We start from the raw sequence: 72,089 nt of genomic DNA on the forward strand, positions 1-72,089 counted from the left end.
GCAGAGCTCTCTGGTCGAGAGAAACAATGTTTTAATGGCTGGTCTTTGAAGACAATTCCGGTTGCATTTATTTATTTATGTTCTTATTTAAAATCAATTTATTTATTTTTGTTAGGTCCTTTTTTTTTGTATTTTTTTCTATTACCATTTATCCTCCTTATACTCCCCTCCCCCCTCAATTGCCACACTGTTGTCCATGTCCATGAGTCCTGTTTTCTTTTTGCTCCATCCCTCTATCCTCTATTACCCCCACCCTCAGAGATATCATCCTGCCCTCTAGGTATAAGTCTGTCTGTATTTTGCTTGTTAGTTCAGTTTGTTCATTAGCCTAATGAACAAACTGTTTATATTTAAGTCTCAGTGCCAGATGCACTAAGAATTCCTTGTTGATATTTGTGGGTTTTTATTCAACTAGTAAATATATCACAACAAGTAACTTGTTCTTCTAATCTTTCTTCCACTGCTCCTCATCCACATAAAGCTCTGATAATGCCAAAATAAATGATTTCCATAATTAGCTGTAGAGAATTAAATAAGTTGCGTAACACTTAGGAGACTTCATTTCTCAATTAAAACTAGAGTATTGTGTGTCTAGCTAATAAGGTTGTTGTGAGGGTTGTATAAATAAGACCTACCATCTAGAGTGTGTGCATATAAGGCAAAGCACTTCACAGTGTAATTATGTAAAGGAAATATATAGATGGTAGGTAGATAGATAGATATAAATATCACAATAGAAAAACACTGTTTCATATTTCTAAAATTAGCATTTTTCTGACAGCCATGGATATGTTTTCTGAGACTGTATGAAACTAGGAGGTTACCTAAGCATGACCTTTCTGTTTTAAACCATAGAAGAAAATAACTTGATACGAGGGGAAGAGAAGTGAATAAACAAGGAACAGTCCACACGAAACCAATTTTATAGAATCCACATATGTGACAGCCACACATATGTTCCCCATAGCAGAAAAACGTGTCTGAGCAGTCATATCAACACAGCTTTAGCCTCTATCGACACTTGTTATTTCATAGTCAAACCTGATTTAATTTCTCTATTGACACCAATTTCTAAACAGGAAGCTAGAACCAAAGTAATTTTTTTGTAAAACAAGCAAAGACCCCTGTAAATTCAGACTTCAACTACATCTTTGTATAATCCTGAATAAATCATGAATCCATTAATAAATAAGATAAGGTTCAAGTTACACAAAAGTTAGAGAAAAGAATTTCTTGAGTTTGTTTACTCAAACTTTTAATTCTCAGAAATTCAGACAAGTTGTAGCTATAAATAGATAGGTGATTTATAACAATTATGAATAGTAAAATATGCATACACCAATGAAACCATCTGGGACATTCAGGCCTCCAAGAGACCAATGTAGAGCTGCCAGTCTTCTGAAATGTTAGTGTTACTTTCACCATATATTGGTGGTCAAAGCAGCTATAGGCTAGCCTCTCCAAGGGAAGAGGAAAGGAAAGTCACCTTCCAGTTGGTGGAGTGTCAAAGAATTCAGGTCTGTCTTTAATCTGCCTTAATGGAGGAAAAAGTAGGGCCATTCAAAACAGAAGTGGAAGTTATATACACAAAGCAATACAAATGATAAATACAAAGGGCACAATAATTAAAAAATCATTTTAATGGTTGGGCTTAAAGTATATTGTAAATGGTGGAAGAAAGATTAAGTGAGTTTGAAGATGGTTCAGAAATTTCAATCTAAAAACTAAATAGTAAGATAGAAAAATAAATAGAACCACAATAAGTTGTCAGACAATACTGAACTTTTTAAAATACCCATAATTAGAATTATAGAAGAGGGGAGAACAATTTAAAAGCAGGAAAGAATATTTTTAAAAATCCCTTGCAAATACATCTAGGAAAGACTCTGACTATTGTAATGCTGTCTCTTCAAAGTCCAAAGTGACAATAATGGAAGCGAGAGAGAAATCTATATTGACTGGGAGAATGCAGAAAGTTCTCATTTCTGAAGTTTCAGGTAATAGAGAGCCGAGGATCCCCTGTAAGCAGTTTCTAGGGGATCACATCTTTTCCATTCCTTTTGACTCCTTGGTTTATGATCTACTTATTGGATAAAGTGGGTTCTATAGAGAAGCGAAAAAGCATGTTGCATCACTCTTCACTTCACACTCTACAAGCTTCAGAGAAGAACATGTTTCTCTTATCCCTTGAGATGAGCCTTCTTTTAGTTATTGTTGAGGGAGCTCAGCAAGGAAACTCTGATTTAAAAAATACACTATAGCAAAAACATTCTTTTAAATGAGTTAAAACCTTAGCTTTTTATTGCAAACAGATCATTAAACATACATTTTTTAAAATTCACATATTTTGGTTCCTCACATATATTTTTCCTGTTTTTATAGTCAACCACTCCAATGAAAAATAAATTACAATCAATTATCTAATGATACACATAATTCCACCATCCTAATTCAGATTTTGAAATTGCCCATACTGATATAAATCAATAATTGAATAGTAAGTAAATGAAGGAGAAGGAATAGCTCTTCCTCATAAAATAAGTACAAGTAATAAATGTTGAAGGAATTTGGAAAAGAGAAACTCATTATCAGAAAAACCAAAGAAATAATCACAGCAGGCAAGATATATTGATGAATAAACAGGACATTTACAACATCTCAAAGTATCTACTGATGATATTTATTAGTTTTAAAGAAAAATGTGGGAACGTTACAATGGAGAATCTGATACACACCATCTACGTCACCAGTAACAAATGTGAACATCACGTAACCCCTGACATGAAGCACCGAGAAGTGACATACTTCTGTTATTTTTGTCAGAAATGCACAGTCTCAATTATTGAAAAGAAAACATCAGCTAAACCAACATTCAGGGACATTTAACAGAGTAAGTGCCCCATGTTTTTCAGGCTTGTGGAAGTCATGAAAAATGAGGAAAGACTGAGGTATTGTAATAGTTTGGAGGAGACAGGATTAAATGATAGGGAGGGTCCTAAACTGAATCCTAGATCAGATAAAGGGCATTAGTGGAAAAGGAAAATTGGTGACACTCAAATAAACCATGTAATTACTTAATATTCTACCAACACTAATTTCATAGTTTTTAAAATTTATTGGGATGACATTGGTTTATAGGATTACATAGATTTTGCATGTACATTTCTATGATACACGATCAATATATTGAATTGTGTGCCCACCACCCAAAGTCAAATTATTTTCTGTGGTCAAAAAATTAATTTCTTAGTTTTGGTAAGTATAATATAGTTAGGTAAGATGTTAGTGTCAGCTAAATCTGTGGAAAAGCTATATGGGAGCTTTCTATATTATTTTAAGAACATTTTTGAAGGTCTAAAGTTATTTCAAAAATAAACAAAACTTAGAAACAAAGCTATTGGTCCCTATATGATATTTTCCTACATTGTATTCATGGCGAAACAAAAACTACTGACAATAGAATTATAACACATTATTAAATTCTCAAAAACTGAAAAATGAAAAATCTGCATACTAGGTGCTTTGATCATAATCAAACTATAATAAAAAGTGAGGCTTCCTCTTGGTCTCAGATGGTACATGTATTCTTTCCCATAGCATGATTACATCCACCTATATATTTTGGTATTAATTTTAAGTCTAATATATCATAGATATTCATTCTACTTACATAAATTTAAATGAATAGCAAGACAATTTAATATTTATTAATTTGAACAAGATGCACTGTAGTCATATTGATGTATTTCATACTCATTGAATCAATTCTACTTCAAAAGAGTTTTATCTGAGCCTGAAGAGAAAAATGATTATTTATTTAATGAAAAAGAATAATAGAATAGGATACCAGGGAAGTATGGCCCCAGGCAATCAAAACCAGAAAGATGGGAAGGCAGACAGAAGGGTGGAAATAAAAGCAGAGGAAAAGAAAGAATTAACATTAGTTGTGAGTTAATATGTGAGACACTATGTTAAGAATGTTACATTGATGAATTCATTACTTCCTCACAACTATATGGAGTAGGTTTTATCATTATTCCAATTCTATACACAAGAAAACTCAGGTGCAGAGGGAATACATAAATAGCCAGGTATTATGGGCTGAATTATGTACCTCCAAAAGCTACATTAAGTTCCTACTCCCTTGTAACTGAGTGCAGCCTTATTTGTAAATAGGGTCTTTGCAGATATAATCAAATCAAAATGCCATTGTACTGGATCAGGGTAAGGCCTAATTTGATGACCCATGTCTTTATAAAAAGAGGGGAATGTGAAGGCAGATAGACACAGAGAGAGAACAACATATGAAGATGGAGGCAGAAATTGGAGTGATTCATCTATCATCCAAGGAATGCCAGTAATTGTTAGCAACTGCCGGAAGCTAAGAGTCACATGGAACAGAGTTTCTCACTGCCTCTAGAAGAAACACATCTTGCCACATTTGGATTTTGAATTTCTAGCCTCCTGGATTGTGAGATAATAAATTTATTTTGTTTTAAACCACTCAGTTTGTGACACTTTGTTATAGCAGCCCTAGGAACTAATATACCAGTTTACATGGCTATTAAATGTCTGAATTTAAACTGTCATACTCACTTAAGAATCCATTAAATACATTACTTTGCAGTAAAAGTCAACCTGACAAAGGATTAAACCATTCACTGGGCCAAAAACATGGAATGAATCCCATATTTCCCTGAGATTTCTTCTCAGTGATTCTGATAAATTGGTGAATAATTAAATCTTTATTTTAAATTGATTTTAGGTAACAACATAAAATATGTATATATTTCTACTTTGGAAAGATATCTATTACCTTTAAATTATTTCTCAAGATATGAAGAGGTGTTGTGAATAAAGGAAAACAGGATCATTCATTTTCAGGTTTAACCTGAGGCGTGTGATTTAACTGGGTAAGTAGCAGAGTAAAGAATAATTGTATCCACAAGCAGCTGTTACTGTTATCTTCCTTTTATTACTTAAAAAAGAAAAGCATAAATGAACAGTCAAAAATGAATGAAACAAATAGTTACTTTATTCATTCCTCAAATAAGTTCATTTGAAATATGTCTGGTTTGATTGCTGTGGTAATTTGTAAATCCAAAACAGTAGTGTCTCCTTAATGCCAAGGCAAGGGTCATAGCAATTCAGAAATAATACTTCCCTGAGATTCAGACGTATTTTGTTCTTTCTGTGAATATACAAAAACTCAGGAGACTCTTATGTACCTTGTTATTCACACTGATCTTGTGCCAAAGGGTCGATAAGGATATGTATTGCTATGAGAAGCAGCAGAGCGGAATGGCCCACCTGGAGAAAATCCTTCATCACGCAGAACATCCCTGTGGAGACACTGACTGAAATAAAGTGTGTTCAGACCGGCACAGCAGGGACACTGTGTGATCCTCGGAATACTTCTCAGAGGTGTTTTTCTTTTCCTTTCAATAAACCTCACTGATAATCTTTCTTCTGTTTTCATAAAGATATAATCTTCCAAATTCATATTTACAAGTTATACAATAGTTTTATGTTAAAGGAGCATGAAGTTTTCTAATTTTAAAACCATAACCAAAAAATTATACAATGTAAAAACTGTAACAAAAAATTTATACAATTTGATTTAAATAGAATATTTATTTCAAATATAATAACTTCATGCAGAAATAATTTTAAAATCTTTGATATTTTCTACAATTCATGTAAATGCAAGAGAAATGTTTTGAGGTGATTGGTATCATGCTATTTATACTGTTTTTTGTACTCTTTTCTCATCTTTTTTGTACTCTTTTCTTCTTTTAATATCTTAATGCTTTTCTTAGTATGCATTTCTCATTATTTTTCAAAGATATAGTATTAATGATTAGTTACATAGCATTTCACTGTATGAATTACTAAAATTAAATACTTGAGTTCTTGGACACTTAAAAAATGTTTTTTTTTTGTTTTTTTGTTTGTTTGTTTGTTTGTTTGCTATTTACATGTGTACAGAGAGCATTGCATGCATATTCCCCAATGACTAACTGGTACAGAATGACAAACATGTATTTCCTAAATTAAACTAGTTTTATACTCATGGATTAGGATATATTTGGTCATTTATTTCCAGTTGCTTTAGAGAGCTGGATCTCTGAATTGAAAGCGTTAACTCATAGTTCTTGACTTTCAAGTGTCTTCTTTAATATCCTCATATCCAATAATTTTTATGCTTCATTTTTTTCCCTATTTTGTACCCATCTCCCTAGCTTAGAGTAGTTTCTGGGGACCATCACACATATTTTGTGATGAAGATTTATGAAGCATATGTCATTTGACAAACATCAAATAAATCATGAAGAACACCACTCCATTTTCCCCATAAGCTTTTCTCCATAAGCCTTTAAGTCATTAGTTCTCAAATTACTGACATCTTCTGACAGTCTATGCAAGGATGACCTTTTCTTCCCTTGTGCATACATTTAATCAGTCCAAAGGACAGTTCCCATAAATATGCCTGTGCATCTTGGGAAAAGCAAGCATAATATGTAGTTTTGTCTGAGTGTATGAGCCTATGTTTCTAAACTGAAACTTGTGAAAATTTGACTGACAGGCTAAAAGCTATTCTAAAGCTCTGGGAAGGAATGCCCTCTTGTCTCGTGGTTTTGCTACTCTTGTTCCCAATATAGTCAGTGAGACTACTACACGGGCTCCATCTATAATCAGAATCTGTGATTCATCATTTGTTTTAGAGTCTCTTTTTTTTAGTGAAAAGTAGTATCTTTTCAACATTCTGTAAGATAATCACTTAGAACCTCCTGATCTATCAAAGCTTATTTATGAGTGATTATGAAACTTAAGAAATTCGGTCAAGGAAGCTCATTGGGTAAAAGTTTTCTGTTTGTTTTGTATAACTGCAGCTTCACTCCTGAGAATATGAATCTCCAGCTGTCATATGTATGTGATGAATTGGGTCCCTTTCCAACTATTAAGGATGCCCCACTATGTTTCTATGTTTTCTGGCAAAAATAGAAGTTAGCTTAACACAGCATCTTGGCAAACAAGTTGCTGGCATAGAAAGGCAAAACACATGCAAATTGGCAAGGAAAATGCCTTGTGTATGTAACCGTTTCCAAAAAACAGCAGGTGCAAATCCAAATGCACCTTACCCAGTCCTGTAATAAGCACAAACTTATGTAAAAATGTAAATGCTTGCCTAAGTTAATGCTATTCTGAATATAGGTTTAGATTCTCTTGTTTTCATTTCCTGGAAGAGGAAAATCTTGTTTGGAATGTGGAATCAAAAATATCTGTCTCCAGCTAAGAAGAATGATGGGTCTGTTTTCTGTTGAATGTAATATTGTTTGCTAGTTTGTTTTCTGGAGTTACATGAATAAATTTTTTTATGAGTTTCAGGGCTCTCATTCCATTTCAATGAGGGAATGGCTTTTGACAAGTATGTTCCCACTTTCTGTGTCCTCTGACTCCTATGCTGTCTTTTAAACCTTTTCAGCAATAATTTCTGTATTTGTTTTATATGACACTATAGTATACATGACAATAGTCACTGTAGTTGTACATATATCATCTAGGTTTGGTTGTGTGTGTGTTTTACTTTATAAATAAACATTGCCTATTTTATAGGTCATCAATCTTCCCTTTAAAGTGTTTTTGTTATGTTCATATTTATTTGTTTGTTCACTTCCTTTATAGAACATGTTAGGACATGAAGAAGAATGCTGTAGCTACCTTCTCCCATCCAGCCAGTTCTCAGTGAACTTGCCCTTCATCCAGATATCAGTCTTAAATCAGACAGGTTACTTTTCCACTCGCTAAACCCTCATTCAATTGTTAAATAGGTGTCATTGATTCTGTTTCTTTAACAGTGTTTGTATCTTTTTCAGAACCATGCCCCCAGTTGAGACCTTAATAATCTCATGTAGAAAACTACATTTGTCTCTTAAGTATCTTTTGTCACTATTTACACATTATACATCCGATTGATTTACCATAGATGCTAGGATACCTTTTCCAAAGGTAAATTATGTCTCTACCTTATTTAAAACAGCTCTTCATTGTCCACAGAATTAACTATATACTATGGCACAAAAATTCTATATCCTCACTACTACCTCCTCTTGAAAATTTACCTGATAAATTAGTTTGTGCTTCCATCTGCCTCTTTCGCCCACCAAAAAGACTTTAGATTCAGGAATATACCAAAGCACAATTTCCTTGCTTAGAAAATTAGGCATCTTGAGAGGGTTGTTTGCTCAGCAGTGATTTCTGGTGCACATTGGGAATCTTGAGTCTTCTAGAGAGAAACCCCCATGGCCACTAGGTACCTTGGTGCCCATATAATTTTGTAACGGAATGCATGCAATCTGAGTGCTTTTAGATGTTTTATTACATGTAACTCCCAATTGTAGACTGTATGTTTCTTGACAGAATAATTTTATTTTCTATTCCCCAGAGAATATTTAATCATGGAATGAATCCTCTCCTTTAAGTTGACCAGGCCTTTGAAAATTTGAAGGTTAACCCATCATTTCTGACCACAGATGATCAGCTCCCGCCTAAAAGAAAAATAAAGTTTCTGACCCAAAAAATTATTGCCAAACACACTACACATTCTCTCATAAGCATCATCCTCAAATAGTTGAATTTCTCATCCAAAAATCCATGAGGTATAATAAAATAGTTATTGTGTTAAGGCACTAAGATTTTATTAGTTTGCTATGTATGATTAGGTAACCAATATTCCTACTAGTCATGTAAACTTCCATAGCTGCATTGGAAAATCATTTAGAACTACCTACTGAAGTTGAACTAGCGTGTGACCTATTACTTATCATTGCCACTTCTGGTTGTATATCTAAGAGAAATGTCTGCATGTTCATAAAAGCATTAGTTGAAATAACCAAAAAATGAAGGCATTTTAAATGTCTAACAACAAAAGAGACTATAAACAAAGTGTATTTTGTTCATAAAATATAATATTTTTCAAAAATAAAAATGGATTCACTGCAACCACACACATCAAAATGGATGAATCTTGCAAGAGGCAAAGAGCTGGACAAACCATAATAACATATAATATGATTCTATTAGAAAAACAAGCAAAACTAATATATTGAATAGAATTCAGGAGGATAATTGACTTTGTGGAGGAAGCAGAGCATAGCAATTGAACATGGACAAAAACCAACTTGTAATATTCTATTTGTTCATCTAGGTGGTGGCTACATCAGTGTGCTCTATGTATCATAATACACTCTACACACTAGGTTTGTGATACTCCCCAAAAAGCTTAGGAACAGGATAGTGTTTCTGATTTTATTTGCAAGAAGATTCACGTGGATATTGTATCTGAGGTTCCAGTATTAAACAGCCATTTTGAAGAAATATCTTGAGATGAAGAACTTTTTTTTTTGGAAAGATCAAATTCCTTTGCAATTCTATTTTCTCTCTGTCATCCTTTTAGTTTATTTCCCGAACTCTGATGTCCTGCTGGTAAGTAAGCACAGTATTTAAAATGTCAAAGTTGTCTTTGGGTACTCTGCTCTTTCATACATTTCAATTTTCTCTCTATTTGCTGTTAGAAAATGTGACAGGATGAGTAATATAGCATAATTACTGTACTTATTTACATTGTATCTCCATACTATTCAGTGCACTTTGAACTCTTTGAGGGTATGGTTTATGTTCTAGTCCAATGCCCATTCCCCAGCTGGCCCAATGTTTGGACTCTATCAGAACCTCAGTGATATTTGTATAGAAATAGATATGAACATAACTTATCAAAATATAGTATCAATTTAGAGGCTCTCTTCCCAATTTAAAAAACAAAGTTTTCTACCAAGATATTGAAAGCATTAATCTTTTTAATCAACACAATGAAAATCAAAGCAAATTGAATTTAGAGAAATCCAAGCACCCACTCAGCACAATTTTAGTGAAAGGGATATTGCCCTATTTCATATTTTTTGGTAATTGTGAATTGTTAGGAATGGATTTTATCTAGTGCTTTTTCCACAATAAAATTACATTGCAGGTTTTAAAGAAAAACTATCACAAACAAGCAAAAAGCAAACTTGTTGGTGTTTAAAGGGGCCCTTCAAGTATCAGAGGACTGGCCATAGCATTTGACCTTTCAGTTTCTTTTAACCGTGACATTCTGTGATGTTTTATTTCCCTTTTGACTTTGAAATTCTCTTTATATAATTTGAAGGCTCTTGCATTTTCTGAAGCTGTGAATGTTTTTGCCACAACACATGCTGCTATTGACTCACCCCTTCATTTATGTTCGTAGTTTCATTTTCCTTGAATGAGAAAATGACCTTGTGCTAATCAAAGTGCACACTACATCCAGTTCATGTTTTGCCCAGCCAGACATGTTCCTGGCACAATGAGGCTGAACAGTGGGTGCAGTGTGGATTCTTAGAACTCGGAGACCTCAGAGACTGTGTCTTATAGAAGTGCCACTTATCACATTAATGTGTACTCTAGTACATTTCAAATGCGTGTGTAAGCTGAGGGAATGATATAGAGAGTTTAAGAGAAAAAAGATGAACTTATATAACACCCATCAGTAAAATATTTGATTCATTAAATTTTCAAACCCCCTTATGTTTTCATTTCATTATACATTAGGATGTTCTAACTACAGGGTCCAGCAGAAGTGAGGCCTGATTGAATGTGGTTGGTAGGCTAATAATATGGGTGTAATAATTTATAGCTTTTATTTGAATATTTCATCTAAAAGGTCATCTGGTGTGCTTGAGTGTGATGTTGTCATGTTATAGAATTACACACTTATGATTGTGTAATAAAAGATTTTATAATAAAAAAAGGTGTTATTTGTGCCAGACCCTGTGTTTAGTAACATCTTTATCAAATGAAAGGATTCTTTTTGGCATAGGAAACAGTAGAAAGTGATGTCACATTTTGTGGTTAAGACAGCATTTAGCTGGAGAGTCTATTCAACCTGAAAAGATGTCATTCTTCTTTTTGTAGGGCAGCATTTAAATGGTATCATAAAATATTTATGTTTTACAAACCATATTTACTATGGTGTGTAAAAATGTTGAAGAATCAAATTCCATTTCTTACTCTGAATATAATAAACATTTTTGTTTGCTTTGTGAACTTGTTTAATATAAAACAGCAATGGTACTATCTGCATACTGACATACCGGCTAAGTAAATCAAGTTAGATCATATGCGTGAGTGTACTTTTGGCTCCACTCAAAATTTGCATTTTACTATTTAACTTTTACAACCTTCTCTATCTTCTTTGAACATACATAGGAAACAGGCCAAGGTAGGAAAAACAGTGTAGAATTCCTGTAATTCAAATCTGGTCAGTCCAGCTCAGTAGGGTCACTATGCTTGCTTTACAATTGTGATCCATTTCGCAGTTCACAATTGACTTTGACTTGCTTTGATCATTACAGCAAATTGGGAAAATAGTGTTATTATTTTAACCTTTAAGACTGTGGGAAAATGGTGGAGGCAATAATATAAGCAACATCTTTTTATAAATAAATTTCATTTTCCCTATATCATGAAGGTTATAAGTAAGGCTCTGAATCTCACTTTTTCTTCACTTGTTACTTTTACTTCCTTTCTTCTTCTTTCTTTATTCTTCTATCATTCTTTGTCTCCTAATTCTCCCACCTCTGTCAAGAGTTTCCAAGTGTTTAATATGCCATAGTTTGCTTTTCTCTACTATAGGAAAGGAAATGGACTTCAGCTTGAAAAAGGACAACCAACATTAAGTGAAAATAGAAGTTCAAGATGTAACAGAAACTAGAGCTAGACTCCCATTCCAAGAAGCCCAGATAAGTGTCCCAATAGAATTAAATGGTAGAATCCTGAAAGTTGTAGTTAGATGTGCAAATGACTAAACCCAGCTGCTGAATCTGATTCAAAATACTGAATACATGACTTCCCTCAATATAGGAAAAATGTAGAATATTCTGGCCAGTAATCTTTCTTTGGTTTAGATAAAACTTTAAAATGCTGGTTAAATATATGTTTGTATTTCCTAAAGCTGAAGAAGCTATTTATCTACAGATTATAGCAATAGATTTCCTACTGAAAAATAAAATAAGTCACATAAAAATATAACATTTTAAACAAAGATGTCATATAAGTACAGAATATGAAAGGGCATCATAATATAATTATTTTAATCTTATACTCAAAATAGCCAGAGTTCTTATTGACATGAAAAATCAAATAATTCATTCATTCATCAAATGCTCATTGGTGCATTTTATGTGCCAGACACTTTCCCTGCTGCTGGGAAGATCAATGAATATAGAGACAAAGATATTTGCCTAATAAAATAACATCAGAATATAAGAAGAATTTCCAATTCAAGAAATGATTTTTGGCCCTGGCTGGCGTAGCTCAGTGGATTGAGCGCGGGCTGCGAACCAAAGTGTTGCAGGTTCGATTCCCAGTCAGGGCACATGCCTGGGTTGCAGGCCACGGCCCCCAGCAACAGCACATTGATGTTTCTCTCTATCTCTCTTTCTCCCTCCCTTTCCTCTCGAAAAATAAATAAATAAATCTTTAAAAAAGATTTTAAAAAGAAATGATTTTTGTCAGAAAACTTGAAGAGCTTTTCAAAAAAAGGAGGTACATTTTTACAAATTAACAAATTATGATAGCATAAAGAGTGAATTTCTCAATGAACGTAAATACCTAGGTGAAATTAAATACTGGTAGTTTCAATATTAATGGAAATTTGAACAAAGGCTGTTTTGAACTATAGGGTGTTTTTTTTTTCCCTGGGGAAATGACTGATTTTGAACCCTATTCTTTTTTGTCGTCGCAGCATGAAAAGTGTTAGAGTCTAGTGATAAAGAAACTGAGCTCTGGGGCCTGCTAGGTATGGCTCCAATTCCAGCTCAGTCACAAAGCCTCACATGTGACCTTGGTCCAATTAGTTAAGTTCTTTACATCCTAGTGTTTTTTCATTTATAAATAACCTAACTATAGAATGTATTTCACTATGTTTTGTGAGAATTAAAAGAGACACTGTATTTAAAATATGGGGACATACTTTTAAATACCACTTTACAAATACCAGTATCACACTGATATCAGTCAAAGTGATGTAGGGGCAGTTTTAAAAGCATTTTCCCTCTAGACCATGGGAGAACTTTGCCTCAGGAGTTTTGCTCTTTACAAAGAACCTATTAATGCTGTGAATTAGACTAGTCAATGATAGATTTCTAAAAGCTGATGGAGTGAAACATGCAATAACTGTGGTGCCTTTAAAACATCCTGAGATACCAATACTCTGTAAGGCAGACATTTGTTAATCATGTTGGCTTCTCTGACATTGTAGTGAATGTTCTACATTTCAAACACTAATAAGGTTTAGAATAATGGTGAGAAATTCAAATGGTAAAGGATCATGATCAAGTGCATCTTACCTAGGCTAAACCATATTCCTGGTAGTGGATGAGCCCACGTGAATACGGAATGGATACTGGATGGAGGAAGTTTTTTGAAGTGTAGACAGACTAATAGAACACATAAATTCATTCATAAAGCACAATGAGGATTTTCTTGATATATAGAAATTTATCTTTGGAAAGTACTTTTTAAAATTGTAGACTAAAGGAGTCCAGTAGAAATGGAAAAATAAAACTAAGAGGTAAAGTAAAAAGACAATTGCCTATTTTTATAGAGAAATACAAATTAGAGAATGAAGTTTAGATTCAGGAATTCTATTGGTTAAATGACTCTTTATAAAATCTCTGCAAACCAAATTGAGTTTCAATGATATTTTTTTCTATTGATAGAGTGCTTTCAAACTCACAAATGTCTTAAAAATGAAATTGTGATACACAGTGCTTTTGCAAGTTGGAATTGCCTATATAATGCCTGCAATTTTAAAAGACTCCAGTGTACTCACACAGTAAAAACCTGCCTTTTATGTTGTTTTAATTAAAGTAGACATTTCTCCCTTGACACTTAAAATTAAAGATTATACTTGCACTTGGAAAGCCATAATAAATTTCTGATGATGGTTAAGAGTGTGGGACTTTGGGAATAGTTGCCCTCAGCAAGAAAGCCAAAATTGTGTTGGTAAATAGATTAACATACTTGTATGTCTTCTTAGCATTATTACTAACTAGTGATCAAACCTTATTAGAGATTCACAGTGTATGAAAATTTTAAAAGATGTTATGATTCTACATAGCACAGTCACATTTACGGTTTGTTTAGCTATGCATAAATATTTGTCAACTACTCTTCACTTGTTCTTTCTGAGTATGGATCAAATATTATTTTGTCCTCAAATAAATGACTAAGAGTTAGGCACTGCTGTGAAAAAGAAGTTTTATCTCTATTCTTCCTCGGAACATATTTTCCTTACAATTTGATATTCTCTAAAATTAGATACACGGCCATAAGTGTACAGAATCACTTTAGATCTCACGGTGATGTAGTCAACATGCAAATCCCAATGTAGACAACAACCTCATCTTCTCAAGGAAGGTAATCTCAAAACCTACTCAGTGATGCTATGTATCTCAAAGTTCAGCATCTCTAGGTAATGAGAATGATCTGTGACTTATTTCTCTCCTTCAGCATTTTATTTCAGAGGTCCCTGTTCACACTCTTATTTATGTAATTTTTAAAAAACAAGGCCTCCCGTTGGTGTGAGAAATTTATTGCCTATAATGCTGCTTGTTTACAACAGAAGAATGAAATGATATATAAAAGTAAAGCTTTAGGGAGACACAAAAACTTAATAGAGAAGATAAAGTTGACAACTGCAGTTGCACAACAACAAGGAAACACACACTGTGAGAAACAATGGTCAGAGAAGGAAGAGCAGCGTAGGAGCAAACACTCAGGGGAGCAGCGGACGCACCCACTCAACTTGGTAGAAGCTGCCGATGGCATCCCTGTCCATGAACACTTTCAAATTTTAACATAGGTCTTTCATTTGACTTCCCACACTGTATTTTCTATAAATATAAAGCAATATCTTTATCCATTTTACTATCAGAGGAATTTATGTGGTTTCAAATTTTCCCTAATAAAAACTATACCTATGTAGGTATCCTGATACCTATCTCTGCTTAACCATATAATAGTTTCTCTGGAGAAAGGGTATATTTAGAAACAGAGGTGTAGGCTCTTAGATTGTTTTTTAAAGTGTTGTAAAATCTTTACACATGACATGTAATTTCCTGCTAATTTACATCTTGACAAAACTTGATATTGTCAACCTTTTTGCCTATCCCCAATAAAATTCATGTAACAACATTACATTGTTGGTACAATTAGAATCTTCCTATTACTAACAATTTTAATAACTTTTTATACTTTTTAAAACTTGTATTTTTAAATTACAGTTTAGATTCAATAATATTGTGTATTAGTTTCGTTATATGACATAGTGATTAAATAATCATATACTTTACAGAGAATTCCTTTTGATATTTCAAGTACCCATCTGGCACCATACATAGTTATTACAATATGTCCTAGATGTGACTGTTTTTGTACTACCAATTTGTAATTCTAATGCCTTCACCATTTTCACCCCATTCTCCCAAACACCATCCCCCTCTGGCAACCATCAGCCTGTGAGTCTTTTGATTTGTTTGTTTATTTTGTTCTCTATTCCACATATAAGTGAAATCATATGGTATTTGTCTTTCTCTAACTGACTTAGTTCACTTAGGATAATACCCTCTGAGTTTCATCCACACTACCTCAAGGGTAATATTTTCATCCTATTTTATGGTCCTGCAATATGCTATTGTATGTGTGTATCACCACTTTTTTCCACTTGTCTATAGATGGGCACTTGAGTTGCTTCCATGTCTTCACTATTGTAACTACCCCTGCATTGAACATTAGGGGGCCTATGTTCTTTTGAATTAGTGGTTTTGGTTTCTTCACATATATGTGCAAAAATAAAAATGCTGGGATATAATACAGTTCATTTTTAATTTTTGTTTCCCATGGTGGCTGCACCAATCTGCATTCCCACAAACAGAGCATGAGGGTTCCCTTTTCTCTACATCTGTGCCAATACTTTTTATTGGTTGATTTATTGATGATAGCCATTCTGACAGGTGTGAGTTTATATCTCACTGTGGTTTTAGTTTGCATTTCTCTGATGGCTAGTGACCATGAGCATCTTTTCCTAAATCTATTGACCATCTGAGTGTGCTCTTGGTGTGTATCCAGGTCCTTCTTTGTCTCTTATTATAACCTTTGTTTTAAAGTCTATTTTGCCTGATATAAGTATTGCTACCCCAGCTCTTTTTTGTTTCCATTTGCATGAAATATCTTTTTCTTTCCCTATTACTTTCAGTCTGTGTATGTCTTTCTTCTGAGCTGGGTCTCTTGTAGATAATATATATATGGATCTTGTATACTTATCTATTCAGCTACCTACATTCCTTTGATTGGAGCATTTAATCCATTTATATTAAAGTGATTATTGCCAGGTACATAGTTATAGCCATTTTTCTTCTTTGTAATAAGTAATAGAGAAGGTCATTTCATAATGCTCAAAGGATCAATTCAACAAGAAGGTACCACTGTTGCAAACATTTATTTCCCCAACATAGGAACATCTAAATATATGAAGCAAATATTGATGGAGATAAAAGAAGAGATCAACAGTAATACATTCATAGTAGGGGAATTAACACCCCATTGACATCAATGTATAGATCTTCCAGACTGAAAATCAACAACAACAACAATAACAACAACAAATGGTAGCCTTAATACCACACTGAACAAGAGGGATTTAACTGATATTGTAGAACATTTCTTTCCAAAGCAGCTGAATATAAATTATTTTCAAGTACACATGGGACATTTTCCAGGATTAACCACATGTTAGGACACAAAACAAGTCTCAGTAAATTTAAAAAAGACAAATCATATCAAGCATCTTCTCTGAACACAGTAGTAGGGAGCTAGAAATGAGTTACAAGGGACAAACTGAAAAATATACAAACACATGAAGGTTAAAAAACATTACTAAACAATGAATGGGTTAACAAAGGAGGAAGAAGAAATCCAAATGTACCTTCAGACAACTGAAAATGAAAACACAACAACCCCAAATCTATGTGGTGCCACAAAATAGTCCTAAGAGGGAAATTCATGGCTAATACAGGCCTACATTAAGAAAAAGAAAAATCTCAAACAATCTAAACTTACACCTAAAGGACCTGGATAAAGAACAACAAACAAAGCCAAAGTGAGCTTAGGGAAGGAAATAATAAAGGGTTAGAATAGATATAAACAATATAGTGTCCAAAAATACAAATGATGAATGAAACAAAGAGCTGGTTCTTTGAAAATATAAATGAAATTAACAAACCTTTAACCAGACCATCAATAAAAAAAAGCATCCAAATAAATAAATCAGAAATGAAATAGGATAAAGCAACAGCTGACAAAGAATTATAAGAAAGCATACAAACAAAAATATGCCAACATATTGGAAAACCTGGAAGAAATGAATAATTCCTATAAACATACAATCTTCCAAAACTGAATCAAGAAGAAACAAACTAAAAATGTAAACAGGCACATTACAACCAATGAAATAAAGCAGTGATAAAATAATTCCTAAGAAACAAAAGTCTTGGATCAGATTGCTTCACAGATGAACCAAAAAGAAACTAATACCTTTGCTTCTCAAACTATTCCAAAACATTCAGGAGGAGGGATTTCTTTCAAGCTCATTTTTTAATAAGGTGAGTATTATCTGAATTCCAAAAACCAGATAAAACACTACAAATAAAGAAAATTTACTGGTCATTCCCTGATGAACATACGTGCAAAAATTCTGAACAAAATATTAGCAAACTGGATATAGAAATTCATTAAAAGATCATACATGATGATCAAGTGGGATTTATTCCTGGCCATGGAAATTTGGTACAATATCTGCACATAAATTAAGCTGACATAACCATGTAAACAAAATGAAGGCATAAAAATTATATGATCATATCTGTAGATGCAGAAGAAGCATGACAAAATCTAGCACCTGTTTATGACAAAAAACTTATCAAGCAAAGTGGGAATAAATAAACATATCTCAACACCATAAAGGCCATATATGACAAACCCACAGCCAACATCATACTGAATGGGGAAAAAAAAAAATTAAAAGTGTTTTCCTTAACATCAGGAATAAGACAGGGATGTGTGCATTCACTCTATTCTTATTTAACATAGTACTGGAAGTCCTAGCCAAAATAATCAGACAAGAAAAGAAATAAAATGTATCCAACTGAAATGAAGGAGTAAAACTTCCATTATTTGCAGAAGAATTAATATATATATGGAAAATCCCAAAATTCTACCTAAAAACTACTAGAATTGATAAATGAATAAAGTAGCTGCATACAAAATTAATATTCACAAACTGGCTATATTTTTATATACCAACAATGAAATATCAAAAAGACGAAACTAAGGAAAACAATCCCACTTATAATGCCCTCAAAAAATAGCTAGGAATAAATTTAATCAGGAGGTAAGTGATCTATACACAGAAAAATGTAAGACACGAAGAAAGAAATTGAAGATAATCCATAATATTTGAAAGCATGTACTGTGCTAATGGATGAGAATTAATATCATTAAAATGTTCATATTATCCAAGTAATCTATAGAGTCAACACAATTCCTATCAAAGTACCAATGGCATGTTTCATAGAGCTAGAACAAATATCCAAAAAATGTATATGGAAGCACAAAAGACCCTGAAGAACCATAGCATCTTGAGAAAGAAGGATAAAGTTGGAGGCATTACACTACCTGATATCAAATTATACCATAAGGCATATTATAGTATTAGGTTGACCAAAAGGTGTTTTTTTTTTTTCTGTAAGGTGGCTGTAGTAGCATTTAGTTGTCTTTAACCTCACTTGAAACAAGCTTATTATATTGTATTTTGACAGCTGTCATATCAGTATACATTTAAAAACATCAAAAATGGTGAATTTTTGTGTAACTATTTGAATTTTGAAGATGGAAGAATATATGCAACATTTTCAGCACATTATACTTATTATTTCAAGAAAGGTAAACATGCAACTGAAACTCAAAAAAGCCCCCTACAAAAACAAGGTTTGTACAGTGTAAGGAAAAGGTGCTGTGACAGACTCAATATGTCAAAAGTGATTCGTGAAGTTTTGAGCTCGAGATTTCTTACTGGATGATGCTTGGGTAGACCACCTGAAGTTTATAGTGATCAAATCAAGACACTAATTGAGAACAATCAATGTTATACCATGCAGGAAATAGCCAACATACTCAAAATATCCAAATAAATATAGTTATTGGTGAAAATGAAAAAAAATGTGTCTTTTATGGGAAAAAAACCAAACAGACTTTTTGGGCAACCCAATAATAAAAACAGCATTGTACTGGTATAAAAACAGACATACAAATCAATGAAACAAAATAGTCCAGAAATGAACCTACCCCACTATGGTCAATTAATATTTATTTGATAGAGGAGGCAAGAACATAAAATGGGGTAAAGACAGCCTATTCCCAAAATGGCGTTGGCAAAATTCAACAGATACATGAAAAAAATGAAACTAGACCACCTTCTTACACTATAGAAAATGGATTAAAGCCTTAAATGTAAGTCTCCCAACCATAAAAACCCTAGAAGAAAACATAGGTACTGAAATCTCTGACATTTCTGTTAGCAATATGTTTTGTATATATTCCCTGAGGCAAGGGAAAGAAAAAAATAAACAAATGGAACTACAGCAAACTAAATAGTTTTTCTACAGCAAAGAAAACCATCAACAAAATGCAAAGACAACCTACTGAATAGAACATACCTGCTGATGACACATTAAGGGGTTAACATTCAAAATTCATAAAGAATTCACACTACCCAATACCAAAAAATCAAACAATCAGTTTTTTAAAAAAGGGCAGAAGACTTGTACAAAGACTTCTCCAAAGAGAACATAAAAATAGCCAAAGGACATAGTTTGTACATTTTTAAAGACAGTTTATGTTTTATTCTTGAGGAAAAAACACACTGGTAATATTAATGTGGCTGTTGCACTTTTTGTCATTTTTTGTTGCTCTTTAGGAGTTCTGTCTGCATTGAATACCGATTTTATGAATAAGCACCTGGTACTCTTCACATTGAAGATTGTGTGACTAAGTAATGATAAAATTAAATGAAAAGGGCCAGATAATCAATATTGTAGGCTTTTCAAGCCAGATACATCTCTGTTGCTGGTCAATTAAGGCAATTTTTTTTTCATTAAAAGAAAGATAACTTCATATATGTTAGCTATATAAAAATGCTATTTTTCAAAAATTTTAATTATGATAATGTGGAAAATGCTCTGAATAGGCAGCTAAATAAGTAAAATTGCAATTGAAATGCTTTTTAATTCCAGGCAAACACATTTTTCTGGTGACATTATTTTTTTAACTATTAATTCAACAATGAACAATAGGTTATTCAGAAATTGCCACAAAGTTTGAAATTCCAAAGTTCACCAAGAAATATTTCTAAATAAATATTAGTGACATGTCCAACTTCTTTCTAACAATTTACTGTTATTTCTTTCTTCTAATATAGCAAATACAATCATAATAAGACGGATGTCACAATGAAAACTCTAAGGACAGGGAGACAAGGTGATGAAACGGGTTTTTGGGGAAAACAGGTGGTTTGCATCAGTCATGTGCAATTAAACCTGTCCTATAACCAAAGCAATAAATTCCCGAGTCCAGCCCTGATTATCTCTGAGTTAGTGATGTGTGAGATGGAATATTCTCGGTGGTAATGTGAAGAACAAGGCTTTGATAAAAGGCAAGATCACTCACCACGAGCGTCTAGTGATATTTCACAGAGCAGAACTTCACTAGGGGATCCTAGTTCAGTCAGTAAGGCATACTATGTAGTGATTTTGTGATATATTGTCAAAGATATTTATATCATCACTGACATAAGATACTTATTCATGAATCAAATGAATCAGGAATCAAAGTTACTTATTCATGAATCAAATTCAAATATTATCCCCAGTGTTAACTTTTGTTTAATGTGAAACTTGGAAACACGACCTTGAAGATGATTTTGCTCAGGGCCTTTCGGTACTGTCATGCAGATGCTGTTCAGAGCTGCCCAGAGGATGAGTGTGAGCAGGGAATTGCAGCCTCTTTTGCCAAGCTCTGTATGCTGGCAAAAAGCTACATGCACTAAGCAAAGTTGCCTTATTATGCTCTCAAGAAAAAGCCATGGAGCTAAGACTGAAACAGTTTTTCCTATCATCAATATAATATCAATGTCAAATATTGCTAAAGAAGTATTGAATGTCACTAGTTTAGAGAAAAGATGCCTGTGATAAGGTTAGGTTACTAAAACACACAGCATTATGAGTTAATTAGCATCCTCAGAAACAGTTTTCTCATCTGAAAATTTTCAGATCTCCCAACCTTCTAGGCCACATTTCTAAATTGCTTTATAGGTTATACCAATACTCCAACTTGGTATAATCAAAACAAATTTACTACCTATTCACTCCAAGCTGCACCTCCTTTATACTTTTATGTAAATAATATTTTATATCAACTACTTTAAAACTCCTTCAGCAATACTTACTCTTTTCTCTCACACCCGCTGGACACTATACCAAACACAATCTTTACTTAGTGTCTCCTGCTCTAATTAATCCTGTACTTTATGCTACTTACATATTATAGAGATACAGCTATAGTTTTGTCATTTTCCAGGTCCAATGTCTTCAAAGGCTCTCCTTCTCTGTGCAATTCCTCTTAAATGCCTTGTCCTGGTCAAAGTCATCATAAATTGTCCCAACCTGCCATCTTCAACTGTCCTTTCCTGGCTTTACCCTGGACAAGCTGTTTCACATAGATGAGTCTCATAAAAATGCCTCATCACAATGCTGAATACCAAGACATTTTTCTGAAATCCCAGTATCTTTTATGCGCTTATTTTTAAATAACAACTGACTAGAAAAATTACATATAATTCATTCATTTAATGTGCCATAATTCATTGTTTTTTAGTATTCACAGAGCTGTGGAAGCATCACCACAATCAATTTCATCACACCAAGAATTACTTCTGTACTCATTAGAAGTCACTCCTCATTTCCCCATTACCTCCAATTCTCCTGTTCTAGTTGTGTGTGTGTGTGTGTGTGTGTGTGTGTTTTATACAATTTTCTTCAAGTCCTAGACAGAGGTATGGCAGAGGGGAGGGAAGGAAAGAGAAACTGCACACACATTTCTTTAGGAATAACAATTCACAAGCAATATTTATCTTTTTTTTTGCTCATTTATTATTCTTCAGCAAGGATTATACAAGTTTTAAAAGGGGCTGGGAAATGTAATCTCTTACAGGGAAGTATATACCCAGGTGAAAGTTAAGATTATATGATTATAAAGAATAATATATCAGAAGATATTAAGTAAGATCAAGAAAATTTAGAAATTGTTAGAATAGTTTTAGCAAATGAAAATTGGGGAAGAACCTTTTTCTGATATGAAAGGAAAAAAATTACTAAAATATCTTGCATAGGAGAGAATATAACCAGATACCTAAATGTAGTGAGATGAGCAAAAATACTAAATTTGTCATCAGCATATATGTAAATAGCAGGAGGAAACAGTTAAGAAATACAGTATATTGGACTTGTGACTATTACTGTAATTTACCAATTAGATAAATTATATCAAGTAGAGTGAGCAAATCTTCATCTATGCAACTAAGGATACTGCACATGGTTGAAAGAATGCCATATGCCTAACATCGTTTGAAATATTGATTGAAATACTAAGAAGCATTGATTCAATCCTAATATTTGTTGTTCTAAGTGTGTTTTTGTCAAATTAAACTGCTGATGCCCTGCAATTCTCACATGAAAAGGGATGATTAAGGAGCTTACCTATTTTAAACTAGAAATAATATCAATAGAAGTGATTGTATGACTTCTGTATTAAAAAAGCAGCAATTTATTTTTGTTCTCAGATGAATTCTTAATACTGACTTTGTTATGGCATAGCTCTTTCTAAAAGTGCTTATCAGTAAAAATTAATAATTGTATGATTTCCTCCACTTATGTTTATTTTCTTTCATTTTTAAAATGCTCCATTTGGTCATTTATAGCTCATTATTTGTGAGATATCTTTAAAGTCCTTATTTTTGTGCTTTTGCACTGTAATTTTAATTGATTTTAAGGTTTTTACATGTTAAATATTGTGTGTGTCTGTAGCCTGTCTGGAAAAAAATCCAGCCATTGTTAATGTAATGAGAATAGTTTGCTCAACATCCATGTAACCTGGAGCCAATGAGAGTGGACTGGAATATGCATGTGTGAACAATGAGTTCTCTATACTAGTCATTGGGGGCAGTACACAGTTTAGGAAGCATGTGTACTGTGTGCCTGTTGCATTCAAAATGACTGATCAAGTAGAGCAATTAGTCTGCATCAAATTTTGCATTAAGCTGGAATATTCTTCCACAGAACCTATTCAGATCACTCAGAAGCCTTGAAGCTCTGGGCAACTGGTGATTGGCAGCTTCATCACAATGTGCCCACTCATGCATCTCATCTTGTACAGAGTTTTTTTTGCAAAACATCAAATCATCCTTGAGAATCAGCCCCCTTACAGCCCAGATTTGGTGCTCTGTGGCTTCAGGCTTTTCCCTAAACCAAAATCACCTTTGAAAGGGAGAGCTATCAGACCACTGATGAGATGAAAAGTATGATGGGGAAGTTGATGGTAGGAGAACTGTGTGAGGTCCCAAGGTGCCTACTTTGAAGGGGATTGAGGAGTAATTGTCTTATGTACAATGTTTCTTGTATCTTCTTCAATAAATGTCTCTAGTTTTCCTATACATGGCTGGATACCTTCTGGGCAGACTACATATATATTCCCTCCTCTTAGCAAAACACAACCACAACACAGGCCATCTTAGAAAAATAAAAAATAGTCGAAGGTGAAGTTTTACAACATATTTAAAAATCAAAAAGTCTAGTTTTAAAAGTGTATAAAGGCTTTTACTAATTTTAAAGATAGTATATACAGTGGACAAAGTATATGACTAGCAACTCATAGGGAATATAAAATTACCAATAAAATAGATAAGAAATGCCAACATCAACAGTAAACAGAAAACTGCACATTTAAACAATAAAATATATTTAAAACTCCAAATAAAAGAAAATGAAAAGAAATAAAAATCTTCCTTCACTGAAGAAGAGCAAATGTGACAATCTGACCATGGCAGTAGACCCTTTCATGCTGACATTCAAGTTGTAGAGCAGTAAGAGGGCATCTAGTAAAATTAATAATGCAAATAAGCCCTCATTTCCACTTCAAGGTACATGAATTAAATGTTTAATTTTTTTCCAAAAGCTGTTATGTAAAAGAATGCTTATTGCAGTATTATGTCAATAAAAATCTGAAGCACTCTAAATGAACCTCGTTAGAGAAATTAATGCTATGTAATAATTAAAATGAATGAATTATACTTCCTCATATATCAACCATGGGTATTTAAGAAAAATTATTTTTAAGAGGAAAAGTCTAGCTTTATCAGTGGCACATCATTTCAACTCCAACATAAACAAGAAACAGCTCTGTTTTAAGCATGCATGTATACATATGTATAATCTAATAAAATTGATGGTAAAGATACACATAAAACTCATCACAATGTGAATTATGTGACCTGTGCAGGCACAGAAAAGATAGGGAAGAACACAAAGATGCAGAGAGCTTCTTTAAGAAAAGACAATGGCTGCTACATGTGACATGAGTAATCTGTTAACTGAATACAAAATAAAAGATTCTCATGTAAATTTATGCATGATATTGACTGCATCATTATAAAAATGTAAAATAGTAGATTCAAAATAGCACACAATGAATGGGAATTAGGATAATAAATGCTGGCATATCTATATTATCGAGTAACATACAGCCATGGAAATTATACTAAACATTTAGTGTTTTAGAAATTGCTCATAACATTGTGTTACATTAAAGTGTTATAAATTGCAATGTCATGATCTTAATTGTAAATAATTGGTATCAAAATATAAACAAATATGTTTGTAGACAGACACCATGTTTTATATAATCCCACATAGAAATCAATTGCACAGTGCTGGAAAGGACAGATGTTTCTAAGATCCTTTTTCAAACAAGAATTATTTCTCAAAGAGGCATACATCTCTAGGTCTTATCCTGATTGTGATCTCAGCAAAACACTGAAAACTTACATTATAGACTGTGTTATTGATGAGGCTTGGAATCAGAAGGATATTTTTAGACTCTAAACTGATATTATTATTGCATTTTTAACTTTTTATGTTAAGGTAATCTCAGTATGTTGAATGAGAACTTTTTTTTTTCCCCAAGAACTGAAGTTTAGGACTGCTTACAGCTGAGCAACTATATTCTGCTGAACTACATTAGCCATACTCTGGCTTAGCTAACCTTAGTGCACTGAATAGAAATGCCAATAAAACATACAAGGTTTTCTACTGCCTTTTCAGACACTTACTGCTATGTAATCCAAGCACGAAGGTAATAACCTTTAAATTTAAAGTATAATTAGCTGAGAAGCCAGATGTCTGGGAAATACAGCATATTGGTAAAGATTTAAAATAGTCAATAAATGAATGAATCAATCTATTGAATAATAGATCAATAAATATTTGAATAAATGTACTACAATTATCTATACAACTTTTGCAAATTTAATATATAATATCTTATAAATATTTAAATAACATGCAATCCACTAAGAGCTTGAATATTGTTCTAAAAGACATAAATAGAAGCAGGACTGTATATAAATGATACAATAAAGGAAACTTTTAACAAAGGAATTGAACTAGGTCCTGTATAAGCTTCAGGTGAGAGAGGAAAGTGGTTTAGTCTAAATGCTTTTAAATATCTTATAATCTTAGGTGTCTCCTGGATGTTAGCTAGCTCTCCTCTTCAAAGAATACTTAGTAAAATGGGGAACAACTTGAAATAAATATTTAAGATTCTAAAAGTTTTATAGTAGAATTCCTTAGATACTTTCTTAGCCTTGAAACATTATCTGTTTTGTTTTATTTAAGTTTATTTATTTGTTTATTGAAAGAACATCTCCCTGTTCTTACCACGACATTGGACCTGCCCCTAGCCAATGCTGTGCTCGTGCCCAGCTCCACATGACTAATTTAAACTAGGGATTCACCTCAGCAGGTCATAGGTGGTTTCCCATGGGTATTGGAATTGGGCGCAGAGGATGGTGGTCCTGCTGGTGGTTAAATTGCTATCCTATAAATTCAAGATCTTCAGCAAAATGTGTCCTGCCATGAGAGCAAGGAATAGAGCAAGTATAGCTTTGATATGGAAGAATGTAGTACAAAAAGTAAGCACAGGAGAGACTGATAAATTATGAAGTTCTACTAGTTTCTTATCCTCATCCATTTCTGAAGGAACCATCTTTAAATTTCAGCTGCAAGGTTTCGTGAAATAGCCATGTATCCTTATCCCAAATTCTGCATTTGAAGGTAGGGACCTCAAGCTACTTTTTGGTAGTCGCAATTGTAGTCTAATGGATACAATTTGAAGAAAACTGTACTACAGTTTCCACGAATGCTCCTAAAATGCCATATTCAAAAGACACAGTAAGGCAAGATAACACGCATGCACTGTTCTCTACAAACGCGTAAAGAAAACACCCTTGGTAAGGATTCTAACTCAAGCTATTAAAGCATAGAATATTCCATTTTTCTTTATTGCCTTTCTTTACTAAGCCATTCCTGATATTCATTTTATAATAGGGCTATTATAATTAGGCTTAGATAAGAATGTTCCTGTTCAGAGTCCTAGTCTGTTTCTTTCTCGCTTTCTTTATGGCGTTCCTTGATTCTCAGTGATTAATAACAGTGTCACTAAGTCCTGTAGAGGTAGATGGCAACATTAACCAGAGGATTCCTGTGAAACAGTCTGAACCAGCACTTGCAATAAATCATGCTAACGCTTAGGCCAGAGTAAAATTCTCTGCTTACACCAGAGGAGTTCTTTTGCACAGAGAAGATAAAACTCAAAGAAAATCTGAATTTCACCCTTGAAAGTGGACTGCAATTTTCTGTTTGTTATTAATGGACATATCTCCTTTTAAACACAAAATTTTCAATTACTGTCATATAGGTAAATTGCTGTTTAGTTTTCAGCAAGGTACTTCAAAGTAAGAAATTATAGAATATTATAAGTATTAATAGAAATAACTTAGATATAATTAAATCATCACCTCCTTTCACAGACTAAAGGAGGGAAAATTAGTCATTTAGTTAAAGATAAAAATCCAGTTTTGGTAACTCTGTAGGCGTGTTTAATTTTTAAAATATCATATGTAACCTTTTAATTATAAATAATAATATATTATTAACTGAATAATTTATTAATAATATTATTCTTAGCTCAATATTTTAAAGGCAATTTGGGCTCAGTCCTGTGATTGTTTCTGAAGTTACATGAAAAATAAATATGTTCTCAGTCTTAAAGAATACAGGATGGATAGATAAATTGGAGTTAGAAATTCAGAAATTACATAAAGCAATAGTGAGATTAAAAAGCAATAGTGAGATTAATAATGTAATTGTGAAATATACATATGAACAGAAAAAACCTTATAAATAAGGTACTATTGGACTGAGTTGTGAAGTATATGTTTGGGTTTGCAAAGTACAGAAAGAAAATAATATTTATTAATTTGGAACAATTTATAAATAATATTTTATTAACACTGGAACATACCCTGAAAACCTGAAATTATCTCAAATAGTTCAGTGTCTCTCTATCTATCTATCTATCTATCTATCTATCTACCAATCTATCATCAGTTTATCTATATACTTACCTCCTTACAAAAAAAAAATCCTGTGAGAAAGTTATTTTTTATTTAAAAGTGGAATAGAGGGGGAAAGACCCATAAAAATTAATATTTGTAACAATTGAACAGTTAGCACATAGAACAATCATAATTCAAATCCAGAGTTACTTGATTCCAAATGTACTACTCGGGCATGTATTTACATTGCACATGTAAATACATGCACATGCACACACACAATCACACAATTTGATGAAACATGAAAAAAACAAAGAAGGTAAAAAGAAGATGATTTTGCAAAGAGATTCTTTTCTTGCAGAGTTGATGGCCAAAATAGAACAATTTATTATTTTTTAAGGTTTTCCTAAAAGGTTGTTTTCTCAAATTCATATACCATGTAATAAGACAAACAATAAAAAAGTATATAGACCTTGGTTTTCAAATTTCTTGGCATATAGTTGTTCATAGTAATTTCTTACAATCCTTTGTATCTCTGGGGTATCAGTTATAATCTTTCCACTTTTGTTTCTGATTTTGTTTATTTGGATCCTCTCTCTTTTTTTCTTGCTGAGTCTGCTTAAGGCTTGTCAATTTTGTTAAAATACCAATGACATGTTTCATAGATATAGAACAAACATTTCAAAAATTTATATGGAATTGTAGATAACCCCAAGTAGCTGCAGCAATTTTAAGAAAGGAAAACAAAGTAGGAGGGATCACAATACCTGATGTCAAACTATATTAGAAGGCCACTGTAATTAAAACAGCCTGGTACTGGCATAAGAACAAATACATAGACCAATGGAACAGAATAGAGAACCCAGAAAATACCCCAAGTCTCCAGGGTTAATATTCGACAAAGGGGCAGAAGCATAAATGGAGTAAAAATATCCTCTTCAGCAAATGGTGTTGGGAGATCTGGACAGCTACATGCAAAAAAGTGAAACTTGATCACCAACTTACACCATACACAAAAATAAATTCAAGGTGGATAAAAGACTTAAATATAAGTCATGACACTATAAAAGTCCTAGAGGAAAACATCAGCAGGAAAATCTCAGACATTTCATGCAGCAACATCTTCACTGCTATGTCCTCTGAAGCAAGGGACATGAAGGAAAGAATAAACAAATGGGACCTCATCAAATTAAACAGCTTCTGCATTGCTAAAGAAAACAGCATTAAAATGAAAAGAGAACCAAGTATATGGAAAAACATATTTGCCAATGATAACTTGGACAAGGGTTTGATCTCCAAAATATATAAAGAACTCATACAACTCTACTCCAGGAAGACAAACAACCTAATTTAAAAAATGGGCAAAAGACTTGAACAGACACTTTTCCAAGGAGGACACACAGAGGGCCCAGAGACATGAAACGATGCTCAGCATCACTAGCCATCAGAGAGATGCAAATTAAAACCACAATGAGATACCACTTCACACAGGTCAGAATGGTCATCATAAACCAATCAACAAACAAGTGTTGGCAAGGATGCAGAGAAAAGGGAACCCTAGTACACTGTTGGTGGGAATGCAGACTGGTGCAGCCACTGTTGAAAACAGTATGGAATTTCCTCAGAAAACTAAAAATGGAACTGCCTTTTGACCCAGCAATTCCATTGCTGGGATTATACCCTAAGAGCCCCAAAACATCAATCCAAAAGAACCTATGCACCCCAATGTTCATAGCAGCACAATTTACAATAGCCAAGTGCTGGAAGCAACCTAAGTGCCCATCAGTAAATGAGTGGATCAAAAAACTATGGTATAGGTGTTTAACTTCTGGCCAAGATGGAAGCATAGGTAGATAAACTGTGTCTCCTCTCATAACCAAAAGAAGGACAATAATTTAAAAACAAAAAACAACCAGAACTGGCAGAAAATTGAACTGTATGGAAGTGTGACAATCAAGGAGTTAAAGAAAAAACATCCATCTAGACCAGCAGGAGGGCCTGAGACAGGCAGCCAGGCAGAGAGGACTCACAGCAAAGTGGTGGTGGAGGACTCCACAAAGTGGTGGACTGTGGAGCAAGGCAGGCAAGGCTGCAGCTGGCAGGCAAGACAGAAGCTGGCAGACCGGCAAGGTGGTGGCTGGTGGAGCCAGCGGTCCCACATTCATGTGTGGATAAACCAGGAGGAACACCTGGGGAGTGAGGCAGGCTTCACAACCCAGGGTCCCAGTGCAGGGAAATAAAACCTCAAAACACTGATTGAAAACACCTGTGGAGGTTGAGGTGCTCGGAGAGAATCCTAGCCTCACAGGAGAGTGCATTGGAGACACCCACAGGTTCCTAGAACATACACAAGCCAACCCACCTGGGAATCAGCACCAGATGGGCCCACTTTGCTTGTGGGTAGCTGGGAAAGTGACTGAAATCTGGCAGAGAGTGGAGCAAGCGCCACTGTTCCTTCTCGACCCCTTCCCCACAAACAGCATCACAAAGCAGCCACATGGGTTACCCTGTCCTGGTGAACACCTAAGACTCCGCCCCTTATACACAGCAGGCAAGCTGAGACAAAAAAAAAAAAAAAAAATGGCCCAAATAAAAGAACAGATCAAAGCTCCAGAAAAAATACAATTAAGTGATGAAGAGATAGCCAACCTATCAGATGCACAGTTCAAAACACTGTTAATCAGGATGCTCAAAGAATTGGTTGAATTTGGTAGCAAACTACGTGAAAAAATGAAGGCAATACTAAGTGAAATAAAATAAAATGTACAGGGAACCAACAGTGATGGGAAGGAAACTGGGACTCTAATCAACAATGTGGACCAGAAGGAAGAAAGACACATTCAACTAGAAAAGAATGAAGAAGCAAGAATTCAAAACAATGAGGAGAGGCTTAGGAACCTCCAAAACATCTTTAAACATTCCAACATCTCAATTATAGGGGTGCCAGGAGGAGAAGAAGAAGAGCAACAAATTGAAAACTTATTTGAACAAATAATGAAAGAGAACTCCCCCAATCTGGCAAAGGAAATAGACTTCCAGGAAGTCCAGGAAGCTCATAGAGTCCCAAAGAAGTTGTGTTGGGAACTGCCCTGACTGGTATCAGAAGCTGTAACCCCCGCCAAGGCTAAGGCTGAGGGAGTGGCCTTCGACTGTAAGCCAGCCAGGAGACAAAAACTTATCTCCCTGGCAGGAGTGCTGCTTCTGCTGCTTCATTCATAACTGAACCCCAGTGCTTGGTCGGTTAGCCAATGATGGGTAAGATTTCCCAAGGGGGGAACGATCTAAGACAGGCATGATCACATGGGAGGCCCCCAAGAAAGGACTTTGGGGGCTACATCAAAAGCGGGTGATGGACCCTCACTCCTCGGCTTTGATATAGCCTGAGTCCTCACCGTCTGGGAGAAAATCTCCTTATTTCTTGGTTGCCTTAGTTCCCTTGCTCCACCTAAGCCTGAAACAATGACAGGGTGGTGCAGCTCTGTGCTGGAAAGGGTGGGTTCCCCAGGTGATCAGGCCTAAGAAAGAATATGTAAAATCCTGTGAAATCTGCTTTGTTTAGAATGCTCTCAGTTGAATGATAAGGGTCCAAGGAAGAAGTAAGTTTGTTCTTTAAAGTTTTACAGCTCTTTGACCCTGACTCAAAATAGGCCCTCAGACTTCCTTATTATGTATTGTTTGATCCTTACTTCTTAGCAATGAGTAATGAGCCTTTACCTGAATTCTTATTCAAGCAAAACCAATAAAAAGCCTCTCCGGAGGGGGAGCAAGGCGCTCTCCCCACCAGACAGAAGGTGGCCAAGTGGTGCCCTCCAGGAGAGAGGGTAGCCAAAGGCGCTCCCCACCTGAGGAGTGGCCCTTCTGTTCCTATTCCCCCACAGGACCTGGTCGTCTCTGTGTATGTTTTTAGCATGTTTCGACGAACATCTGTAGCCGAGATGCATACTGCTGGTGCATATCCTCCACAAAGTTGGACCCAAGGAGGAACACACCAAGGCACATCATAATTACATTACTCAAGCTTAAAATTAAGGAGAGAATCCTAGAAGCAGCGAGAGAAAAGGAGACAGTTACTTACAAAGGAGTTCCCATAAGACTGTCAGCTGATTCCTCAGAAGAAACCTTGCAAGCAAGAAGGGGCTGGAAAGAAGTATTCCAAGTCACGAAAGGCAAGGACCTACATTCCTGATTACTCTATCCAGCAAAGCTATCATTTAGAATGAAAAAGCAGATAAAGTGCTTCTCAGATGAGGTCAAGTTAAAGGAGTTCATCACCACCATGACCCTATTAAATGAAATGTTAAAGGGATTTATCTAAGAAAAGAAGATAAAAATATGAACAGTAAAGTGAGAAAACTCACAGTTATTAATGACCACACCTAAAACAAAAACAAAAGCAAACTAAGCAAACAACTAGACCAAGAACAGAATCACAGAAATGGAGATCACATGGAGGGTTAGCAGCAGTGGGGTGGGACAGAGGGGGAACAGGTACAGAGAATAAGTAGAATAAATGGTAGGTAGAAAATAGACAGGGGAAGGTTAAGAATAGTATAGGAAATGTTGAAGCCAAAGAACTTATATGTATGACCCAGGGACATGAATAAAAGGGATGGAGGAATGTAGGTGGGAGGGGATGTGCAGGGTGGAGGAGAATAAGGAGGGAAATGGGACAACTATAAGAGCATAATCAATAAAATATATTTTAAAAAATATGGTACATTTACACAATGGAATTGTACGAAGCAGAGAGAAAGAAGGAGCTCCTACCCTTTGCGACAGCATGGATAGATCTGGAAAGCATGATGCTAAGTGAAATAAACTAGGCAGTGAGGGACAAATACCATATGATCTCACCTATAAGTAGAACCTAACCAACTAAACACGCAAGCAAAATACAACCAGAGACACTGAAATAAAGAACAAACTGACAGTAACCAGAGAGGAGGGAGGAGAGGGATAATGGGGGAAAACAGGGGAAGGGCCATTAAGGAACATGGGCAAAGCCAAAGGGGGTAGGATTGAGGGTGGGAGGCAGGGATAGGTGTGGTGTGGGGGATATGGTGTCATGAAAATGGAGGCAACTGTACTTGAAAAACAATAAGGAAAGTATATAGAGTTTCAAAATGTAATAGTTGAGTAATTTTCTAGTGTCATTACTAACATATAGATGGTACTGAATTTGAAATTGAATGGTAATAGATACAGAAGGAGTGTGATGTGTTATGGTCTATTTGTCTCTAAGAGTCTAGCCCTAATATTTTTGGGGGCTGACATCTGCACACATCTGTGTGAACTTTTGTTCCCCCCAAAATGTATTGCTCTCAGATGATGTCAATATTTAGTATAAAAATCCATGTATTCAACTGCTTCTCAGATTTCTCATAAAAAAAAGGGATTTTACTGCATATTTAAAATTTTAACAATACAAAATTGGTAAATATGGGTTCAGTCTCTCTTCTGGTACAACATTTCTTCTCCTTCCTGTTTGTGGTATTCATTTTTAATATTTAATGAATGAACTTAACCTAGACATTTAAACAGTCCACTTACAAACATGAAAAATGTTTCATTGTGATTGGCTCCCTCATAAGAAAAAGTTGTTTATAATGCTTAGAACAATTTTAATTATGGGATGGGGTGTTCGTGTGAAAATAAGAAAAGTGAAATGCGTGCTGCTACATAATTAATTTTTCAACATATAATTGTGAGCATCTCATTGGAATTAAAAGTATATATTAATTTTGTGGCCCTTGATTTCCTAGAATCAAAGCTTTTATCATCTTCTGGATTATTTTGATATAAAACTAACAGAACACAAGAACAGCTATTAAGAGAAACAGACAGAGGTTTTAATTGACATCAGCCATCCATTTAGGAAGTGGATACTAGGTGACTATTCATTTACTGGCTTAACTAAATTTTGATACGTAGCCCCATTGATACCTTAGGAAATACTTACAGGTCAGTGAAGGTACAAGTAAAGGACCACAAATAAAGGACTACTAATATGACAGCACTAGTAGTTTGTTTTAATAGATTATAACATCCTTGAAGTAATATAGCATCATTTACATTATGAACAAGAAAGTATCTTAGTTCATTCCCATAGAACACAAATTATTTTTGTTTTCTTGGGGGCATAATATGCCTCATTAACACTAGTTAATTCCCTTTAAAGTGAAGAGAAAGGCTGCATGATTTGCTTGATTAATCTTGTCTTCTTTCTCCTACAAGAAGACATTTCCTGGATTAGGAAAAAGATCCCTTTATTACACTTTTATCTCCTTTATAATCTTAGCTGTAATAAATAGGATGTCCTACTTCGATTTTCATTATAATAATATAAACCTTATACCTTTGAATATTTTTTCAAGGATATTAGCCAATGACAACAAATTGTCTTTTGTACCAAAATCAATTTCCAACCTATAAAACACCTTTTAAATTCCAAATATTCCAGGTAAACTTTTCCTTAGGATTCACATTCAATTAACTTTCATTTATTTTTATCTAAGAGATTTGTTGTAAGGATTCAAGAAATAAATGAAAAGAAATTTAAAAATTTATTGATAGCTATTAAATGCCATAAAATGTTCATATAGTAACAGTGAATATTTGCACTAAAGTCGTGAAAGTTATTATCCATATTAAAAAGTAAAAAACTTAGACTTATTTACATGGCACCATACCAACAAACAATAATTACTATGATATATTTCTGTTGTACTTAGGATCTGAATTCTACTGGATTATAGGAAAGAAAAATACAATCTTTTCATGCAGTTTCTGAATGTTTCCTATTGATCATTTTCTTCCTTTTTCTATCATTCTGCATATTCCCTTAAATCCAGAAAGAAGTTGTTTATTTCGTGGAGTCTATAGGATTTTCTAAGACACTTCTCCAAGGAGGACATACAAAGAGTCCAGAGACATATGAAAAGATGCTCAGCATCACTAGCCATCAGAGAGATGCAAATTAAAACCATAATGAGATACCACTTCATACCAGTCAGAATGGCCATCATGAACAAAGCAGCAAACCAGTGTTGGAGAGGTTGTGGAGAAAAGGGAACCCTAGCGCACTGTTGGTGGGAATGCAGGCTGGTGCAGCCACTGTGGAAAACAGCATGTGATTTTCTCAGAAAACTAAAAACGGAACTGCCTTTTGACCCAGCAATTCCACTCCTAGGATTATATCCTAAGAACCCTGAAACACCAATCCAAAAGAACCTAAGCACCCCAATGGTCATAGCAGCACAATTTACAATAGCCAACTGCTGGAAGCAACCTAAATGTCCATCAGTAAGTGAATGGATCAAAAAACTGTTTATACATTTAGAAGATGGAACACTCCACAGCAGAGAGAAAGAAGGAGCTTCTACCCTTCATGACAGCATGGATGGAACTGGAGAGCATTTTGCTAAGTGAAATAAGCCAGGCAGTGAAAGACAAATACCACATGATCTCATCTTTAAGTGGAACCTAATCAACAAAACAAAGAAGCAAGCAAAATATAACCAGAGACATTGAAATTAAGAACAAATGGACAGTAACCAGTGGGGAGATGCGAGGGGAAAATGGGGGAAAAGGGGTGAAGGGTTTTCAGGAACAACTTAAAGGACATATGAACAAAACCAAGGCAGGGTAGAATCAGGGGAGGGAGGGAGGGATAGCTGAGGTTGGGGGGAGAGGAAAGGGGAAAAGGCAGAAAACTGTACTTGAACAGGAATTAAATTTTAAATAATGGGAAAAAAATAAAAAAAAGAAATTGTTCACTTGGTCAAAATGAATGGGAGACAGTACTACCAAGTTATATTGCCTTGGACTAAAGAATATGAACTCTTCCTCTTCTCTGGAGGGTGAGCCTCATCATTTTGTCATTTTTCCCCTTGGAAGACTGTCTGCCATTTGTATTATTGGCTTCTTATATCTGCTGATAAAAAGACAAAAATTTTTATGCGTGTGCCAGAGTCATACAACAATGTGGCGCCTCACTCCTTGTCCTGTCACATGTATTTAAAAGGGTCCCTTGATGATAGGCATTCAGGCTACTTACACCTTATCACTATTATAGGTAATCAACATTAACCATTGCATATCTACTATGTGCTAGTATGTGCAAAGGGCAAATTCTAAAATTAAAATTATTGTGACAAAAATTATGTTAATCTATTTAGATGTAACAACGTTTGCACTAAAAATATTTTAATCTATACCCCTAATGTGTAGAAGAAAGCATATGCTCTGCTCTTTCCATCATTGGGTTTTATTTATTTTTTGTAATTGCTTTTTGCTAATTGTAATTACATAGGGAGAAGAAGGACAGGAGAACTAGGGTGTACACCACTTACAGTAGTCCGTACCAACACAGAGCGGGTGGCTATCTGAAGGGCGAATTCAGGCACACTTTATCCTTGCTTGAGGGGTATGAACACTTGCCTGTAACTAAAAATAAAATGAGCGTTCTTCCAATTTTTCTTGCTTTGTGTGAGAGTTCAGGTTGACCCTACTTTTGTTGACAATGGAGGCAGTTTATCAGCTGGTAAAGCCTGCTGAAGGAGAAAAGTCACATATTTCATTTCAGCTGGATTAGGAGGCAGAAGTCAGTAGAGTATTCCTGGTGGAGCTTATCCCCCAATTCTAAGTCCTGGCTCCACCATTTACCATGCAGCCCTTGAAAAGCTAATTAACACTTCTGTGTCTCATTTTCTCACCATTAAAAGGGAATAACAGTGTATATATATATATATATATATATATATATATATATATATATATTAGTTTTTTGTAAGGATTAAAGGAGTATGTACAGTTCTTAGAACATTATCTTGTCTAGTATGAGTATTAGCTGATAATTTTATTCTGATTAAGAGCAATTAAAATAATTCTAAACAGTTTGCATTGATTCTTAACTAAGTTAATCAATAGGAAAATATTTACTACCACACTAAGCTTAACATTTTGTGACAGATATATTAACCACAGAAAATAATCCAAAATACATTTAAAATTATAAATATATAATAAGTATATATTGCCTTTTCTGGTATTCGGGAATTTATGGTCTAATGGTCTATTAGAGGAGGCAAGTCGTATGTACATAAATACACATGTAAAATAAAATGCAGTGCATGCTAGTGCCAGACGTGTGACCCAGATAGCTTGTTCACTGCTAGTGAAAAGACCATGTCCTCATGGGATGTTAAGCTGAACTCTGCTGGGAGATTTGAGAGTAACTAAACTTTTGAAAGCGAATTCATAGATGTGGATCTAAATCCTATTATTTGTTAAATGAAAGCATAGAGCTATATAAATGATCTGAGAGGCCTTCCAACTCTAAAATCTCTTTTGTTTTAAATCTATGAATGAGCACTGCAGGTTCAGAATAGTGAGAATCAGAATGTACTGTAGTAATGAGAGCCATTGCTATATTGGACTTAAATTGAGTGTTCACATTTACATTTAAGTGGGAATTATTTTCTAAAAAATTGTGCTGCCTAATGCTATTTTTTTTTACTGGGCTTATTATTATTTTCATATATTTGTCCTTAAGGATGGGTAAGTTGGTTTTATATTAAATGGCTTAATTTTTATCTAATAGCTTTCTTTAACCATGCACTCACAATTTTTAATAGCTAATTTTAATATTCTATGCCATCTGTATATCTCTTATGAACCATCATAGTGGCTTCTTAGCTTGCTTGTTTTCCAAAAACTCAATGTACTTTAAAGGTCTGCAATGGGGATAAAGTGAAATATTATAAGGATTATCACTTATAAGAAAGATACATTTTTGTTGCAAGCAGAACTAAGACAGTCAAGTGAGTCTTACTCTTTTATTCCTAAATTTGGAATATCAATGCTCATTTAAAAGTGTAATGGACATTAGTTACACATGGTGGCTGCCCATCATCTTTTACACAGCCTTGCTGTCTACAAGGAATTGATTATATAGTGTTGTTACTTCTAGTAAGTAGGAGCCAGAATCTGACCCTGACTGTCCCAATCAAATCCCCCACTCCTGTGGCAGAGAGCAATGTAGGGAAGGAGAACACACTCTATATCTTGGTAAAGGCTCTGGAGCAGTGGAAATATCTGGTAGTGTAGCGTGGGCACTGGCCTCATCTGTGCTGTCAGCTGTGGTGTCCATGACAAGAGGCGGTGCTCTCCATGCTGTAGTGGGGCTGGCAGGAACTGGATTTTGCTCCTGGCTACAAACACCGATTTGATTTGGGTTTTCCTGGATATATTGTGATATACCTAATATCTTAAAATCGATTGTTCTGCTAATACCAGAAAGCACCAGTTTTTTGATTGACATTATTGCTTGATGAAATAATTTAAAAACCCAGTACATGCAATTGTGTAAAATTTGAATAATGAATTCTGTTTAAAAACTGTTTGGAGGTCTGACTTCAGGGTAAGATGATACCTGAAGGAGAGGTTTATCTCCAAACTCAGAGAAAAATCAATAGAAGGAACCAAAGATACAGTGTACTCAAAAAATAAAACAGAAACAAAACATGTAGCTTTGAAATGTGCCAATCTTATTTCATTAATTTCCAGATACTTATGTTAGATGGTGTATAGTAGAAAAGACATTAATGTTCAAGTCATCCAAAATTATAGTTGATAATTAGTATGAACATCTTGGAGGTTGGAAAATGGAGGAAACAGAAAATTAAACACTTTACTAGGTGTTTTATGTTTCAATTGTATAATTTAAAATAAAAATAGAACTTATCCCATAAGTTGTTGAAGACAACAGTGAGATTTATTTCAGCTCTGGTTAGAATTGACTTCAAAAAAAAGATTTCAAACTGTGCCTTGGAGACCTCTTGTCTGAAGGTTATAGAGAGAATTCAGCTTAAACCTTGATTAAAGCTAAATTCCTGTCTGATATATAATTCATTGCTTTTTTTTTCTGTGAGCACAAAGCAAATCTGTAACACCAGTTATCTAGCACCAATTTCAAAAATTAATCCTTTAAATATCCAGACGTAAGTGGAATATATTTTTTAGAGAAACTTATATTTCAATTTAAAGTGATACTAAGTGAATGGTAAATTTTAGTTCTATTGCAGTTTCTCATCCACTAGTCTTCTTTCAAAAAAACAAAAAGCATGACTCTCTATTCATAAATCAGGATTCAGAGATGAGAGATACTCTGAAAATATATGGAGTCAAAAATCTACAAGTCATAGATAAAAGTCCATATATTTCCCTTGTTGTAGATTCTAGGTACAAACATCTGTCTCTTTTTCATTCTTTGAGGAAAGAAAAATAGAAGAACAAAGCAAAGAAAGAAGCACAGACACTCTGTGCTCACTCTCATCTTAAAGACTTTGCAATGATTATTCCTGGCAGTCATAGTTGCTTATCCCAGTTATTTGCATGGCTGGTCATTTACCTCCTTTAAATGTTACTTTCTTGCCTAAGTCTATTCTGATCATCCCAGGTAAGAGTTTAATTTCCCCAAACTCTAATTCAACTTATCCTATTTTATTTCTATAGCACTTATAACTGTTAAAATATATAATTAATGTATGATTTATGCATCATATTATGTAATCTATCCATGTATTGTATAAGTATCAAAAAGAAGAGTTTTTTAAATTATTTTGTATACAAAGTGCCGAGAATAATTCCTGGCACATAGTAGATACTCTATGTATTTTCTTAATACATAAATGATATTAAAAGATATGCATAATATGTTGTTAAATGACATAAGTGTCTACAGAAAAAGTATGCGTTTAAACAATAGCTCCAACAAATGGTTAACATCCAAACTATATGAAGAACTCATACAACTCAACACCAAACCAACAATCCAATTAAAAAATAGGCAGAGGGCCTGAACAGACACCTCTCCCAAGAAGACATACAAACAGCCAACAGATGTATGAAAAGATGTTCAACTTCACTAGTTATTAGGGAAATGCAAGTCAAAACTACAGTGAGATGCTACCTCACACCTGTTAGAATGGCTGTTATCGACAAGACAGGTAATAGCAAGGGCTGGAGAGGTTGTGGAGAAAAAGGCACATTCACTCAATGCTGGTGGGAATGCAAACTGGAACAATCACTATGAAAAACAATATGATTGTGTCTCAAAAAAATTAGAAATAGAATTTCCATATGACCCAGCAATACCTTTTATGGGTATCTACCTGAAAACTCAAAAACATTTATTTGTCTAGATATATGATATGCATTGGAAAATGTCCAGCCATTGTTAATATAATGAGAATGGTTTGTGTGACATTCATGTAACCTGGCAGCCAAGGAGAGTGGACTGGAATGCATATGTGTGAACAGTAACAACTTCACTGTACTAGTCAGTGGGGGCAGTAGAAGCCATTGAGTGAGCATGTGTACTATGTGGCTATCGGATTCAAAATATCTGAGCAGAGCAGTGAATCTGCATCAAATTTCACATCAAGTTTGAACATTCCTCCACAGAAACTATTTGGATGATTTAGAATGCTGCAACTGTGGGCAATTGGTAATTGGCAGCTTCATCACAACTTGTCTGCTCATGTATCACATCTCATGCAGAGCTTTTTGGTGAAACATCAAAACATCTTTTAATATTACCCAGGTGACTCAGACCCCCACAGCCCAGGCTTGGCACCCTGTGACTTCTGGCCTTTCCCAAAACTAAAATCACCTTTCAAAGGGAAGAGATTTCAGACTGTCAATGAGATTTGGGAAAATACAACAAGGCAGCTGATGGTGATTGGGAGAAGTATGTGAGGTTCCAAGGTGTCTACTTTGAAGGGGACCAAGGTGTCATTGTCTTATGTACAATTTTTCTTGTATCTTGTAGCTTCTTCAGTAAATGTCTCTATTTTTCATGTTACATGGCTGGATACCTTCTGAACCAACCTCATATTCACTCCTATGTTCATTTCAGCATTATTCACAGTGACCAAGACATGTGTCCTTGGATAGAGGACTGGATAAAGAAGATGTGGTACATGTATACTGGGGAGTACTACTAAGCCATAAGAAAAAATGAGATGCTGCCATCTATGACAACACTGACCATCTTTGAGAATATTATGCTAAGTGAATAAATCAGTCAGGAAAAGCCAAGAACCATATGATTTCACTTATACATGGAATACAAAACTGAAACTCACAGATACAGAAAACAGTATGGTGGTTACCAGAGGGGAGAGAGTGGGGAATCATAAAGGATAAAGGGGCCAAATACATGGTGACAGAAGATGACTAAACTTTGGGTGGTGGGCACACAATTGAGTATACATATCATGTATCACAGTAATGTACACTTGAAGCCTATATGATCCTATCAACCAATGTCACCCCAATAAATTTAATAAAATTAAAAATATGTAAAAAAGAAAAGCAACCCAATGTGGAAAAAACATGAGTTTCTACTATTAGTAGTTTTTTAAAAAATATGTAAATTGCATGTGGAAAGATATACCAAGATATTAACAGTGTTAATCTCAGTGTGGTCATATTGTAGATGACATACACTGATTTGCTTGGTTGGTCAGTTTAATTTATTTCTTTATTCCTTTTAATCTTAAATAAATATTGGTTACTTAATTAAAAACAAATGGAAGGAAAGAAAGAAGGGCACGCATAAGAGAGAGATGGAGGAAGAGAATTAAAGAAATGGCATACATCATTTTGTTATTCCTAAAATAACAAAATGACAGACATGTAAAAATCTGGGAGAATGCATGAGAACAAGAAGAAATACAGCCCAGAAATCTGTGTTCCTGAAGGTCTTTTTGTGCCATAAATACTCTGCAAAAATTGGTTTATCTCCCTGTAGCAATTTATTTTAATATAGTTTCATTGTTTTTCTAGGCTCTTCCCACAAAATTCATTCTAGCCTCTTTCTTCAAGTGGTTTATACAAATTTAGACAGAGAGATAGATAGATGATAACAGATAAGTATAACTGAACTTTGTTTTCACAGGATATTACAATGATCTCAGAGACATGGCCTCTTGATCAACTAACACAAATGTTAAGCAGCACTTTGTGTTAATGTTTGCTAATTCTGAAATTCCACTTGCCATTATGCTATCTGTTCGTTTCTCTCAATCTTTGGAATACAGGATCACAGATTCTGTGCCCAAAGCCTGCTTTGAATTAATCCAAAAATTGGCATTTCTGCTCTTTCAATCAAACTGCAGTGGCCATAAAAATGGAAAAGAACAGATTACACAAATCTATGCCCCTCACAAGCAAGTGCATTAATATTTTAAATGTATTCCTACAGGCCTGTTAATTATAAGAGGAAATATGTATAAGTATTTAATATCTTTGAAATTCATTTTAATTTAGGTAAACCCATAGATATATTTTAAAATAACAAAGTTGTCATCAAATAAAAAGAGCATTTAAAATTTCATTCTTACTCAGAATTACAGAGAGTTTGTATTTCAAAAATGCTTTCCTACTGTACCCAACTATCCTTTTTTAGTAACAGCTTTTCTTTTTAGTTTATGTTTTAGCATTTCCCACCTGGATTGATAATTATTTTGCTTGCCTGCATTGTCCTTATCTTCTTTTAAATGTATCTTGAATATTTTTGCTGGAATTATCTTTAAAGCTATCTGAATGTTGCAGTCTCCTGTTTAAAATGGGTTTTCATAGGCCTCAATTTAAAAATTAACTCTCCCATATGACTTTTCTATGCTAAGCATGTTTCACTTACTTCTGTGCAGGATATTATTGTATCAATTGAGTATAACAAACTGCTGTCTTAAGTCCACATTGTGGTGACTTTGAATTAAATTGGAATAGGAAATTCCTATTAATAGGTAGGATTTACGTCTGTAGAAGAAAGATGGAAGCTGAGAAATACTCAAGTTTTGGGGTGAAAGTTCATGGAAATGCAGAACAGGGAAATGGCTGGAAAACTTTAGAGGACTGATTTTAAGTGTTTGGTAAAACCATATATGGCTAGACTTCTCAGAAAAACTGATAGTGACAAAGAGTTTGATCCTTATAAAATCATACCAAAAGTCTCCACTGCATGTGCACCTCTAAATAATGAGGTAGACAAGATGGTCCACTTACAAATGTCATTTATCCTCCCTGTCTGGCCTCTTTGTTCTAATTGAATTAGATCCAGATCATTGGCTATGGTAATGGGAATAGAGATTATACATGAGCTTACCCACATGGATTTAATACCTCTCTTAGCCTGATTTTAGTACTACAACTGTTTGATATCCCAAGACCTATAATTTGACTATGGAAAATGGCTCACCAAACCCTGGAGGACCAGTGAGGTACTTATAAATTGATTACATTTGTATTCTTTGCTTTATGGTCATGAAATAGGTTGTCCTTACTAAAATAGAAATGTGCAAAATGTTCTTAGTAGTGAACTTTACAATTTATAGGTTACAGAATATCAATACTGAATTATGAAAGAAATTCTTGAGCAGTGGATGGACATCTTTCAGGCTATAATTAAGATAGTCAGTCAAGTAATACTTTTTGGACAGCTGACACTCATATTCTCCTTTAAACCAGAAACTGCTACTCTATATTAGGTGCGCATATTTTTAGAAGTGTAGCTCTATATAAGGGTGCTAGATGTTTTGGACAGGAAAGCAAACAGTCCACTAGACATATCACTATTTCTCACTGTTTGGTCCATACTGCCCTAAAAGCTCTCACCAGGAAGTTAATTCCTTCTGTGTGAGAGTACTGCCTGCAATTCAGCTCAAGATTTGTGTATATTGGGACTAAGGGAGGGGTGCAGTAATTCCTGGTTGCACGCCTTTTTCAGCTAACTCATCTGACTGCTGCCCCAGGTACCACCTGTTACTTTGGGCTCGCCTTACTCTGAGACTATAATTTTGCTGTCTCTGCCGTCATAATTTACTCTAGCACAAGCAGAGCTTCGATTTCCCAGTACTCTTATTAATGTTAATGGATTTGCTTTCTAACTTTGAAAACTTCCTCTCATTTCTGGTCTACTGATGTTATATTTTCTTATTTTGAGCTATCATGGATTTGTTTTTTGAAGAAATATATTTTGGTTACTTTTAAGTGATTTGGGATGTGAAAGAGGTAGGTTCATTCATACAGTCCAGTCTAAATATATTAAACCAAGTTCAAAGGTAATACTTACTCTAAAATATAGTGTTTTGTACATTCTTTTTCAGTCTATCACCACTTGGACTAAGTATTTTTTGCTTGATTTGGAATTCACTTTATCTCTAGAAAGCCTCAGGATTCCCTGAAGGCTGAGTTAAGGACTCAATCCTTGTTCTGACTGAATTTCCTGCATCTAACCTTATTATAACATCTGCCATGATCTATTCTAAATGCCTTTTTACTTTTATTTTCCCTGTAATCAGATTTTAAGCTCCTTGAGAGAAATTAATACTGCATATCAATCATAGTATCTTGAAGCCTTGACATTTGCTATGCCCTGAGCGAATCAGAGAAATAAATAACCACATTGATAAATTGACACATTTGCAAAACTTTTGTTCATATAAATTCATCCCACTGTGGCTCCCACAGAAATGTAACACTTCCATCTCCTTTGGAGAAAATGTTTTGGCTGAGAGGAGTGAAATTAGCTGAACTGCTTCAGTTCAGGATCTTCAAAATAAGCCTCAGTTTATGAGCCTACCCGGGAAGCTTTCAATCACTGGCTGACCACTGTGGGCAGACTGGGGCAGTACAAGATTTCACTAATGGCTCTCTTTGCTTCAGAACAGCTCATCGGGTCATCTGACCACACTTTCAGATCCGCATCATTGAGTGATGCCCTGCCCAGACCTTCCCGCCTCCCTTTTCTTTCACAGGTGTCAGAGGGTGTGGACGGTTTATCCTGCTCAGTTTAGCTCCCCTGGCCCCCACCCCTATAATTTTCCACTGGAGTTATTCCCTGATAAATTGCTTAAACTCCCAATGCCCACTTGACATCTTCTTCCTGAAGGATCACTTGAAACACTACTGATGTAAAATTAATTTTTAAATCTGAAATCACACAAAAACAGGGAAGATTTTGAATTCGATGTCTGCTCAGTTTTACACTGATAAGTATCTTTCACTTGGCACTCCTTAGTCAACCGTTTGCTTAAAGCTCTATGTTAAGAATTTAATCTTGTTTATATTGTTCAGTGTAGGTTTTTCTAACAGATGTAACAATTATTTCCACTTTTTTATTAAGTTTAACACAAAGTGACATTTTTATTATTTTAGTATGGATATATTATTTTGTTAAGGCTCTAACTTTTCCTCTGAAATATGTATAATGTCACATCAATACTCACATATTTATTTCTCAGCATTAACAATTCCTTTATTATTATAGCTATAATTCTTATAGTCATGTTCTGTAGATTTTACTACACAGGCCAAAACTTAGTTTTTAACTTAGTCTTTCACTTGTCCCTATAATTAGATCTATTCATATTGCAAACTCAAAAAATGATAGTTCTAATGCACAATTCACTTAGCCTTGTAAGAAACAGTGATTCAAAAAACACAGCTGAAGGAAATAGAACAAGCTGTCACCAAGGTATTGTTCATCATATGTTGTCATTTGTAATTTAAAGACATAATACATGTTCCTTTTATCTTCCTCTTCTTTTTCCCTTCTCTTTTTTTTCCTTCTATTCATAAAAACTTTAGTCCAGTAACTGTTAAACTAGGCTTGCACATGGCAGGGGATGAGATGTGATGCTAACCTGATGCAGGATGTCGGAACCTCATCCTGGAGAGAGAGAGTATCCACGGGGCGGGGCTCATGAAAGAGTGTCGGTTTGAGTGGTATGAGGCAGGGGTTCATGTACAAGGACTGCCCGGCACAGCGTGTCCAGATATAAGACTGTCAAGAAGCATGTCTGCTTGTGGGGTGGGAGAGGTGGGTGACAGCAAAGAGAAATCAGTTTCATACAAAGGCACTGTGTGTGTGTGTGTGTGAGTGCTAGGGACCAAATATATTTCTCTATCAGATTCTGGGTTTCAAATGTGAAAATGGATAAAATAAAAAATGATATTTGAGTGCTTAGATTGGAGTTACTGGTATGAACTCATGGTATTAAAAATAGGTAAAAGGACAAGTATATAGATGTAAATGTGTGTTTATATACATAAACATATAAGCAGGCACAGAAAAACATACTACATACATACATACATACATTGCAACTAGCTCTCCCAATAAGAGATCCTTGAGCTGCAACACCCCATTAGCATCACCAAATTCTCACACCCAGGTCTTGCTTCCTAATTACCACTCTCCATTGGAAGAAACTAGGGCTTCTTAGAAAAATGGGTCTTTTCAGGAGTATGGATGTTAAAGTTGAGCCTGGTACTTATGACTGGGCCAGAGGGCAAAGACTTACTCAAGAAAAAAGAAGACATGAAAAGGCCAAGAAGACAGCTGAAAGCTGGTCACCATAGCTAAATTAAGTACCAAAATAAATAATGATAATAAAAGTTCATATTCTTTGAATAAAATAGGAGTCCATGATTCCATACTGGCATAAAAGGATAAATGAATCATTTGAAAGTTTGATGAAGAATAGAATAGTTATACAGTCTAAAAGTATTTATTTACCAAATAATAATTACACAATAAAGCAAAAATGCATTTACAATGACAAATTCTGTCAGATACTACTTTAATCAAGAGGGCTGTGTAATGAACCAACCAAAGCCACACACAATCAGACAGGGGTGACGAGAAGAATACATTGCTACATCTGTAATATTGCTGCCAAAGAGACAAAACTTTGAATATGATTCTAAGGAAACATCAGACAAACTCAAACAGAACGACATTTTACAACCCATGTTGCCTGCCATCCTCTGAAGTACCACAGTTATGAAAGTCAAGTAAGATTTGACAAGTTCTTCCAGATCAAGGGAGACTAATGGGATTCTACAACCAAATGTAACACTAGCGTCTCAGCTGGATATTTTGCTATGAAGGCATTACAGGGACAATTGAGAAATCTGAGCAGGATTTTGTAAGTAGATAGTAGTAACATATTATTGTTAATTTCCTGATTTGAGGGTTACAATGTGATGTATATAGGAGAATGTCTTTGTTCGTAGGAACTACACACAAAAATGAGGGGGGGGGGGCATGATGTCAGCAACTCTGTACCAAATGGCTCATAAAAATAAAAGGTTATTGTATGGTACTTGGAACTTTTCTGTAAGTTGAATCATGGGAAACATAAAAAACAAGAAATGGAAAAGAACACTATTTCAAGATACCTGAACCCAGCTTCGCAAAAAAGTATAGAGAAGTGGTTGAGAAGACAGTGGCAGAAATAAGTGAAGGTAGTTATACTGCAATAGATTTAACTATATTTAATATTTAATTAAGATACATATAATTCCTGCCTTTTAAAAAATAACAGAAAGAATAATACTACGAAAAACTGAAATTCTGATGCTTATTTCCGAACCACATAAACTTTAGTATTTTTCTCAATTTTTTACTGTATTGTACTCAATACTCTATATAATAATGTTATCCTTGACTATATCATAAAACTGTTATAAGGCTAAGAAAACCAAAAATGTGTGAAAATAATTTCTAAACCACTTATGTAAATATCTTTCAATAGCTCAGTGGGGGAGATGATATCAAAAGCGTTTCTCCTAGTAGACCACATAGTTACACAAAGCTAAAAAGACTGTACAAGTCAGAGCCAGAGAGGAAAAAAGTAGTTTGCTCCAACAATGGATGTTGTCTGCTCCTTATTCTAAGGGAAGTGTTCTTTTTACATTTGAGAATGAACTAGTGAAAAAAAATAAATAATACAGAAAATTGCACATAGAGAAGAAAGAAGGACTTTGGCTAATATGCATAATCTTCTATCTGAGTTAAAGTATGCAAATAGCTTATGCAATTTTACATTGTAATTAAGAAAATCAACCAAATTATGATTTTGATAGGCAGAGATAAAATATTTTCTTCATGTGTAGCAGAGTGGATTACTATCCACCATAAGACAACTAATAAAAAATGCATAGAAATGGTAGGCAACTGACATAAAATGATGAAACTACACTTAGACTTACTATGCTTATCTACTTTTTTTTTAGTTTAAAGCAAGCGAAACATGATTAATTTAAACAAAAACAATACTTACTTAAAATATTTTATGGCTCCAAGAAACTGGCTAGACCTGAGACTGAGGCACAGAGCTAAACGGCAATGCACAATGACAAAAAAGGGTGTCGCAGAACTGATCCCTGGAAACACCACTGCTGCACCTGCTGAATATAAACACCATGTTTGCGGCACTAACGTCAGTGACGCTTGACAGTGGAGACGATGTTGCCTCATCAGAAATGATTTGGTGACAGGGCTGTTCACCTGAGTCTCTAATTTATTATACAACATCTGAGTAGTGTCTACATAAATGGCACTCATTTGCATTTTTCCTTAATTCAAGTGAAGTCGTGTCTAAGATAATAACCGATCTATATAGACTGCACACAATGTGAAATGGGGGTTCCCAAAAGGAAATAAGGAGCTGTTTCAAGAATGTGGCAGAATGTTCCAGAAAAGGCAGATGTTTACGAGAAGGGATTTCATTGATTTTTATTCTTTAGTTCTTCAGGTTTACTTAAACACACTCACATGTAAACGCATGCACACAATTGAGATGTAATATACATTATTACAGGGGTGTCAAACTCATTTTCACCAGTGGCCACATCAGCCTTGTGGTTGCTTTCAAAGGGCCAAATGTAATTTTACAACTGTATAAATGTAACTACTCCCTAACAGTTAAGTGAGAACTCTGCACTGCCACTGGGAAGGAACAAGGTGCCAGGCCAGATTAAACAAGGTAGAGGGCCAGATTTGGCCCATGGGCCTTGTGTTTTCTGCCTGTGCATTATTAGTAATATATCTGTATGTGTGTATATATGAGTGTGTATCTATGTACATGAACATATGTGTACATATATGCACACATGTGTATATCTATGTGTGTATATAAATTGGTTAAAAGGATATTCAGTCACAGTGGTAATTAAATTAATACAAATAAAACAAAAACATTATACTCTGTCCCCACACACTTCCCTTCATCCCTGCAAAGAACACTTCTACACATGTAGAATTTTAAATGGCGTATTTTTTGATAAAAAATTAATACACTCAAAGTAGTCTCAAAAATCTAAGCATATGATGCAATTATTTTCTCCATTTTACTAAAACCAAAAAACTGAGCATTCCTTGTTTTACTTTTGGGGGCAAGGCTCTATAATAGCAATACATTATTTCCTTTCAAACATTTGTCAGTATTCACTTATCTGTATGTCTTTGTTCTCAGGTTCCAAATATAAGCTGATCACTGTTATTGCAAATCAAATTGTTTTTCAAACTCAAAGAAGGGGCTCAATTAGACATTTAATAACATGTGTCTATTGTTAGAATTTACAAATGGACATTAACAACCAAATCTCTCTGAATACCAGTTAGTTTTAAAGGAATTGACAGATGGAAATGTTTATTCGCCATTACATTCATTTATACTTGCCTCATTCAATCTTTTCAAAACTTATGATAAAATATGTCTCCTACAGGAAATATTTCCTTTCAGGGTAAGCCCAAATATTTAGCCCTAGTCAGCTTTCTGCTGTATGTCTAATCAGAAATATATGTATAGAAAAATAGGGAGCCCAGGCAGCAGCCGTCTCTACATTCCAACAATAAGGCTACACTGACATTGGATATCTTGGGTGTTACTTAGGTATTATGACCCAGGACACTTTTGTCCAAGGACTAGTCACATATCAGTTAATGTTACTACAGGAATGAATGAATGGATAGATGCATGGATGATAAGTGGCTGATTAGAGGCAATGAAGGTGGGTGCTGGGTATCGGGTGCAGGAACATCTCTACTGAAACCACTGACAGAATTTTCTAAAATACTAATCTCTGTGTTTGTCTCTCACCCTCCCCAACCTGATATTTTATCATTTATTATATCACATCTTAGTTTGCTGATCTTTGGGTATTGTTATTACACTTTATAATTTTTTCTTGGGTTATATTATCTCATTATGCAGGGATAAGGCAACAATTGTGTTCATTTTTATATCTGGGTGGTTAGTAGAAAATAGAAATTAAATTGCTAATCATTAAATAGACAAATGGATGCCCTGGTTGCAGAAAATACATTGTCCAGTGATGGTCATATCCAGAAACAAATTTCTTTTGCAGGCATGTTCATAAGGGAGCAAAGATGATTAGGGTAAAAATAAATGTGCTTAGAGATTATTTAGTCCCCTAACCCTTTTTAAAAATTCTGATTTGATGACAGGTCAAAGTATTTAGTAAATTATATTCTTCATTTTACACCACTGTTTTTTTTTTCACTCATTTGTCTAGCACAGGATATTTTACATTTAAGGTTTTCATCTTTCATTACCATTCTTATTCCCCACTGTTCATAAGAGCTATACTATGTGTTTCATGTAAATACTTTACTATATGTCTAATCTTATTAAATCTATGATATATTTATGGGGCAAATGATTTAATTTATATAAAGAGTATTATAAATATCATTCCTTTTCTATTACTCGGAATTATGTGTGCATTCTTATGGGCCTTGGGAGACTTTCTCTGGGATATTCACCTAGACATGGAATAACTGAACTACAAAACAAGTACACATTTAATTATAGAAAATGCAAGATTGCTTTCCAAGATGCCTGTAACTGTTTATACTCCTGAGAGGAGTGTGTGAGGCTCCTCTTCCTCACATCCTTCACAACACTTGGTATTATACTCTAATGTGGTATTTTGTTATCATGTTGTATAACATACTAGCCCTTTTGTAACACAGTTGAAAATAACATAGTTAAAAATAATACATAGCTGTATTATTTTAAGTCATGAGAGTTTTGGGTGTTCGTTGCCCAAGCATAACCTGTCGTGACTGATGCAGTGGTTGTTCAAGGTTTCACTTTTCTGAATGTTTAGAGCCACATCAGTTGGGTGTCCCTGAGGTTGTTAAGTTCAAAGTTTTATTTTGGCAATTTGGATACTGCAGGTATATTTGCCTGTTACAGCTTACCAGCTATTTAAGCTGGAAAGGGAAAGGATGCTGGAGCATAGCACTGGTCAATTGTGAGCATATAAAATGCCAATTATTCTCTGTAATCACTACAATTATTTATAACAGATCATTATGTCAAAGTTGTTCAACTGTGGAGGCTGCTAATACATGGTATGCCTCTAATTCTCAATTGAAGGGGGTCACATGAAAATCCAGTCCCAGTGTTTTGCAGAAAATATTCAATTCTTGAGTATGTAAAGGCTGACTCAGGTGGACAGAGAGCTTGATTAAAGCAATAATGATCAAAGTATGGATCAAAACAGTGAAATTAACCACTATACTTATACACTCAATAGTTGCAATTTAGTGTACTCTACCATTTGAAATTAGATTAGAGCAGTGATAAGCTGTCATCATTTCAATTAATTTTGACCTTTAATTAAGCATCGCAATGGAAGAGCTCCACCCAAAATAATCAGGGTTTTGGCTAGCAAGTGGGTTAGAAACAGCACAAAGTAAATATTTAGCTGGCCAGACACAAGGCAGACCTAAAATACCATTTTCTGAACTTCTGCATTTTTTGCTTTATATTTTATTCTTCTTTTAACAGATTTCATTTATTTATTTTTAGAGAGGGGAAAGGAAGAAGAGAGAGAGGGTCAGAAGCATCAATGTGTGGTTGCCTCTCACGCGCCCCCAACTGGGGACCTAGCCTGCATCCCAGGCATGTTCCCTGACTAGGAATAGAACTAGCAACACTTTGGTTTACAGGCTGGCACTCAACCCACTGAGCCACCAGCCTGGGCTATATTTTCTTCTTTACCACAAGCATTCACCTCAAGGTAAAATTCCACAGCATCTTACTATTTACTGATAGTGAGGTAGTCATTGAAATGTCTTCTTTCCAGCTTTTCCAGTTGTGCAATGCCAATAACGAATGCCTGTGGTGTACCCAGTTGTAAAATGATAAATTAATTGTGTGAGGATAAAGTTCAGGGCTCTCCATTGATTGCAGGACACAGAAACCCAATTTGAATCAGTTTAGGCAATGCAAAGAAAAATAGAGTTCCACAAAGATAAATGAGCTTCAATGATTGCTAAAATCGGGGAAAAATGCAATAGAGACTCTATAAATTTGTTTCTCATTTGTCTCTATTTCTCTATGCTAATTTAATTCCTTACCAGAGAGCTCTTCCTGAGCCTGTAGCCATGGACTTTACATATACCCAGTTTTGCTACAGGGAATTAAAAACTTAGCTTCAATTCCAAAAATTCCTTGAACAGGACCTTTAACAGCCTGGTATGAATTACATGATCACCACTTATGGAAAATTATCAGGCAGGATACTGGACTTATAACTGTAATTCAAGTATATCATTTTGGTTACAGAGAGAGAGTAACACCTGGAAATAAGTGTGCATATGTTTATGGAGCAGGGCTGTGGGGAAAACAGTGGGAGCAGATAACATAACAGGTATGATTTTTTCTAAATTTAACAGTTGATAATTAAAACTTTCCTACAGGTAAGGCACAAGTCAACAACAATAGCAAACAAAAATAATGAACAATCATTGAGACCTTTATCGCCCACCAAGAGAAAAAGAAAACAACAACAAAAAGATTAACTACAAAATATTCATGTAAATTACTCAGAGAAAGATCCCCAAGATGCCTGTCTATTTCCATAATTGTTTTAGAGAATTTGGTGAAAGGACATAGACAATGCTACCTCATAGTTGGAGGAAAATTTTTTTACAGTATAAAGAGTAAATAAAAACTATATCAGTTTTGTCCTTCATATTGGTAGGGTTGCTTTTATAAAACAGACACACCTCCTAATAAAAATCATGAATATTAGATAAAATAAATATTTTTTGAAATGTTTACACATGTGAAGAGAAGCTACAAATAGGAACAAATAAATGGCTCCTGATCCTTGAAATGAAAAAAAAAAGCAAGCTACAAGACCTCCACATTTCAATGTGTTTCCCCCCAGAGGCATCTCCCACTGTACCCAGTGAAAGATAGAATGAAGTTCAAGGAAAAGCAGCAGCCTCTACTGGATGAAACAAAGTGACCGGAGTTCAGGACTGTAAGAATTATCAGACGTTGAAGGGAACATTCCACAGTAGGAGAGCCACAAATTTATATGTAACACCCACTCCATGCTTCATCGACTCATCAGCTGTAGGATGATACTCTAAGGAATCCTGAGAAAAACAGTAAGTGGGAAGCTAAGGATCTGAGCCTCCACAGAAACAAGCAAGGTGGAAGTAATTTAACTGTTTTCCAAAACCATGAAGGAAACAATAAGTAACTGATGGAAAATTTTAACAGAAAATAAAAACTTTATGAAAGAACCAGATGGAAGTCAATCTATAATTCAAATACAAAATATGTGAAATTAAGAAAACCCAAATACTACATGGATTGAACAGAACAAATATAGATTCTTTAAACTCAAACAGATTTAATAGATATTTTTCTCAACTGTAGCAAGAAAATAAAGGCATAAAAATGGAAGAGCCTACCCAAGTATCTGAGAATTGTGGTATTATGTCAACAGATATAAATTTTGTATAATTAAAGTTACAGAAAAAGAAGAGACAGAGAATGGAGCAGGAAAGAAGTTTTGAGAGATAATGGCTACTTCTCCCCCACCCCCACAAAAAATATATGTATAAAAGATGACTAAGCATATAGCCAAAATATTCAGCAAATCTTAATACATACAGAGGGGACCAAACCTAGGCACATTAGAGACTAGCTACTTAAAAACAAAGACAAAGAGAAAATCTTGAAAGTAACAACAGACCAAATAAACATACAGAGGAACAAGAATAAAAATGATAGCAAACATCTCATCTGAAACTAAGGAAAACAGAAGACAATAGAGTGTCATCCTTAAAATACTGGAAGGAGAAAAAAAATCATATAAACGTAGAATGCCATACCCAATTAAGATTTTTTTTAAAGGGAATTTTTTTTAAAGATTTTATTTATTTATTTTTAGGGAAGAAAGGGGTGGGGGGAGAGAGAGAGAGACAGAGAGAGAGAGAGAGAGACATCAATGTGCGGTTGCTGGGGGTTATGGCCTGCAACCCAGGAATGTACCCTGGCTGGGAATTGAACCTGGGACACTTTGGTTCCCAGCCTGCGCTCAATCCACTGAGCTACGTCAGCCAGGGCTCCAATTAAGATTTTTAAAAAAAAATAATGGCAAAATGCTTTCAAACATAAGAAGTAGAATGTATTGCCACAAGAATTGTTCTACAAATATTCATTAAAAAATTTTAAGGCAGAAAAAATTGATGATTGATTTAAATTTGTATCTACACAAATGAATAAAGATAATCAGAAATGTCATATCCTTTTATTTACTATTAAATATAATTTTCTTATTACTTGAAAAAATAATAATGACAACTTGTTGGGTTTGTAATAGATGTACAGATAAAATTTTGCAGCACTATGGTACTAATAGGCAAATAGATCAATGACAGAGAATAGTCTACAAACAGACTCATATAAGCAGTCAATTGATTTGCCAGGAGAGTGTCAACACAATTCAATGGGGAAAAGAAAGTCTTCAACAAATGGTAGTGGAAAAATGTAATCTTGACTCCTATTCATATATGATAACTGAATCATAGATATAAATATAAATGCTCAAACTATAAAGTTTCTGGATTTTTTTGTGATGATGAGATAGTTGAAGATTTCCTATGCATAATTTAATAAGGTCTAATTATTTTTAAAAATGATAATTGGGCTTCTTATAAAGTAGAACTGCTCAGTGAAAAATACTTGATAAGAAAATAATAGTTCATGTTTCACAGATGTAGATAATTTATATACATATATGACAGAAGACTTGTATATAAAATATACATACACACATATATGTGCAAAAAGTTAAATCGCTCATTCACAGAGGAGGAGTAATCATCCTTCACTCGATGATAAGCCATCAAACATTGATTTATTGTTTTCCATTCTTGAGCTTGGTTTCAGAGGCACATTTTATCTTCCAAGTAATAGACCATCAAAAAGCCCCACAAAAAAACAAGCCCCTCCTCCCCACACGCACCTAGGTGGCTTCCCAGGCTATCATTCAAATGGCAGCCCCATGGGACTAAAGCATCAATTTTTCAGACATTCCCAGAAACTTCTGAATCATAAGATGACTATGATTTTATATTAATCAGGACAATTTTTAATAAAAGGTAAAATTCAGAAAATTTAAATTTTCTTTCTTTACTATATTATGACATAATTTGGGTGCAATTAAATAAAGTTAGGAAAGAGTCCCAATGCAATAAACTGAAATAGGATGTCTCCAGCTTCAAGACAGAAAAGGAAGCACAGTAGGAACAGGAACGATTGCTTTGCCATTTTTCTCTGGACTTGGTGACCAGAGTTTTGGTCTCTCAACTATACTTTAGCAGGGAAACAAATGTAGCAAAGAACTTAAATAATATCACTTCAGTATAACAGGGTGCAAACATTCAAACTGAAACCTATTTTTATGCAGCAAAACAGATAATGATTGTGAGACCAGGTGTGCTTGTTTTGTACTTCTTGAAACAAAAATTTCCTTGAGCCTAGCACAAAGCAAGACTTCTATCATTGTTATCATCCTTATAATCATATTCATCCCCCTCCTTATCACCTTTGGTATGTGTTAGGTATGAGCATAAGCTTTCAAGTAGTAGTAGTAGTGGCTAAAGACAAATAATATTCAGAAAGCATATGATTTAATTGAATGAATAGAATTTCAATTGAATGTAATTTTCCAAAGAACCTCTGAATGTAAAACACCAGAAATGTATTGTGTTTATTAACACCATGGATTGGTGAATTTAATGAGAACTTGACCTTATAAAAATAATAAAATTACTTTATACTTTATAGGTTTTATTATTTTACTTAACACTTCTACATATCTACATTTTATTAAATATATAAACAACATTACTGTGGTTATTGTTAATATTAGAAGTTCAACCTTATTGGAAATGTTTTTCAAAGATAGGAGTAATTATGATAATTATTATTACAATGATAACAATTATTATTACAATGATAACTTTTTTTGAGCTGAAAATTATAAGTACAGTTTAGTTCATTCATATTAAATATTAACTTCTCATGAAATCCTTTGGATCCAGTATGGTTCCTTTTTTTTTTTTTTAAGATTTAATTTTTTTGTTTTTAGAGAGGAGGGAAGGAAGGGAGAAAGAGAGAGAGAGAAACATCAATATGTGGTTGCCTCTCATGTGCCCCCTAGTGGGGACCTGGCCCACAACCCAGGCATGTGCCTTGACCCTTTGGCTCTCAGGCCAGCACTCAATCCACTGAACCACACCAGGCAGGACCCAGTATGACTCTTTTTTTATATTCATTTTACAGATAAGAAAGCTGAGATAAGATACATTGAATAACTTGCCCAATGTTACAACAAGGTGGAGAACCTCAGATTTTCATAGCCAGGTAATCTGGATCTATAGTAGATGCTACATAGGTGTAATATGAATACCAAAGTCCCAATGGTAAAGGCACAAGAAGGTGAAATAAAGTAATTTAAGCTTTATGTTTCTTTATATTAACTAAAACAGTAATTCTCTTTGGTACTCTTATGTTGTATTTTCATTCTACTCACTTAATAATGGCTTTATAATATACTTTTTTGTGGCAATGAGCTAGACGGGAAGTGAAAACCTTTCCTGAATAGGTAAATATTTTACTTTAAGATAGATAATAGCTTTAATAGATTCACTACTGGCAGAGAAAACAGTATTCCCTTTTATTCTATTATAGCTCTTTGAGTCTCATCAGTACTAGTGGAATGATGATGATATCTACTTTTGGGGGTGCTATGAATTTTACAAGATGAGGTGTGTGGAGCACAGGATGCCAAGTATGTAGTGATTGTTCAAGAAGTTACTTTCTGCACTGAGTGGCGTAGCTCGGTGGATTGAGTGCGAGCTGCGAACCAAAGTATCACAGGTTCGATTCCCAGTCAGGGCACATACCTGGGTTGCAGGCCAGAGCCCCCAGCAACCGCACATTGATGTTTCTCTCTCTCTCTCTCTTTCTCCCTGCCTTCCCTCTCTAAAAATAAATAAATAAAATCTTTTAAAAATTTCTTAAAAAAAAGTTACTTTCTTCCCTGCCTGGTGCGGCTCAGTGGATTGAGTGTTGGCCTGCAAATCTTGCAATTCCCAGTCTAGGGCACATGCTTTGGTTGCAGGCCAGGTCCCCAGTAGGGGGTACATGAGAGGCAACCACACATTGACGTTTCCCTCTTTCCCTCCCTTCTTCTCTCTAAAAAATAAATAAACAAAAATATTTAATAAAATTTTAAAAAACTTAAAAAAAAGAAAATACTTTTCTTTAACCCTTAGGCAACTTCAGTTATAATAACTAGGTTTCTAGTAAAATTTGAGAATAAATTTAATGGGAAAAGACTTATAAAAGATAAGTAAAAGTGTAAAATCCTAAGAACTATAAAGGAATATTATTCTTATCATATTAAGCCTTGTTATGTTCAATGCACCATGGTGTTAACTTGACCAGTGTGTTTTGGATGTTTGACTTTCAGAGCCTTCACTAGAAAATCACAATCATTTGGAATACCTTCCTTTTCGTTAACTCATGTGTTACCTGAAAACAGTTGCTTCTCTTTAGACACTACTGTTAATTCCTTACACTGTTGTCTTAGCCAACAATCTTTTTTGTTTTTAATTTCCAAGTTATCCAAACAACTCCTCCTCTGCCTTCCTCTCCTTTTGCTAGTTATCCTTTTATGCCCTTGTCTACGTTTGAGACTACAATGGGAACATTCCCAGAATACTGCTAAGCATTTATAAGCTGTTATAAATTGACATGAGGTTCAAACTTCTTCTGATAAGTGTATTGAGAAATATTCTAGTTAGAAGCACAGAATATTGGACCTAGAATAAAATGTAGACATACATTAATTCCACTTTCCCTAATTACTGTTAATTAAAATGATGTCTAATAGTTCTGTGGTGGAGAAAGTTGGCAAATGAATGCAGCTGCATGTCAGGTCCCTGTTCTACCACCTCTGGTTGTGTGTGCCTGGGCCAGCTACCTAACCACTGGTAAACTTCATTTCCCTCAGTATCAAAATAACAATAAGAGTATATTCATCATGGATTTGTTCTAAGGATTAAATGAGACCATGTATAAAGGTTCTTGACAAAATTTAACTAAGATTGCTATTTTCCATGAATAATAGTCCATATTACTTAGCTGGTGTTACAAAGAACTTTCATATACATATGATAATTGTATTGTCTGATCAAGAAGGTAGCATAAAACTCATATTTTATAGGTAATGTCACTTGTTAGTGAGTAATCAGGCTGGGACTAGAACTAACTTCCCTATCCTTCCTTTTAACCTCTTTTGTACTTTAAGTATTCAGCCACATGTCTTTTGACTCAGTTCTTAGAAATCGCAGTGCATTCTGTAGGTACCTAGACAATGCATTCAGAAAAAGTTTATTCCCTATATTTCAAGCCAAACGATCATAACTATTCCTTTCATTTGACTTTTCAGTGTATCTGAAAGAGCTTCTCTTAAGGTTGACTACATAAGTTCTTTCACACATTTTTATTACTTATTCAAACGAAAATATTGGAGAAGCTTATATAATATTCTGGGAAAAATATTGTTTCAAGCTAATGATTCATAGGAAAAAAAGAATTATGATGAAATTAATCTAGGCAATGGACACTTAATAAGAACCTATGTGAATATTTTTCTAAGTCATACATTCCATTGGAACCCAAGTTTAATTTGTTGGAGGCATTATGAAGTCAATAAAACAATTTCTCCAACCAAACCTTAATGAATAGTATAATTTCAGACTCTATTTATTATAAATGCTCTTCCAAAAACTTTTTCATCAGTGTTCCCAATTACATTTAAAAACAGGACTCTAAGTATCCACAGTTAATGCAATTCTGGCCATGCTATGTTTTCAGGTAACTCTGAAACAGGAAGGCAGAAGACATTTTTCAGCAGGATTCATTTTCATGAGACTGCATAACATCTTTGCTGACCAAACAGGTTCTAATAATTTGTGCCTGGAAGGCTTTTTATAAGTCTCCCCATACTGAATCACTATGTGGCTGAGAAAATGCTTTTCTGTGTGAAAAATGGTCCAAATACTCCTCTTACTTATACATACAAATCTATGAAAACACTGATATCCAGTACATAAGCACATTCTACATTTTATGTTTCTGTTAACAAGAAATCAAATATTGATAACCTCCAGGGAAACACAAGAGACTATTCATATAGCATACCCCACATTAGATGAAAGAGACACCCATTTGTAAACATCAAAGCTTAATTTTTGAAGAAGTATACATTTATTGTCATATGAAGTTAAGACTTAACACATGATAGACAGAGTAAAAGGCAATACTAAAAATAATATTGCAGCCCTGGCTGGCATAGCTCAGTGGATTGAGTGCGGGCTGGGAACCAAAGTGTCCCAGGTTCGATTCCCAGCCAGGGTACATGCCTGGGTTGCAGGCCATAACCCCCAGCAACTGCACATTGATGTTTCTCCCTCTCTCTCTCTCTCTCTCTCTCTCTCTCTCCTTCCCTTCCCTCTCTAAAAGTAAATACATAAATAAAACCTTAAAAAATAATAATATTGCTAAAAATGATTAATTATAAGTGCAGAGATATTTGAGCACATTCCCTAATATCCCCTAAATATAATTGATATACCAATATTATTATAGAGTATTTCTGAATATCATAAATCTTGTATTATCACTAGAAACAAGTAGAAGTAGGAGTCCATGGCGCCTGTTTTTGTCTGTGTGTACAGCTTAATATAAACTGTTTTACATATTGTTTATTATACAAATATATATTTATTATAAATGCATGTGTTATATCTATTATTGATATACTTTATCTATTAATTTATGTATGATTATATATTATCTAAATAATGTGAATAATACATGTTTTATAAATAGTACATGAATAATATGCTCAAATGAAAAAGTATGAACTGCCCAGGTAGCCTTCTAGCTCTGAGGGGAAGGAGTGTTAAGGGGAAGAGAGGGTGTGGGGATTTTTTAAAATAGATTTTAACCAAAAAATAAGAATTTAAATATAACAATCACAAAGTTGTATAATAAAATAATGGGTGATAAATATTGGTGTTGATATAATAGAATTGTCAGATTTGAAACAGAAACTATATAACTGTAAAATAAATCAATGATAGGTATATAGATAGATAGATGGACAGAATGCCTAGAAGAGACACCAAGCAAACTTCCAGTAAAGAGAAAGCTGTTTGGGAAAAACTAAAGTGGAATAAACAATCAGATATAAATTAAATAACAACCATCATAGAATTTTGCTAAGGAACACTATTAACCCAAAAAGTGTCATTATCTTGTAGCTGAAAAGATTAACTTCACTGAACATTAAAGATAAAATTTTTATTTCATATAAAACCTGCAAGCTTACAGAGAACAATGTAAACTTTTCCAAAATTGTTTCATTAAGCCAAAATTAACTCGGCTCAAAAATTTTAGTTAGATTTGCAAAACAAAAGCTACTTTCTAATCTTATTTGTAAATTCAGATTATTTTAAGGCCAACATAAAATTTTAGCAAAACATCCCCACTATATTACAAACTATGGTTTGTACTATGAAAAAGATAATAGTAAGAAACAGTGGGTCATAGAAATAAGAATAAACAGTTTAAGGGAATGGGAACACATAATTATCAAAAAATAGATTATGGCAGTTTATTTCTGAAAATAAAGACAATTCTGATTTTGATTTTGAAATCTTTTGGAGAGTTCTATGCACAACAGAATTTGTTGTTAATGTTTTGAATAAATGATAAAATCTGTGTTTGTTGTTTGGGCTCTTGGAGGGAAAATTGAAAAGAGTAGATAGAAAAGTTAAGGATACTGCTTAAGAGCCAGAAGGCTATAAAGAATAGACTCAAGTACAGATTAACTTCTGAGTGGAAATAAAACAAGAACTTTTTTACACAAATGTTAATGTGATAAAGGTAAACCATGAAAGAGTGTGGGAGGCTATATTGTCTATAAAGTAGAGAGGAGCCATGGGAAAAGAAGTGAATGAAAGGATGATGGTTCAGCAATATGAAAAATTCTGCTGGGAGTATACCCTAAGAACCCTGAAACACCAATTCAAAAGAACCTTTATACTCCAATATTCATAGCAGCACAATTTACAATAGCCAAGTGCTGGAAACAGCCTAAGTGCCTATCGGTAGATAAGTGGATCAAAAAACTGTGGTACATTTACATGATGGAATACTATGCAGCAGAGAGAAAGAAGGAGCTCCTACCCTTTGCGACAGCATGGATGGAACTAGAGAGTATGATGCTAAGTGAAATAAGCCAGGTGGTGAGGGACAAATACCATATGGTCTCACCTATAAGAGGAAACTAATCAACAAAACAAATAAATGAACAAAATAGAACCAGCGATGTGAAAATAAGGAACACACTGAAAGTGACCAGAGGGGAGGGAGGAGAGGGATAATGGGGCAAAGAAGGGGAAGGGTCTAGTCAAGGAACATGTATAAAGGACCCATGGACATGGACAATGGGTTGGGGAAGGGGGCAGAGCAACAGGGAATATTTGGGACAACTATAATTGAACAACAATAGAAAGTAAAAGAAAAAAGAAAAATTATATTAATATAACTTTCCATGATAATAATATAAACAGAAATATATGATATGAAAAAACCTTCATTTGTTTAAGAATAATTATTTAAAATTAAAATCTCTCAGGGAAACACAATATTCCACTTAAATATGCTACCATCCCTATAGTTAATAACTATATGCTTTAGACAATATAATAAATCATGAACAGTAACTAAGACTACAATTTAGAAAAGAAATGGCAAAAATGTTTATGACTTGAATATAATGTGGTTATCTACTTGAAACCTGGAGAGAAAGCACTTTAAACAATTATGCCATCTAAGATGAAAGTAAAATGGGTAGTTACATAATAAATATGTAACTATGGTTTTTACATATATTTAAATTACCCTATAGAAAAATGCAATCAAGTTAAGGCCTAATTCATAACAATAATTCTAAGAAGCAACATCATAAAAACTAACAGATTGCTTGAGTCACCAATATAAAGGACACTACACAATTTTTTAAGAGACAAAAATAGGACCTGATTGTGTCTTTAATGATAAGCAGACTATTAGTAAAATGTCAATTCTATCAAACTAATGTAATGAAACAGCAAGTACACTTCTAAGATGACAGTAAGTACTTATTTAATGAAAACTGAAAATAGATTTATACTCGGCAGGAAAAATAAATCTTTGATTAAACAACAAAAGTAAAATCAAAAGAAATTTTTTCTACAAAGTACTAAAATATTACAAAGATATAATAACCAAAATGTATGTTTCTAGCACAGAAATGCATGTTTCTGGGCCAAGCAATGGAATAGAATTGTGAGTCCAGAAAGTTATAGAAACTTTATGTATATATATAATTTCATATATATGAAATTCACATATAGGAGTAATTTCATAAATGAATTTCACATATGAGTAATTTCACCTATGAAATTATTTTTGATATTTTAATATTATCAAGGAAAGATTTTTTAATAAATCATATTGTGATAACAAAGTCAATTTGGGATAACAAAATGAACACACCACCCTTTCTAGTCTTGACTGGTTTCAGACTGTTGTATCATGAAAACAGCTTTGAGCACCTCTAACCTAGCTTGGGTCAGTTAGGATCATAAGACTCCTAAAACCATTGAGGTTTCTCACATCCAGGTCATCAGTTATCATATGGGCAGTATATTAGTCTCTTTTAGATAGCTTATGCTAACATTTACAAATGAAAATATTAAAGGAGAGAAATCTGATACTTCTTTTAAATTTTAGGGGGAAAGTGAGATTCCACTGAATATATCTCCTATCAGTTTACAGGGAGGTAAGTTCCACTCGTTCATTAATTTAATAAATATTTGTTGAATGCCTAATATGTATGAGCCAGGGTTTTAGTTTCTATGGTTTTATATTGACTTGTTTGTTCTCTTGGAATTTACATTCTACTTGAGCAATTACAAAACATATCAGCAAACAAGGACCTCTGCTACAAGAAAGTGGCGGAGCAAAGCAAACCTGGGCTGTCCAAGTTCAGAGATGACTGACTCCCTGTCAGACTTTAGAGAACACTCTGCAACATATCCTCTCATAAACAAATATCACAATCAAGACATACTGTAACACAATCAGCCACAGCCAAACACCTCAAAACTCTGATCCTGAAAGAAGCAAACCTCTATCCTTGATGTGTACAAAGAAATGGAAATGTCTGAGCATAGTTGAGGAGACATTGAGTTTTAGATACCGACATCAATGAGAATCTCAAAAGCAGATGGCAAATGGCTAAATGTAACAGAATCTGGAGTACAGAGAAGAGAATTGGAACAAACATGTGGATGTTTGGAAGTACTCAGGGAGTGGAAGGCAACAGCAGGTACAGGAATACCTACCTCTTGGCTTATTTATTTCAACACCTGCTATGTATCCTTTTGAATCAGTGGATCAGCAGTGTCAAATTTTCTAAGTTTTCTTTTCCTTCTTTGCTTAATGTATTGATAACATAGCACAGAAATTCAATATATCAATGTTAATTCTTAGGAGTTATTATTTTTCTGTAATTTATAATATAAATATTAAATAGAGAAAGTATTTATATTTTAAGTTCAGTTTATTTCATTTTGCCCTTAACATTTCAAAATAGTACAACCAAGGGTGTTAACCTGTTTAATTTCTTCTCACTTTAACATTATAAGTAATACATATACATCTAGTATTAAGAGATCCCTTGCAAGAAATATTTTTATAACTCAAACATGTCCACAAATATCTACCAATACACTTGGGTCTACATATCAATGAGACCACAACTTAAAAACAAGAGCAATGAAAAGGGGCTGTTTATGGCTATCATTCCCTGATGACCATACTGCCTAAGCTGTTTTGAATACTCTAGACAACCCTCTGTGCACCTCGGGAGCTATGGAAATCCCTCAAGTCCCCCAATCTTTGAATACTGCAGTTATCTAATCCCACCTTTTAAGAATCTATGCTAAAATTCTACCCAGATTTGAGTTCAAGTAAAGTAAAAACCCCTTCAGCTCTGCAAATTTGAGACTAAGTCTACGGTAGACTCAAAGCAATACCTGATTTTCAGAGACCCAATGTGAACCTATGCTCTTAATGCATTTCAGGATAACACCGCAGTATGTGAGGTCCCAGGGCCTGAGCCCTGTTCACCAGCTGAGCCTTATTTGATGATAAACTGTACGGACGTTAGGACGTTCCCAGGACTGCAAAGCCCTGGATCCTTTTGAACCACTCTCCAGATTCTCATTCTCTTGAACTCTTTCCGTTCACCCAGCAGTAAAGATGAGTTTAGAGTTCTCTTATAGCAAATGCCCAGAAGCCCATCCAACCCCTGCTTGCCGTTTTTTGATGTTTAAATGGCGTATTTAATTGAAATATTAACAATGATATTTAATGACATATCATGTATTACATTACTCTCCCTACACACACTCACGCACTTAGTGTGCACACTAAGAAGATCCACGCACTTAGTGACAACACAATGAAATCTAGAGTTTCTTTAATCTTCCCTTCCCTTCAGAAAACAGCATCAACAAAGCACTCTTCTGTTAAGGAAATTAATAAAATATGCTGAAAATCCCTGTGCTCTGGAGAGTACTATCACTTTTATAATATTGGCATCTTTATATGAGGTCCTATACGATTCAAGTCTAGTGAATCCTCCTAGTTAATCAGTACAGAAAAAATATAGGGACAAGTGTTGGAATCAGTAAGAAGATATGTTTTCTAAAACCTTGTGATTAACTAGCATTATCTTTAGAGTCTCCTGCCATGCATCCTGGGAAATATATTGCTGAACCATTAGCAGAAGCATAGCCATAGCAGACTGATCAAGCTGGAATTGTTTATTTAACAGTCCCCTTTCCACACATGGCTTAATTTAAATTCCCCAATATAAATGACCTATGGCTACTTGGTAAAAAGATTCAGGGAGTTGTTTCAGGCTCTGTTATCCTCAAATCCTGAGCCCCTTTGGTCTGATTGGTTGCCCTACACCCTTCTTCCCTAATGCTGGACCATTTGATAAAATCCAGATATTTTGTTTTTGTGATTATCTTCAACTCAACTCAGTAATTATATGTGTCTTCCTTCCTGGCTTTAATCCTGGCCATTTGGGACTTTTTTCTATAGATTTTCACTTGTCCTTATACATATAGATAACTAATATGATTTTTAGAGCTTCGTATTAATTTAGAAGTCAAGCAGAAGGTAATGTTCCACAGAGCAGGACTATCTATACTGATGTGCTGCAACATCTGGAATAATGTATAGGTGCTTAGTATATATTTATTGAATGAGTAAATGGACGAGGAACCTGTGTTGCAAACAGAGCATCTTCTGAAAATTGCACTGATAATTAATGGCAAAACAAGAAGCTAAACCCAGGTTGCTGCTCAGGCACTCTATAATTGATTTCATTGTTTATAGTTATCTTCACTGTTCTGGTGAGAAATGCAAATTCACTAAAAATATTTAATAAGCCAACAAACAGTAATTAGGGGAAATTTAATATACTTTGAGCATGAAATTGTGGTAGCCAGCTTCCACAGTGGCTCCAATGACCCCACCTCCTGGTACACAGGGTCTTGGTTGTGGGCTGCACTTACTAATTTCTAGTTAACTAAATAGGTAAAATCACCTCATGAGAAACCCTGAGCCAGAATCAGCTGGCTTCACCCAGCAATGCCACTATCAGGTTACTGGGCCCTGGAGTCTGTGTGAGATAATACATGATTTTTGTTTTGAAGTTCTATGCTGTGGGGGTAATTTGTTAAGCAACCATAAATAATAAAACTCATTTCTGTAATTTTACTACCATTAACAACCAAAATGATAAAAGTAAATATGTGTGTGTGTGTGCAATATATAAACTACATTTGGTTTGGGCTCTTTCTATACATTACAAAAGTCACATATAATAGTATATATATGTCAATATCATAGAGGGAGAAACAGAGATAATCTCTATCTCTATAGTTATTACTAAGTATAAGATATATGTTCTAGACTTTCACAGCCTTTCATGGCAGTAAGAACGATAACATCATGGTGACGTTCTAAACTTTTACTTGTCTTGTTCTACCTTGGAACATACTGGCTTCTCTGGGTATGCATTACCACAATGACATGTAGAAGCTAAACTTTGTGCTTTTACATATGTGGAAATCAGAATGCGAATGTAAATGGCAATTCACATTTCTTCTTGTTTTATAAGTGGATTCTGGCCACCTACAGAAGACATTTTCCACGAAGCATTAGAGTTTGATGAAATGAACAAGGAGAAAAACATTTAATGAAGTGGTTTTTGATTTCTAGCTATGTCGCTATTAGTTATGTGACCAAGAGCAATGGAAATTTTGATCATCTAAAAAAGTGGATTTTACTTAAAAATTCATAACAAAAATAACAGTTATGAGAATAAACTAATATAATTTATGGGAAGTGTTTTGTTGTATTTTTAAAAATGCTACTGTTGGAAGAGGAATTTACTTTTGTCTTTCAACAACTTGTATTTAAACAGATGAATAGCAAAACATGTCTTCCTGGTTGCCAAAACTAGGGCAAGGAAGGAGTTCACATCTTTCCATGCGGGAGTTTTGCCGAGGACACAAAAGCTTCTGATAGCTGATATTGTGAAGTTCTCAGAAAAGCCCCTATTTTTCTTTGTCTCTATGCTAGGTAAGAGTACTCCCTGATTCTTTGGTCAAGTCTTTCTCTGAATCTTCATCTTCTTGTTCCCTTTGATCACAATATCACACAAATTAAAATTTGAGGTACTCAGTTTAAGAAATCCCATTTAGTCTTTATCTAATCACCTGAGCAGGCAGACATGCCAACCCAAAGTGTGCCATTTTGACATATGGATTGTGTTGAACTGAATACAGTTAAGACCCAGCAGAGTCAGAAGAAGCTTGTCACTTCTCCCATAACAGCCTTCCACCTGGCTGATATGCATCACCACATCTTCTGCAGCCAGCTTGAAGGAAACTCTCAGACTTCAGCTCTGTTGTTCTCCTGGATGAAGACAGCCAATCCTGGTTTTCAATAAATGAAGTGCTGGCAGGTAGCTAGAGACTCATCCTCAAGATCCGCACGTGCTTTCAAAGTAAACAAGCTAGCAGAATCCTCTGAATTTCTTGGTAGTCTTTTGTTTTACTATTGCTGAAGTTCCTAACTGCCAGGAGGAGCTTTCCTTCATGTAGTGCAGGTGCAGCACAATAGAGTAGAGGCAGATGCTCCCTGCCATGGTTTGCATCTTGGGATTTACGTGTTTTCAGAGGCATCTCAAAAGAAGCCTGGCAGCATCGAACCTGTTCAATGGAATATCACAACAATCCTAGTCAAGACAATACCCCAGGGAATCAATCAGTTACTTCCTGAGGGAAATTTCAATGCTCCAGAAGACTTCCTGAGCCAAGTCTTTCAGAACACAGTTTTCTCCAGGTTCGCAATCAGGATGTTCAGGCAGATGTTCGCCAGTAGGGGGAGATGCCTCCTCCTATAGTATGCAGCAGCTCAGGGCACTGTCTGGGACCAGAGGCCCCAGTGCAGGAAGGGAACCATGGTGACCCCTGCAGGGCATTGAGAAAAGAATGGACATCAAGCTGGGCTTGGGTCCACGTGATAGGTGTTATGTGCCCTCTCCCCAGGCAGGGTGCATAACCTTCCTAATGATGATGTTTGTTTTTTCTTTTTTTCTTTGTTTTAATTGAAATTATTGAGGTGACATTGGTTAATAAAATTATATAGTTTTAAGTGTAAAATTTTATAATACATCATCTATATATTGTATTGTGTGTTTACCACCCCAAGCAAGTCCTGTCACCATTTATTACCCCCCTTTATCTTCCCCCAACCCTCTTTCTCTCTGGTAATCACCGTAATTTTATCTGTGTCTAGGAGCTGGTTTTTTTTCTTAATCCCTTTGTTTTTTTTCACCCAGCCCCCAAACTCCATCCCCTCTGACAGCTGACAGTCTGTTCTCTATACCCACGAGCCTATTTCTATTTGGCTTTTTAGTTTATTTGGTTGATTAGATTCCACATATGAGTGAAATCGTATGGTATTTGTCTTTTCTTTTTTAAAATATATTTTATTGATTATGCTATTACAACTGTCCCATTTTTTCTCCCTTTTATTCCCCTCCACCCTGCAACCCCCTCCCACCAGGATATCCCCCTCCACCCTCCCCGCCTCCCTGCTTCATTCATGCTCATGGATCGTACATGTAAGTTCTTTGGCTTCTCCATTTCCAATACTATTTTTAACTACCTCCATCTATTTTGTGCTTACTAATTATGCTTCTTTTTCCCTGTACCTTTTCCTCCATTCTCCCTACTTCCCCTCCCTACTGATAACCCTCCATGTGATATCCATTTCTGTGATTCTGCTCCTGTTCTAGTTGTTTGCTTAATGTATTTTGATTTTTGTGTTTCAGGTTTAGTTATTGATAGTTGTGAATTTGTTGTCATTTTACAGTTCATAGTTTTAATCTTCTTCTTTTCCTTAGATTAGTCCCTTTAGCATTTCATATAATAAGGACTTGGTGATGATAAACTCCTTTAACTTGACCTTATCTGGGAAGCACTTTATCTGCCCTTTCATTCTAAATGATAGCTTTGCTGGATAGAGTAGTCTTGGATGTAGGCTCTTGCCTTGCATGACTTGGAATCCTTCTTTCCAGCCCCTTCTTGCCTGCAAGGTTTCTTTTGAGAAATCAGCTGAGTCTTATGGGAACTCTTTTGTAGGTAACTATCCCCTTTTCTCTTGCTGCTTTTAAGATTCTCTCCTTATCTTTAACCTTGGGTAATGTAATTATGATATGTCTTGGTGTGTTCTCTCTTGGGTCCAGTTTATTTGGGACTCTCTGAGATTCCTGGACTTCCTGGAAGTCTATTTCCTTTGCCAGATTGGTGAAGTTTGCCTTCATTATTTGTTCAAATAGGTTTTCAATTTCTTGCTCTTCCTCTTCTCCTTCTGGCACCCCTATGATTCAGATGTTGTAACATTTAAAGTTGTCTCAGAGGTTCCTAAGCCTCTCTTCATTTTTTCAAATTCTTGTTTCTTCATTCTGTTCTGGTTGAATGTTTATTTCTTCCTTCTGGTCCAAATCATTCATTGATTTGAGTCCCAGTTTCCTTTCCTTCACTGTGATGGATACCAGCCAGCAGTATCTATTGCTGCTCAGATGCTTGAGACATGAGAAAAAACATACACATGGACAATGAGTCCTGTGGAGGAACAGGAATGGCATGGCCACTCTCTCTAGTAGGGAGCACCCCGTTTTCCCACCTGAGCAGGCTTTTATTAAGAATACAGATACAGTTTGTGGATTACAGTCTGGCAGGGAAGATTAAAGGAGTAGATAGCTTTCAAAGGGGCTGGCAGAACTCACGCTGGGATTCTGGGCTGAGATTTTGGAGTTTTATCACTTAAAAAGATTGCAGGACCTAAAAGGCTAGTTTTGTTTCCTGCCCATGCCTTCATATTCTAATTCAAGAGCATCCTCCAGCAAGCAGATCTCACAGTATCTTGTATATTCTATGTCCCAGGTCTGATTACCCCAGGGGTCTGCTGACTCTGGTCTGGACTGCACCGCCCCTGTTATTTTCACGGGCCCAAGTCGAGCAGAGGAGACAGAGGCAGCCAGGAGACTTGGATTTCTCATAGCCAGAACAAGGACTCAGGCTTTGTCAAAGCCGAGGGGGCAGAGATCGTTGTCGTTCACCCCTTCATTTCCACAGCCCCCTGAATCTCTTCCCTGAGAGCATTCCCATGTGACTGAGTCTATCTTAGGTTCATCCTCTTTTTTAAAGAATTGTTACCTGTCATTGACTGCCGATCATGTAAAGGGAGCCAGGCATTAGAACAGGCAGTGTTCATGCCGGGGAAATAAGTTTTGTCTCCTTAGTGTCTCTTGGTTTGGAGGTCTCTTACTCAGCCTTAGTCACGGGGGGTTACAGCTTCCTGAGACCAGGCAGGGCAGACCCCAACATTTCACTGTTGATTCCCTGTATATTTTTCTTTATTTCACTCTGCATAGCCTTCACTTCTTCCCCTACTTTGTGTCCATACTCTATCATTTCTGTGAGCATCCTGATTATGAGCATTTGTAACTCTGCATCTGATAGGTTGGCTATTTCCTCATCACTTAATTCTTTTTCTGGAGCTTTGATCTGTTCTTTCATTTGGGCCATATTTCTTTGTCTCGGTACACTAGTCTGGATGAGTTTTTCTTCTTTAACTCCTTGGTTGTTGGATTTCCATACAGTTGGATTTTTTGGCAGTTCTGGTTATTTTTTGTTTTTAAATTTATCGTCCTTTTTTTGGTTGTGTGAGGAAGCAAAGCTTATCTACTTAAGCTTCCATCTTGGCTGGAAGTTGGTATTTGTCTTTTCTGATAATATTTTAATATCTAATATATTAAAATAATAGGATACAATTTTCTTAATCTAAATTAAAATTTAAAACTTCCTAAAAATTGAATAATTAGAATAAAATAGTAAGAAACTCCAATAAAAACATATTCTGATGAAATTATAGTTATTTAAGTACGACAAACAAATCCTATAATTATCACCCCCAGAAAAGGGGGAAGATACATAAAATGTAGCAAGGAAGTGGAATAACAATCACAATATTTAAAGGGGAGATATTTTGATCAAAGAATTCATGATTCCAAGGCCATTTTTCAAATCAAGAAAATAAAAAAATAAAAATGTAATACTTTTGTTTACAGTCATCTAAATAGAACAGAATAAAAATTAAAGGCCCTCAAAGCAATATGTGGAACCTATTGATTAGAAGAACAAGAGAATGTTTTTATCTTAATGAAAGATCATTTCATGTAGGAATAGATAAACTGAAAACCCTTTATGGCAGAAGTAGTATTTTTAAAACCATAATTGAGAGCCTAGATTTTTTTTAATTTTAAACATTTTAAAATTGGAGTTTACATTTAATATTATTTTATATTGTTTCAGGTATACAGCATAGTGGTTAGACAATCATAGACTTAATAAACTCTTCCCCCTGGTATTTCCAGTACCCATGTGGTATCATACCTAGTTATTACAATATCATTGATTATATTCCTTATCCTCTACTTTACATCCCTATGACTATTTTGTAACTACCAACCACTACTTCTCAATTCCTTTACCTTTTCCACCCAGTCCCCCAACCCCTCTACTCTCTGGCAAGCTTCATTCTGTTCTATACCTGTGAGTTTGTTTCTTTACTGAAATTGCTATTTAGACTCCACATGGAAGTAAAATTATATGGTATTTGTCTTTCTCTGACTGAGTTGGCCTAATACCCACTAGGTTCATCCACTGTCACAAATGCTAAGACCCTGGGTCACTGGTTTGCATGGAACTAAAGTATTGTGTTCCTCACTTCACTGTGTTGTGTGCCTGGGAAACAACACCACCGATCATCCAGCAGAAACCTTGGGAATTTCTCAAGCTAATCGACAAAGTCACGGGTTTTTTTCTGTTGAAAGGATTAAGGATCACACTTTGTGAGAAGGGAAACTAATTTCTGAAAAGTGAAGGAGATCATTTAGTGTGAAGAGAGAGAGCAGTCATCCAACAAATAATTATTGAACATTTACCTTATGTTTCCCACTAAGAACAGAAGACAGAGAAGTGCAACAAGGTCTATAAGGTCCCTGTGTTTCATGGGGCTGTCTTAGAGGAAGGATTCTTGGAAAATGAACACATGAAGAATCAGGTAATGGAGGATTACAAAATCAGAGAGTGACTGGGAAATTTACCTTAAAAGTGTGGTCAGGGAAGTTCTCTCTGAGGATGGATCATTTTGTCAAATTCTAATAATGAGTTACCGCTAACTCATTATTAAAATGATGAGTTATTTTACTCATTATTAATGAGTTTTATACTCATTATTAAGATAATAAGTATAAA

The sequence above is a fragment of the Phyllostomus discolor genome, chromosome 3 (genome assembly GCF_004126475.2).
Source record: "Phyllostomus discolor isolate MPI-MPIP mPhyDis1 chromosome 3, mPhyDis1.pri.v3, whole genome shotgun sequence".
In the NCBI taxonomy this organism is placed as follows: domain Eukaryota; kingdom Metazoa; phylum Chordata; class Mammalia; order Chiroptera; family Phyllostomidae; genus Phyllostomus; species Phyllostomus discolor.